The sequence below is a fragment of the Helianthus annuus genome, chromosome 13 (genome assembly GCF_002127325.2).
Source record: "Helianthus annuus cultivar XRQ/B chromosome 13, HanXRQr2.0-SUNRISE, whole genome shotgun sequence".
Taxonomy (NCBI): Eukaryota; Viridiplantae; Streptophyta; class Magnoliopsida; order Asterales; family Asteraceae; genus Helianthus; species Helianthus annuus.
The window spans coordinates 6,836,890-6,908,978 of NC_035445.2; the positions used below are offsets into that span (position 1 = coordinate 6,836,890).

Below are 72,089 nucleotides of genomic sequence, written 5' to 3' on the forward strand. Positions count from 1 at the left end.
TTAGTGGTAGATACAACTGAAAAGATTTCACAGATCAGGCAACGCATGGCGGCAGCTCGTGACCGTCAGAAAAGCTACGCTGATAAGCGTAGGAAACCTTTAGAATTTCAGGTCGGGGACCGGGTTCTACTTAAAGTCTCACCCTGGAAGGGTGTGGTCCGTTTCGGTAAACGGGGCAAGCTGAATCCACGGTATGTTGGACCATTCGAAATTACCGAGAAAATCGGTAAGGTTGCTTATAGATTAAACCTGCCTGCAGAGCTGAGTGCAGTGCACAACGTTTTTCACGTATCTAACCTGAAGAAGTGTTTGTCGGATGAAACACTTGTAATTCCTTTTAAGGAACTGACTATTGATGAACAGCTACACTTTACTGAGGAACCGATTGAGATCACGGATCGAGAAATCAAAACCCTCAAACGTAGCCAGATACCCCTTGTACGAGTTCGTTGGAACTCACGGCGCGGCCCAGAGTTTACCTGGGAGCGGGAGGACCAGATGAAGTCCAAGTATCCCCAGTTATTCCCAAACGAAAACCCCAGCACTGAAGCTACAGCCGAATTTCGGGACGAAATTCCAAACTAACGGGGGGATGATGTGACACCCCGTTGAAACACGCTAGCTTGGCAGTGGCTGCTTCAACTTTCGGGACGAAAGTTCTTAAAACTTGGGGATAATGTGACACTCGAGGTTTTTCCGAACGATCACCTTGTAATATTTTGTGTGTATATATATATTATTAAATGGAAACGTGATTTTTGCATGATATGTGTGATATGTATGTATTATGTATATATTTATATGAGAGCCGAAACCACGACCCGAGACCATGACTCGCAACCGGGCGGTTGCGAGTGGGCCTCTTGGTTTCGAGTGGCCCTTGGGTCGTAACCGGTTTGGGCCGAAACCCCCAAGCCCAACCCGAAACACCCCATATATATATCCCACCTCCTCCTCATTTCCTTCATTTGTTACACCAAACAAACACACACCTCTTCTATTTTCTCTCAACTAAAAACCCCAAGCCAACAACATCCAAACTCTTCCAAACTTTCGGTTCAAGCTCAAGGATCTCGGACGAGGAAACTCGGTCAAGACCAAATTCGGACACTCCATCTTCTCGGTTCTCTTTTCTTTGTTTTCGGCTCCTCCTTTCATAACCGGTTAGTGTTATCTTTGTGTATCTTTTGTGTATAAGATTTATGTTGGTTAAATGAACTAGAAGTATTATGCTTGGTTAGAAATACTATGCATGATTTTTAGGAAGATTGTGAAGTTTTGACTATGTGTGTTAAACCCTATGTATGATACTTGCTAACATGCTTAAATGGTTATGGAATAATGGTTTAAGGATGTTTAGGGCCAACCGAGTTATGTTAATGCCACTAAGTGTATGTTTTACTTGTTCTTGCATATTAATCTTGTTAGAAATAGGTGATTTTCGGTCCAAAAATGTGTGATTATGTTAACATGAAAACCCTAGGAAAAACTATGAACTTGATGAACTTGTTGAAGATAGTTTGAAGATTTTAAAATGGTAATGTTTGATCTATTGTTGTATATGGTCAAAATTAGGAAAAGTGTTTGTAGAAACCTTATTGGCTGTTTCCAAATATGGGTCTGATTTCATATGTACAATTTGGACTGTCTTTTCTGCATCATCACGTGTATATGAAAGTGACAGATTACGACTCGCAACGACAGCATTCCGACTCGCAACGACGGCATTACGACTCGAAACCACACGGTTGCGACTCGCAACCAAAGCATGACAAGTCGAAACCACGAGATTTCGACTCGAGACTACCACGATTGCGACTCGCAACCAACACGTGACAACTCGAGACCACGATTGCGACTCGCAACCAACACGTGACAACTCGAGACCACGATTGCGACTCGAGACCAGCTGGTTGCGAGTGGGCTGTCCATTTTGGTTATTGGGCCATTTTGTGTTAACTTGGGCTATCTGTTAAATGGACTATGTGTTGCTGTTGACTGTTTAATTGTTTAGGCCGGCCCAATAACCCAATGACTGTTTACCTGTATGTATGTTACGTGCCTATATGTGCTTTTACGTGAATGCTTGTACACCGAACCTGACCTATACCAGTAACCATGTTAGGACGTGGTGACCAACGTGATTGACAAGTAACCTAAACCTACCGAGCAACCCAAGGTGAGTTCACAACTTAAAAGCATGCGTCCCGGTGGTTTGGGACACGAGACTAACAACCCTATCCCCTGGTAAAAGGGGATACCATTTACATACTTTCCCTGGTTATTGGGAACAAAACTTACTTTTCCTTCCCTGGTATTGGGAAACCTTTTGGACAATCCTATCCCCTGGTAAAAGGGGATACCATTTACATACTTTCCCTGGTTATTGGGAACACAACTTACTTTTCCTTCCCGGGTATTGGGAAACCTTTTGGTTAATTACTGTTTATACGGATTGCAACTAACGGCACTAAACGAAACTCTATCACTCAAGTCCCTACTACAAATACCGATTAGTCGCCGGGTTAGGCGAGCGGGTTATTAGTTGATAGCGCTATTTAGGTGTTTACCAGCCTCACACCGTGCCCTGGTTTGGGACGGGCGTGAACTAATGTACTCAGAAATCCGTCAATGATGATAGAACATTGACATCGGGGCATCCTGCGGATACGCAACGGTTACCTAGTGTTCGGTATTGGAAAAACAGTTTAGTCGCTAACTTTTGGGGTAGCTCCCCAGGGCATGTATAAACGGATAAATTAACCGGTGAAACAAAGTTTTTGGGTAATTAAAACTGGACAACTAGTGAACTCACTCAGCATTATTGTTGACCCCTTACTGCATGCTTTGCAGGTAACCAGTGACGATGGAGCTTGCAGCTTGGGAACGTGTAGTGTCTGTTCACCCCTGTGTTGGGTGTTACCTCATTTTGAATCATGAACTTGTTTTAAACTACCTTACTTATGCTTCCGCTACTTAGTACTGTTTTGAACCAAAACTTTAAACTCTGAACTTAATATTTGATAAGCTTACGAATAGTAAGTATTACTTTTGTTATCAACTAAAGTATTCAGTATAATTGGTGGCTGGATCCTGGTCAGTCACGCCCCCGAAGCGGGTGTTATCCGCAGGTGGATTTTGGGGGTGTGACACCAATCATGCTGCTTAAACCTCTCCTGGAAGCTGTCCCCACCATTATAGGGTGATCCCCTAAATGGCGACCCATCCGATATCTCAATCGGATGGTTAGGCGTACCTGATGGTGGTAGCGACGGGTCCGTATCCTCGTCGACATCCATCTCGTGACCACCAGAAAAGTGGTCCTCCGGTCCAAGTGGGTTATGGCCCACTGGCTCCTCCACATAAGCATTAGGGTTATACAAACCCTGGTAGACTGGCGCTGGATACTGGTGCGGTGATTGCTGCAATGGTATGTAGGATCCATGCGAACCATGGGGCCCATTCTCTGAGTGAGGCCCAAACGAGTGGGGTAAAGACGGTGAAGTGCTGGCGGACACCGAGTGTCTAGCAGGCTCGGCGAAAGACCTCCAAAGGTCGTTGGCGGCTGTGTTGTGCGTGGCGGATGGTGCTCGCCTATGTGAGGGCCCTGCCTCATGGTCGTGGGTAGTAGCAAATCCTCCTCGACCTCTCATTCGCGGCGGCATAGTGATCCTGTCAAAAATCAAACAAGTTGCACAACAAAATATATAAGACAATGCAAAATAATAAAAATAAATTAAACGAAAAGTTGAACATTCCTAAGTTCTTTGTCTAGACTCGAAAATCGAGGAATGTGCAATTGTGTAACTGAGATTAAACACATTAGGATAGTGTTTAATTCACTCAGCGTTGGCTCTGATACCAACCTGTCACACCCCCATTTCCACGTGTCACCGGTGGGCCCGGTGTGGGGTACAGTGACGTAGTTGGCATCGTCATAGACAATCAACACAATATAGTAATGCACGGCGGAAGCAGAATAGAAACATTTCAACTTTTAAATAAAGTGTAATAATAAATATCACAATAGTTGAAATGGATCCACAGGCGGATCAAATAAAAATAGAAATATATAGTTCAACAGATAAATGTCGTCCAAGTTTGCGAGACTATTGTGGACGCTCTCTAGGAAACAGCCAGCCTATTTCCGTATAGTACCTGCACTTAACCTTTTGGGAAAAATACGTCAGTTTACACTGGTAAATACAAATCGACTGACTCATTTTGAAAATGATTGAAAATTTATTTAAATGCACAAGGCATAAATATTTTTATTAACTTGGGATAATTATATAATATAATCTTGTGAACGAATTACATGCACTTATATCTCTGGTGGCCCGGGATCTACTGTCCGGGCTAGAGATTTAATTGACACACCACATCAAAGAGTTATACACGACGGGTGTACGCCTACACCCCGTGCTCTGGTCGTGGCCATCTCGTAAGATAATGCCAAGGATATCCGGGACATGGTCAATAACCCCCCAAAGCCTTTAAGTAAGACAAAACTGTTTAAACGAAGTCACACAAGCTATTCAAGACTGTATACCCATAGGGCGCAGGACTTGTGCGCCCGATCAAGCGGTATTTTAAATACCGTACCCCAAGCCCGTATAGGGAAAATAAGTCAAAATGTATTTACCTGAGCAAGTATAAGTCACAAATGATAAGTGTTGGTAGCTTTTACCGGGCTTCCTAATCTGGAACAAAGGTTTATAATTAACCTATTAGATTCCTAACGGGTCTTTTATTTAAGCCTAGGCTTTGACCGGTTAGTTTTAGGAATGATACGGTTTACGCACGATTAAGCGAAAGACCGGATAGAATGTGATTTAGACCCGACAAGTTTGAATACTTGTATAATATGGGTATACTAAATACATTCTGGATTTTGAAGTAAAAATGATATCGTTTGACCCGTTTCGGTCAATTTACGCAAACTAGTTACGTAAACCGAACCGAACGCGAAAAGGGCGATACGGGTAGCCAAAAGATTCAAATGCAAGTTCCCTGAATTAATATGCTTAGAATATGATATCATATCAGTAAGTTATGTTCTATATTGCCCGGAATAGTTTTAAACCCAATTTATGCCTTAGAAGGGCATTTTGGTCAATTAAAAGATAATAAAAGGATAAAATTAGAAATCTGAGTTTCGGGTCTGGTTCATACAGTAAATATACTTAATATAACATATTATATCAGTAGGGTATGACCCATATACCAAATATATCATTTAAAACCAAACTATGCACCGTAGGGGTAATTTAGTAATTTCACAAGGGCTAAAAATGCCAAAACTGGAAGTCTGAGTTCATATACTTATACTTACTGTTTTTATATGAAAATATGCTAAACACATCAGTAGGTATAGGTCTTATATGTTTAAAACAAGTATAACGCTTATTATGCGCTTAAAACGCTAAAAATACGATTTAAGGGCGTTTCCGGGTTTTCACAATAAATCTGAGATTTTTATATTTCCAGAATACTTAAAATAATTTATTCATCATATAAAATCAGTAGAAAAAGGTTTCGGGTCAAAAGGATGTGTAAAACTCATTTTATGGCTAAAACGGTCAAAACCGACATAAGCCGAAATGACTAGGCGACCTAGGATCCGTTCAGCCAAAAATTAATTAAAAATCACCAAAATTCCCAGAATATTATATTACTTCTGTTGGTAAAAAGTTTTATACCAAAACGTGGCCAGAAACGGGTTCTACGCGAAAAGGACCGTTTATGTAAATTTATTATATAGTTTTACGCTAATGGCCATAACTCACAATCTGGACCACCAACTGATCCGAAACTTTCGGTGCAAGTTTATATAATAAAAATAAAGATTTCTATCCTTTCACTTTTCCAAAAATCCCGTTTTAAATCAAAAAGGGCAAAATAGTCAACTTTATGCATAAACCGGAAACAAGCATTCGAATAGGCTAAGCATAGACTCAATCAAAGAAAATTCCAGAAAGTTTAACTAAAATAAAAATAGTCAAAAATACTTTCCAATACAGATCTTGAACATGCATGTACGAATCCGAATCGATAGTCTACGAAATAATCGTTTTACAAGACTTTCGGTTCCGATTCGTGTCTATACTATAGATTGTCGAGTTGATGATGATTAAAACACATTCTTATATGTATTACAAGTCATTTTTAATGATCAATCAGGTTGCATGTCATCTATATCATTAATCATGTTATTTTTCACAAAAATTGCTTCTGTTGACTTTTTAGAAATAGGTTTGACTCGACATTTAGCATGCATGTAGTGGGAATCAGTTAGTGCCCTTTAGAGGGTTTGTTTCCCACATAAATACCAATCTATAACAAGTTTCAATTCGAGAAAAGACTGAAAGAAATCCGTTTAATCAGAAAGTCAAAGGTTGTGAACACCCAGTTTGACTTTTAGCAATTAACACAACAAGAACGGATTAAGGAACGAATTGAAAGCTTACAAAGGTCCTAAAGATGTTTAGTGGACACTAGAAGTCGGCCTTGTTGATCAGATTTCTTCCAGAAAGCTTGCTTGAAGTTCTTGAATGTTGAGAGCACTTGGTTACAATGAAAAATGATCAAGAAAATGATCAATAATCTGATTTAAAGGTACAAATTCGAGGTTCCTGTAGTAGTAGGCATGCATGGCATGTTATTGGGCTAATTGGAGGCAAGTTACAACTGTAATGCACTCAAATTCGGACTCAAATCAACCAAAATACGATTTCTGGTCGCTGGGCAACCCACGCGGCCCGCTTGGGCTTTCCCAGGCGGGTCGCCTGACCCCTTGTTCAGCCAAACAACTTTCAATTGTTGACAGCTTTGACCCCTGAACTTGTACGCGATGTTTCGGCTACTTTTCTCGACCCGTAAACCCCCAATCTTGGTTTTTAAGAACCTTAGGACTTTTACCAACATGGTAATGTCCTCGGATAACTTTGCGCTCAACCGAAAAGCCCTGAAATTCGACGTTGACGCTTTTAGTCCCTTAAGTACGGTTTTGGCCATAACTTTCTCATACGTTGACGAAACTTCATGAAATTTTTACCACATATTCTAGTGAGTATATTTTAGCTATACAAAGCTTCGGGTCTGCCAAAAGTTCACTCAGAGGTATAAATTAAACATGTTGACACTTTTGGCCCCTATAGTTTACGATACTTCACTTTTGGGCAATTTCCGCGTCGTATGATCCATGAACCATCCGTTAAAGGTTATAAACATTATGTAGGGTTATCATAGAGCCTATTTATCCATTGTTGACACTTTGGACCCTTACGTTCCATAGTTTTCACCGTTTGTCACTTTTAGTCCCTCTAAAGTATGTTTTCACATAACGGAACCTTATGACACATGTCAAGACATTATTGGACGAAATTTTTCGAGGTGTCACAATAGCTGCTCAGAAATGTGTTGAAAAGTGCCACGTTTTCAGTGGATACTTTCAACGCTTGAGTGTCAACAGTGATAGTCTTCTCAACAAGTTGTGGAGCTTTCGATGCACTTGCGGAAGCGTTGGCATAGATTAAGTCAGAAGCTTGTGGAGTGGTGCCCCCTGAAGCAAGGAATGCAACATTTTTCAATCCAACAGTGTTTTGAGTTGACTTTGGTGGGTAACCAGCAGTGTTCATTTCTCTTTTGTTGACATCCATTTCAAAAGCTCTTAGGGTGTTGATCAGATCGGATAGAGTGACAGGATTTGAATTGTTGAGGAAATCCTTCTTGATCATCATGCATTGTAAGCTCCATTCCTTGGGAAGTGAATCTAGCAGCTTCTTTATTGCAGCACGATTTGTGACAGGATTTCCCGCCTTCTTCATTTTGGTCATCATATTCAGAAAGCGACTGATGTGATCGGAAAGACTTTCTCCACGAACTCCACAGAACATGTCATATTGTTTCTGCACCATGTCTCTCTTGCTTTCGATCAACTCTTCATTTCCTTCATAGTACTCAATCAATGCATTCCAGAGTGCATTTGCAGTTCGGTGTTCTTCAAACATGTTGCAGTCGTTGGTTGATAGTGCCATGGTTAAGGCAGCATGAGCACGACGATCACGTTGGATTAGAGCCTTGTCTTCATCAGTAAAGGTAGTTGCATCATTGTTGGCAACTACCGGATCTCCTCGAACAACCGTTGGAATATGGGGTCCAGCGGTGACAGAGAGCCACAGATTGTAGTTCGTGTACTCGAAGAACGATTGAATGCGAGTCTTCCAGGTGCTAAAGTCTTCAACCCCTTTCAACTTTGGTGGCCGAGTGGTGGTTCCAGTCTCAAGTTCCGCTTGAGCAATTGGACTTAGTTGATTCAACGACATCTTTGCTTGATTTTGACAAAATGGTGCTGATCAGAAGCTAATTTCGCTGACAAATCACAGAAAACCAGTGACAAAGTTAATTTCGCCGATGACCAAGGGAGCTTGATCAAATTCGCTGACAAATCTTCGACCTTCGTTGGTACTTTAAGTAGTCCTGCACGAGCGATAATTCTGCTGACAAACAAAGCACAGACGTTAGTTAGATTAATTCCGCCGATTACCCTGATAAGAACGATGTGGTTCAGTATCACAATTCTCGAAGTCGCCTTTAATAATTTCGCTCAAGGGTCACTGGACACTATTTCGCTAATGATCAGTAATTTCGCTCGAATGATGATCGTCGAAATTAGTGATCATGCGATGAGTTTCTCAACGATTTGATTATGTTCGCTATATTCAACGCTATGTTCGCTATATTCAAAAGTTAATTTCGCTGTATTCAAAAATTGTTCGCTGTATTCAAGTTAATTTCGCTGGACAGAGGGTTTAACACGAACTAAAACCCTCTAATCACTCAAAAAGAGCTCAAAAACCATGTTTTGATGCATCAAAATGTCCAAAATGACCCCCTAATCATGTATTAACAACAACCTATCGATTAAACACACCAAATCAATCCATTTTAAGTCCAAAAATTTCAAAACTTTGAAACTCTTGAAAAACCTTCAAAACTATGAAAAATCTCAACAAGAACACAACAACCAAGAGCACTAAGGCTCTGATATCAAATTGTAGATCCCAAAATCAATCCGGATCACAGTGGTTGGTTGTTTCAACCCAAAACACCTATTGATTAGGTGTTTGAGCTATGAAAAGTTAAGAAAGATCAAAGATGAAGGTGAAGCTAATGGATTAATGAATACAACAAGTGTTGTATTGAATCCAATCAATAAGGTAAAACAATAAAACACCTTGGATATCAGATTTGAGCACAAGATCAACACAAGAATGTAACAACACCAATATTCATTCAAGAGCCAAAAGCTTGAGTTGGTTACAATGTGTTAGCTATATATAGTGTTCCTGATCAGCCAGCAAATTTATAAATTTGCTGGAATCTTATCTACACTAGGTCAGGAACTTTACTTTTAGAGAATTACAAAATAAGCCCTTGTACATTCAAAATAGCTACAAACTATGACTAAACTAATCCAGCACAAGTATCAACGATCTCAAAAGTTCTAACAGTTTTCTCCCGAACCTGTTTCTATATATATATATATCGTTCACCGACGACAAACGAGCATATCGCCATCACGGGGAGCTACTACGATACTTGGGCGATTTTCGACACGAAAACAAATATATATATATATATATATATATATATATATATATATATATATATATATATATATATATATATATATATATATTAAACGACTACGACGACACGTCTAAAAATAATATATTATTAGACACTTGACGAATATATATATATATATATATATATTAACGATAACAAAATCCGGAAAGTTAGAATGTATAAAAATTGCTAAGTGATTTTATATAACTATATGAACATAATTAAAATCCATACTTAGTGAATATTACCAAGTGTAAGATTATAAACAATATGGACTCATATAATTACTTTGGGCTAGGCCCAATTACATAAATACATGGGCAAGGCCCAATAACATAAATACATAGGCAAGGCCCAATAACATAAAAGACATGGGCAAGGCCCAATAACATAAAGGACATGGGCAAGGCCCGATAACATAAACGACATGGGCAAGGCCCGATAACATAAAGACATGGGCAAGGCCTAATAACATAAAGGACAAGGGCAAGGCCCAATAACATAAAGGACATGGGCAAGGCCCAATAATAAAGATATGGGTAAGGCCCAATAACATAAAGACATGGGCTAGGCCCAATGACATACATGACATGGGCTAGGCCCAATGACACGCGTGCACGGCGCGAGGACATGTGAAGGGCGAGGCCCGTTCACACACGATTTAATAAATACCAAATATATATATATATAATGATCAAACAAACAAACTACCAACACTATAATAACACAAGGTTGTTCTAAATATGACAAGTAAATACATAACAAGAATTTAAGATGAACAACTTGTACGAGGTCCAACAAGATCTAGGTGTCTAATAAAGCTAGTACACATGTAGGTTACATACGTGTACGGACGCTCGAGTTTCAATAGTACGACTTACGGAACGCAAACCAGTGAGTTCATGTCCCTCCTTTCAAATATTTCAAAGTTTTGTTTTTAAAACAATCGAGGGGAAATACATGTCATAACAAACGGTATGTTAGCTATGGGGTTAGATGATAACACGATCAATGTGCATAAGTAGGATGATGACAATAGTAACCATTAATTATTTAGAATGACATACATGACATGGGCTAGGCCCAATGACACGCGTGCAAGGCGCGAGGACATGTGAAGGGCGAGGCCCGTTCACACACGATTTAATAAATACCAAATATATATATATATATATATATATATATATATATATAACGATCAAACAAACAAACTACCAACACTATAATAACACAAGGTTGTTCTAAATATGACAAGTAAATACATAACAAGAATTTAAGATGAACAACTTGTACGAGGTCCAACAAGATCTAGGTGTCTAATAAAGCTAGTACACATGTAGGTTACATACGTGTACGGACGCTCGAGTTTCAATAGTACGACTTACGGAACGCAAACCAGTGAGTTCATGTCCCTCCTTTCAAATATTTCAAAGTTTTGTTTTTAAAACAATCGAGGGGAAATACATGTCATAACAAACGGTATGTTAGCTATGGGGTTAGATGATAACACGATCAATGTGCATAAGTAGGATGATGACAATAGTAACCATTAATTATTTAGTGACCAAGGTGCAAAAGGTATAGATCTATAGAGTCTGAGGCGCGCTCCACTCCTGGTTGGTATACCCTTAGGAGTGCTTTTGTTATCCCAATGATGTCAAAGTTGTCTCGGTTTGGTTACTTACTTATGGCACATATGGCACATATGTTAGGGTGCTCGCGATACATTGATAGATCCTTAAACTCCATGGATGCTAATAACATACTGAGATTTCATTATTGGATTAAAAACATGACATTTCACATGAAAATAACAACTACATGAACTTGCCAACTTTTGTTGACTTTTAAAATTACATGTATTTCAGGACACAAGACTTGAGCTGGTGAAAAACCACGGGAAATGGGAATGACATGACAAGGAATGCCTTTTTGGAAGATTTGCCTTTTATATCCCAGCCTTGTATGGGTATATAGGAGACAAAACCTCAACATGCTTTTATGATGAAAACAATCTTTTGTTCGAAGTGTAATGTAACGTAATAACTATATTTTGGATAACATTGTGAACTTGTTTGAAACTTGAAACCTCCTTTTGGGAACTTGTAAACCTTTGTTGCAAATCAATATACATGGCATCGTTGTTGATTTATATTTGTTTACACGATTGGATGCAATGATTACCTCATAGTCGCACGCAATACGCTTCCGTTACTAGCAGGGTGTGACATTCAATGTGTTCGGGTTGCGAGATTACCAAAATATCCTTTAAACTAATGGTCAAACTAACGAGGACTTGACAAAAGGACGCAAGCTGAAGCGAAATGGAAACCCCGGGGACACTAATATCCATTTTTTGAAAATAGAGACGCATGTTGATTTTTGTAACATACCACAGGGACGCAAATTGCACTTTACTCTATGATATACAATTATACATCTACATTTTTATATCAATTTGTAGAGTACATTGGTAAGAACATCCGAGAGTACAATGCTAATATGTAACACCTCGTAAAATCACGTCCAATGATGTATTGACACGTGTAATAAACCCTAATAAAGTCCAATATTGAATTTAAGGGACTAATTTTTTGAAAAATCGAAAAACTTTGATTATGAAAGGACTGGAAGTGTTAACTTACCCAAAATAAGTTTCTAAATAACCTTGTACGGTATTTATATTCACAAATGTGCCACTTGATGATTAAGTGTAGCCGTTTGCGTAATTAATTGAAAGTTTGCGCAATAAAGGGTTAAAAGCGTCAACATGTTAATTCTTACCTCTGAGTGATCTTTTAATAAACCGGGAGCTTCATGATATTTGATTATACTCTCGGGAATGCCAAATGTTGGCCGTCTAAGGTTTTTATGCCTATAAGTAAAGTTACGCGCAACTTTGCAAGATAGAGGGGCTAAAAGTGTCAATATGTTTAATTATACCTCTGAATGACTTTTTAGCGAACCCGAAGCATCGTGATGTTTAATAATACCTTCAAGAATGTCTAATATGGATTAGATGAGGCTTCAATGCTATTAAATGATGAGATGCGCAAGTTTGCGCAGTAGAGGGACCTAAAGCGTCAACTTTTGAATCTACGCATTTCGGTGACCATTTAAGCGAACGGGAGCGTAGTAATATTTAAGTATATGCTTGGGAATGCCCATTATGGTCCATGGAAGGCTTGGATTTCAGTAAACGACATTCCGCGCTACTTTGCGCAGTTAAGGGACTAATTGCGTCAAACTGCTAAAGTATGCCGATTCGTAGGGTATCGGACCTTCCGGTATATGACCATGAGTTAAACATACCCTATTTATTCTTTATATAGCTTATATATAGGATTGGAGGTGTTTGGTGTGCAAAAATAAACTTTTACGTCATGCAGGGACTAAAAGTGTCAAAAGTGCACAAGTTTGCATTTTCGCGCATATCTCACATTCTGTATATCTCCGGTCACCCAAAAATTTAGTGTAAGCACTAAAATATTTTATTTTAGTGTTTGGGATGATAAAATTCCATCCGTCGCGTAATTTGGTTCGTTTTTCGCGTCCGTCCGTGTTTCGTCGTAATTAGCCGAACAACGTGACCGTACGACCAAACGAACCGACATACGGCATATTTTTGAGCATGTTTCATGTTCCCTATACTTAGGCATCATTGTAGAGCCTTAAAAATGATTTAACGGGCCTTAAATGTGTCGGAAATGCCAATTAACAAGTGCAGGGACCTAATATGTCAACATTGAAAGTTCTGGTATGCTGTAACAGTCTTACGGACCGTATATCTGGTCCCTTACGAACCGTATGCAGTGCCCAGCTCCAGAAAATTAAAAACCAGCTTTGGTTTTGCTCTTTGTCTCACATACTTGATTCTATGGGCTGAATTAGGAACACCCATGGTTTTCTAAATCAATTGGCATACTTGTAGGGCTGAGATCGAATCCCGTTTATCGAGGAACGATCCTAACGGCTCTCAAAATCCTATAAATACCCCTTTTGATTTTGGGTTTCACTTGCACCATTCTTTCTTTCTGGTTTACTCTGAATTCTTTGAGGGTCTTGAGCTTCTTGAGAACCTCTTTCAGTCCTTTGGACTATTGTAAGTAATCCCTTCATGCTTAGTTTAATTATTTAGCATTTTAAACCGAAAAGTCAAGCGTTATTGATAAACGCTTTGACTTTTAAACGGTTGAGTCATTGTTCGCAACGAACATGGCTACGTGACCGTGATTAGGTAGGTGTTTAACCCTCAAAAGGGCACCTCCTAATTACCACGTTTACTTAGTTTAATTGTCGGGTCAAATAAAAGTAAAACGGGTTAGTTTTAAATAAAATACATAACTATTAATATAAAAGTCATAAAATCAGTTTTCTCACTTTAATAACTGGGTAAATATTAGTTGAACATGCCTAAGCATGATTCAACCCGACAATTCTAAGTATAGGCTCGGTTCGGAACCGAAAGTCGCAAAAGTTGACTTTTGCTTTGACTTTCAGTTTTGACCCGATTTAGCTTAGTTTAGTTATGCCTTAGGATTCCACTAGGACCATATTATAAGTTAGTATAACCCTCCAAGGTTATACAACTTGGTTCCATGGAAATCCTATTTCATGCATGTTTCCGTTAAATGCCTAAATGTTGACCGTTATGCCCTTTTGACCCTTAAACGAGAATTTTGAAAATGTGAGAGGACAATAATCTTTATTACTGATTTATAAACTTGTCCCTAAAATTTGACATCAGTTTGAGGTCTAGATTAGGAGTTATGCTCATTAGCGTAAAATGAAAAGCTTTTATTAATTAAACGGCATAATTAGCGTATATCTTATCTAAACCCAATTTTTGATACCAAACTCTTTACCTACTGATATAAAATAATATTTTGGGATTTTTAGAGATTTTTATTTATTTTTAGGCTGAGCATAACATATGGTTCTAAGCTTGATTCGGTAGTTGTCGGTTTTGCCCTTTTGGGCTATAAAATGAGTTTTACAAATCCTTTTGATGACAAACCTTTTTCTACTGATCTAATATGATAAATAAAATATTTTGAGCCTTCTGGAATAATAAAAACATCAGCTTTCCTTTGAAACCCCGTAAATGGCTCCAAATCGCCTTTTTAAGCGTTTTTAACGCATAGTATGTATCAACACTATTTTAAACATATAAGGGTTGATGCCTAATAACAAAAATAATAATACGTAAATATTATATTGTAGTCAATGTATTTATAGTCAATATTGTGTAGAGATATTTACTCCTATAATCTTGTATTTCCTTGGTGTATATATTATGTCATCATCAAGAGAATAAACAATTAATTCCTACTCTCACATGGTATCAGCCATACCGATTCTCTCCAACTAACCTATCTTCCTTTTTTTTCTTTCCTCCTTCCTTCTTCCCCATGGCTTCCATCGATCCCTCCACTCTTCCCCTTCACTCACTTTGCAATCTGATAACCATAAAACTAAACTCGTCAAACTACCTTTCATGGAGAAAGCAAGCACTCCCTGTCTTCTCCTATCTCCACCTCGAGGACCATATTAATGGTACCTCAATTGCCCCATCGGAAACCGTTACCACCGGCGACAAAACCGAGCCAAACCCCAAATATCTTGCCTGGCTACAGGCTGATCAAAAAGTCGTTCTGCTGATCCATTCATCTCTTTCTGAAGGGGCAATGGCAGAAACACTCAGTCACTCGACTGCTTTTCAGATCTGGAAAGCACTCGAAGTCACATATAGCCATCGATCACTTGAACGGGTGCATATTTTAAGAGACACTCTCAGTCAAACAAAAAAAGACGTCACTGCAGTTCTGAATACGACCGAAAATTCAAGGCAATCTGTGGTCAACTGGCTGCGGTTGGCCACACAGTCTCCGAAGAGGATAAACGCCACTGGTTCTTACGAGGCCTTGGTCCATCTTTCGAAACCATTCTCCACTGCTCAACGCACGGTTCAACCGACTCCCTCCTTCTGTGACTTGCTTGCTCATGCAGAAAACCATGAGCTCTTTCTTCAACATTTGCATGGTTCATAGTCTCCTCAAGCCGCCTTCTCGGTTTCTTCGTCTCAAAGCACCAACAACAACCGACCCTTTCGTGGTCGGTCTCGTGGATCCTCATCATCCACTCGGGGCAGAAACATAACAAACAGGCGCCAGCCTCACTGCCAACTCTGCCGTAAAAGTGGTCACTATGCTTCTTCTTGTCCAGATCTGGTGGGTTATGCGACACGTGCATCCTCAACCCCTCTTGATGCTCACCTTGCTCAAGCTTTTCAGGCTCAATGTAACCTCAACTCTACTGATCCAGACTGGACAACGGACACAGGTGCTACGGCTCACATGCTCCCTAATGAGCATTGATGTGTGTAAAATGCAACATATAAATTACATCAAATTAGGCATAAAACTAACCCTTTTTAAGTACTAATATTGGAAAAAGAGTGTTTTTGTCTTCCTTTTGTATTTTCAGGATGAAATGAGCTCAAATACACAAAAGAAGCAAAAAGACAGCTAATTCTAGCATAAATACAAGAAAAGGAACAAAAGTAGATTGCCCGAACCCTCAACGGCATCCTCCCAAGCAAAAAAGAGAAAACAGAAGATTGAACACGCCCCGTGCTCAGCCAGCACGGGGCCGTGCCCAAGAAGCAGCAGAAAAGACAAACCTATAGAAGCTTCTATTGCCCACCACGGGGCCGTGTCCAGTGAGCACGGGGGCGTGGCGAAAGTACAGCAGGCGCATCAATTGTAATTGCGAATTACAATTAATGAAGAGAGAGAGTGTCAGATGGGCACGGGGGCGTGTCCTGCGAACACGGGGCCGTGCCCAGCCTCCTGTTCAGCCTATAAATAGGAGTGCTTGGTTTCATTCCAACTCATCCCTTGGCACACCACCTCTCTCACACTTCATCCACCACCCACCACCACCATAACACCATCATCCACCACCATCATCCATTGTCCATCGTAGAGTGTGTGAGTCGTATCGGGATCCAAGATTGATCGTAAGAGTTTTTGACAATCAAGGCCATGTTTGCCTAAGTCTCTTACATCACTTGGTGAAGACAAGTGTTTAGTATAATACTTTTTATTTTTAATCTTTTGCACTTTTTATTTGGTTTTGTATTAATGACTTTAATAACTAGTTTCTTATGTTGAAGGTGATCTTTCCTTATCGTTTGTCCGTGGTGTCTTGGCATTATTTTACTGTCTATATAAAATAAAAGATTTTCACCATTCATATCTCCACGGTCTATATGGAGGTATGTTGGCTACCTGGTCGGGGGTTAAGGGAACGGTTTGGTAAGGGTCTTGCCCTTGTTCAGCGTTTAGAGGTCCTGCAAGGGACCTGGGTCAAATTTAGTAGGATCTCCTTCAATGCCCATAGGTATTGGATGGCGGGGATCCAAACTCTTTGACCCCCTCATAAGTTAACTACTATTAATACTATAACCCGGCTATTTAGGACTGTATCCCTGCTGACTCAGACTACTTAGCCGAGGGTAACGTCACCGCCAAAAGCGGGGCCTACCATAATTTGCATTAATAACTTAATTCATTATCTTCCAATAATCCAACCCTTTAGGATTGTATCCTTGCTGACTCAAACTAATGGGTTGAGGGTAACGTCGCCTTCAAAAGAGGGGCCTACTACAATAACTAAGATAATCTCTTAAACAAGTGCAAAAGTGCGAAAATAATCAAAGGTTATACTAATACACGAGTCGGATCCAAGTGATTCATCTTGTCTATCTGTTTTTATTTATTTTTATTTTTCAGCATTTAGTTAGTTTTTATTTTCTTAGTTTAAAACTTTTTCTAACTTTTTGATTTGGTTAGACGTTGAGGATAAACCGGTACTAAAAGCTCTTGTGTCCTTGGACGACCTCGGTATCTTACCAACACTATACTACGTCCACGATGGGTGCACTTGCCCATATGTGTGTTTAGTGTTAGTAAATATCGTGTTTTATAAATTTAAAACTTGGCTAAAAGTGTAAAAGGGCTTAAAATATACATTAAAAATATAACACACTTCACGCACATCAGCATAGTCTAGACAACTCTTATCCAGCTACTGGTAATAATCATGTCACTTTCGGTAATGGAAAATGTTCACCTGTCACTCGTATTGGTAACACCACACTTTCAAACTCCATACCCTTAAAAAATGTGTTGGTTGTTCCTAATATCACACGGAATTTGTTATCCATTAGTCGGCTAACGAATGATTCTCCGGTTGATGTGTTATTTTCTAACACATTTTTTCACATTCAGGATCGCAAAACGACCGAGGTCATCGCTAAAGGAACATGTGAAAATGGTTTCTACGTCCTCTCGCATGGTCACAAGTCCCTTGTTGCTGCTCTCAACGCACCACATTTACGTGTGTCTTTTGATAAATGGCATAGTCGTTTAGGATATGTCTCATTTGATACTATTTCTGTTTTGAATAAAAGTGGCCATGTTTTGCTTACATCGTTATTGCCGAAACCCACTGTTTGCTCATCTTGTCAATTATCTAAGGCACATCGCTTGCCATTTTATGAAAATCCTAAATGTGCATCACAAGTTCTAGATCTCATCCATTGTGATCTTTGGGGTCCGGCACCCACCATGTCCACTGACGGTTATCGTTACTATGTCATATTTGTGGATGATTTTTCGAGATTCACTTGGTTTTATCCACTTAAACTCAAGTCGGATTTTTTCGCAACATTTAGCGTTTTCGTGAAATTCGTTCAAAATCAATTTTTAAAAACCATAAAAGTATTTCAAACCGATGGTGGCACGGAATTTACAAATAATCAAGTTCAACGCTTTTTACAAGAACAAGGCATCCATCATCAAATGTCTTGCCCTCATACGCCTCAACAAAATGGCCGAGCCGAACGCAAACATCGGCATATAACCGAAACTGGGTTAGCTATGATGTTTAACTCTCAATGTCCGGTTTCGTTGTGGCTTGATGCGTTTACTTCTGCAACATACATCATCAATCGCTTACCCACCACACTTCTTGCAAACAAATCACCTTTCGAGGTCCTTTTTAACCACCCACCATCCTATGCAAATTTTCGAGTTTTCGGATGTCGTGTTTTCCCGTATCTTAGGGATTACACCAAACACAAACTTTTACCACGAAGTATCCCATGTATATTCATCGGATATAGCCCTCGGTATAAAGGATACCGATGTTTGGATCCTAAAACTTCACGTATCTATACCACACGTCACGCAAAGTTTGACGAAGATTGCTTTCCGTTCTCGGGAACTGTCTCTCCCACTAATGATGCAACATTAGTATTATCAAACTTTGATGACACTTTACCTTCACCTCAAATATCCGAGCCTCCACCTTCCACTCCTCAAACTTCCACACCTCCTGTTTCGCATACTTGTCCCACTTGCCATATTCCCTCAACTAATCCCTCCAACCTCCCAACTCAAGACTCTCATCCCACCACCAACACATCCACCTTCACAAATCCGCCTCCCACAAGCCCACCTCCCACAAGCCCATCCTCACAAGCCCACTCCTCTCCTGCCACTCAACACTCCTCTACTTCCTCACCACATTTTGTTTCCACTCAACCTCCACATAATCCACTCACTCAAACTCTCAATTCTCATCCGATGACCACACGGTCTAAATCCAGCATTTTCAAACCCAAACATTTTGCAAATCTTGCAGATTATTCCACGAGCACACTCCACCATGCACTTTTCGCCTCTCACACTCCGAAAGGCTATAAAACAGCCTCAAAAAATCCGAAATGGGTTTCGGCCATGCATGATGAGCTAAATGCTCTTAAAAATAGTCACACTTGGGATCTTGTCGAACGACCACCACATTCGAATGCGGTCGGCTCGAAATGGATTTTTCGCATCAAATACAAAGCCGATGGCTCTATTGATCGCTACAAGGCTCGTTTAGTGGCTCAAGGTTTCACGCAAGTTCCCGGTTTGGATTTCTCTCATACTTTTAGTCCGGTAGTTAAAGCTTCCACCATTCGAGTCGTACTTAGTCTCGCCACCATTTTTAAATGGAAACTAAGACAACTCGATGTTAACAATGCTTTTCTAAACGAACACTTGACCGAAACCGTTTACATGGAACAACCACCGGGTTTTGAAGATCCAAATTTTCCGAGACATGTTTGCAAACTAAATCGTGCTCTCTATGGTCTTAAACAAGCACCTCGTGCCTGGTTTCAACGTTTGAGTAACTTCCTCACTACTCTTGGTTTTGTATGTAGCCGATCCGATCCATCTCTTTTTATCTACAAAAAGGATACGAATTGCATTTACCTTCTTGTTTATGTCGATGACGTGGTCATCACAGGAAATAATGACAACCTCATAAACACATTCACAAATCATCTACACACTGAATTCAAACTCAAGGATCTTGGCTCGTTAAGCTACTTTCTTGGACTTGAGGTCGTTCACAATCCAAATGGGTTATTCCTAAGTCAAGCTAAGTACGCCTATGACATTCTATCTCGTGCCGGTCTTTTAGACTCCAAACCCGTAGCCACTCCGCTCACCACTTCCGACACCTTCACATTTAATGGCACTCCTTTCCACGACCCAACTCTCTACCGATCTTTGGTTGGTGCTCTTCAATACCTCACCATCACTCGCCCCGACCTATCCTATGCCGTCAATCAAGCTAGCCAACACCTTCAAAATCCAACCACTTCTCATTTTCAGCTTGTGAAGCGCATTCTTCGCTATGTCAAAGGAACCTTATCTTATGGTCTCACTTTCACTTGTTCTTCAAACATCTCTCTTGCAGGTTATTCAGATGCGGATTGGACTCGTTGTATTGAAACAAGAAGATCGACATATGGATACTCCATATACTTGGGTGGTAACTTAGTCTCTTGGAGTGCAAAGAAACAACCTACGGTCTCAAGATCAAGCTGTGAATCCGAATATCGTGCTATGGCAAACACCACGGCGGAAATCGTTTGGTTGACCAACTTAATTCGTGAGCTACATGTTTCTCCCAAGATTCCACCGGTTCTCTTATGTGACAACAAAAGTGCCCTGTTCCCAAGTCAAAATCCTGTGGCTCACAAATGTGCCAAACACATAGACATTGATTATCATTTTATTCGAGAATTGGTTTCAGCAGGGCGTCTAATAACAAAATTCATTCCAACCAAGCTTCAAGTGGCCGACATCTTCACAAAGTGTCTTCCAAGACCTCTTTTTGAACAATTTGGATCCATGCTGCATGTCGGGCCACCACATGTACGCTTGAAGGGGGTAATAACCAAAATAATAATACATAAATATTATATTGTAGTCAATGTATTTATAGTCAATATTGTGTAGAGATATTTACTCCTATAATCTTGTATTTCCTTGGTGTATATATTCTATCATCATCAAGAGAATAAACAATTAGTTCCTACTCTCACAATCCCTACTGATATATTCAGTAAATTTTTATATTTTAACAGTAAGGAAAAGTTTTAAACTCAAGTTTTCAGTTTTGACCTTTTAAGCCTATGTGAAATTACCAAAATACCCCTGCGGTGCATAGTATGGTTATAATTAATAAATTTCACATATATATGATACCCTACTGTTATAACTTATTAAATTAAGTATATTTACTGATTAAATCAGACCTGTAACTCAGATTAATATTTAAACTCTCTTATAACCTTTAAAATGACCAAAATACCCTTACGGGGCATAAATTGGTTTTAAATTCGTTTTGAGCATAATGGAAGGTATCCTACTGATATCACAACATATTTAAGGCATACTAACTTAGGAAACTTGTTCATGACTCTTTTGGTTACCCGTTACGCACTTTTCGCGTTCAGGTCGGCTTATGTAACTAGTTTGCATAAATTAGCCGAAACAGGTCAAACCTTGTCATTTTTATCTCAAAATCCAGAATGTGTTTAGTTTACCCTTATAATACAAGCATACAAGCTTGTCGGGTCTAAAACTACATTCTAATCTGGTTCTCGCTTAATCATGCATTTTGAACCGTATCCTCCTTTAAAACTAACCGGTCTAAGCTTAGACTTAATTAAGACCCGTTAGGAATCTAATAGGTTATTAAAAACCTTCGTTCCAGATTTAGGAGCCCAGTAAAAGCTATCTGTACTTGCTTGGTGGTATACGGCTGGGATAAATTGTATAAATTTGCTCAGGTAAATACTTTTAACTTATTTTCCCTATACGGGCTTGGGGTACGGTATATAAAATACCGCTTGGTCGGGCATTGAATCTTTAATCAAATGAAGGTTAAATCATTGAAATGACCCGTTAAAATTGTTTTGTTTGCTTAAAGCCTTTGGGGGGTTAATGACCATGTCCCGGATATCCTTGGCATCATTTTAAGAAATGGCCATGACCTAAGCACACGGGGGTAGGCGTACACCCGTTAGTGTATATATAAATATTAAGGTATAACCGCCGATTTCGGGGGAAATCGCTGTGGGACTATATCATGTGGTGTGTCTATTGATCTTTAACCCGGCGTAAACACGGGCTACTGAACGCATAAGAAACATGTAATTCTTTTACAAGTTTATATTCAAATAATTTTCCCAAGTTATAAAAATCTTTTGTGCCATGTGCATTCAATCAATTTTAAAACATTTTCAAAATGAGTCAGTTAAATTGTATTTACCAGTGTAAACTGACGTATTTTCCCAAAAAGACTAAGTGCAGGTACTACGCGTAATAGGCTGGTCTCTCCTAGCATCAAATAGAAGTCTCGCAAGCTTAGATGCCTGAAGTCTGTTGAACAAAGTTTCCTCTTTATTTTTGATCCGCCTGTGGATCTTTTACATTCCGTATTTGTAGTACTTGATATTACTCTTTATATCGGTTTATAATATATTCATCTTTTGCTTCCGCTGAGCATTTAAATTGTGTTGTTTGACTATGATGATATCAACTACGTCACGATACTCCCCACCGGGCCCACCGGTAATACGTGGAAATATCGGGGTGTGACATAATAGTACGCATCCTGAAAGGGGTGTCCATTGTACACGTTGTCCTCATCGTCTCAGTTGTTTGACCTCTATACTGGCGTTTAGAATTAGCAATTTCTTTGTTAATGAGTGTTTAGAATTGACAATTTCGTTATTAGCGGGCTTTTATAACCCTAAAAGTCAACTAAATCAATTGATGTCTCACCCACATTCACCCAAAAATGTATAGAATAATTATTATATTAAAAGAGTAAATTACAATTTTCGTCCATGTAGTTTGCCAAAAGTAACAATTTCAATCCACAAGTTTAAAACTTGCGATTTTAGTCCATGATCATATCCACATGCCAATCTGAACATCATCACCGCAAGAAATGAAAAAACCTGGGAAAGTATTATCAAGAACAATGAAGATGGTTCCATGACATTATCCTAAGAAAAGTACACTGGGAAAGTGTTAGAGAAGTTCAACTTGAATGGTGTCAAGATCAGAAGTACACTACTGGGAAGTCACCCCAAACAAATAAAGACAAAGCAAATATGGCTAAAGTTCTTTAGACATCGGTAGTTGGTTGCCTCATGTATGTTATGGTATGCACGAGACTGGATATATCACATGTAGAGTGAGTAGTCAGTCGGTTTATGTCTAATACAATGAAAGAGCATTGGGAAGCATTTAAATAGCTGCTTATGTATTTAAAAGGTTCTTTAAAGACAGTATTATGTATCAAGAGGAAAAAACGTTATTAAAGGCTATGTAGATCCAGACTTAGGTGGGTGCAAACAATCTTTTAAAAGCATCACATAGTATGTCCTTCCTGTGGGAGCCATTACAATCAGTTGGATATCCAGACTTCAAAAGAGTGTTGCTCTTTTAACCATAAAATCAAAAGACATCCAAGTTGATGAAGCCAACAAAGAGCTCATATGGTTGAAAAGTTTTCTAGAAGAACTTTACAAGAAGCAGTTTAATTATTCATTGATTTTTGAAAATAAAAGTGTCATTCATCTCGCAAAGAATATATTGTTTCATGGGAATAAAAAGCATATCCAATTGAGATATCACTTCATTAGAGGGCTAATCAATGACGGTACTCTACAATTGAAGAAGATTCATGAAACAAAGAATCTAGTAGACATGTTCACAAAAGTAGTGGTGTTGAATAAGTTGAAACTCTGTGTAGCTTCAACTGGCTATGGGTATAATATGTGAGAAGGTACATGCAACCAGTGAAAACGGAGATTAGACCATGGGTATAATATGTGAGAAGGCATATGCAACTAATGAAAAGGTATATCAGAGAAATGCAAGACAAGCAAGCAACCCAATTTGAAGTTTGTCAAAGCCTCCAAATAGAGATTGTTGGATGTTTGTTGAGGCTTTATTTTGGGTTGGCAACCGACCCTATGTTAATTCGATAAGGGTTAGTTTCAAATCCTTTATCGAAGTCTGTCACAAGATCCTTCTTTCTCGTGCATCAGTCTAGGGCCCAATAACTCCAAGCATGGTCATGGGCGTAGAATAGTGGGGGCGGCCGACCTCCCGAACTTTTCGCTCAGTAGTGGAGAGTATGTAGTTTTCGTACAGAAATTTTTGGGTATGTACGTTTTCGACCCCCCGTTTTATAGAAATTTTTTGGTATATACGTTTTCGACCCCCGATCAGAAATCTCAAGCTTCGCCACTGAGCATGATGATTGTGATGTGGTTTTAAGATTAACGAGACCCACCCATTAACTTAAGTATCCTTTAGGTGATTTATTATAAACATATTACCAATTAGGCCTTTTATAACCCTAAAATCAAATTAAATCAACACATCATCAATCCATTTTATAACCCTAAATTCCCTAAAGCCTAAAATTATAAGAATAATAACTATTTTTTTTTTTCAAATTTATTGTTTTTTTTTTTTATTAAAATATGAATATCCAATACGATTACAAACTAATGGTAAGTAGACGAGCAACAAGCTGCCCCGCTACCCCTTTCTGAATAGCTATTTTAAAATAATCATTTGTTGTGATAAAAAAAAAAAGTCACACACCCACAAGGAATCAACCAAACGTGTTCAATCACTTCACTTTATTATCACTCCCATTCTTCTTTTTATTCTTCAATTCCCTCATCCAACTGTTGTTGACACAAATAATTTCTAGGGTTTCTTTTTTCTAATCAATGGAGACGATCAGGAGAGCATCGCACGCAGGTTCATGGTACACTAGCAATCGTAAGTTCCGATTAATCCAATTCCATCCATTACTGATTTCTGATCATACCCTTTTTTATTTTACTGATTTTTTATTTCATAGATGATAAAGATTACATTTTTATGGTAGATTGTGTGTGGGTTTCTGTTAATTAAGAGTTTTTATTAGTGTTTATGTTTATTTGCAACTGTTTGAAGATGGTTTTTTTTTTTTTTTTTTGTGTGTGTGTGGAATTGATTGGTTTGGCTTGGTTGTTTCTGAAAATGTTAAGTGAAGGGTGGAAATGGTGTGAGTTTGTTCAGGGTTGTTTACTTAAAAATTGGTGTGATGTATTATTATTATTCGGGCTGCAAACGAACCGAACGAACACGTTAAGAAATATATGTGTTCACGAACTGTTCATGAACGCTTTCCGAACGAGATTTTATGTTTGTGTTCGTTTGTTACGGAAATGAACTTGATCGTGTTCGTTTGTGTTTGTTTGTTAATTTTAGGCAACGAACGAAAACGAACGTTGATGAACACAAATGAGCACAAACTAATGTCGATGAACACAAATGGAAACAAACGAACACAAACAAGCGTTCATGAACAGATTATATAATACACTGACACTTATGAGTATTTTATTTGTCGGAATTTTGAAGTATTTAAATAGTACATAAAAACTAAAAACACTAATGAACTATTGAACACAAACGAACACGTTACCGAACGTTCGCGAACATAAATGAACGAACGCGGCCCCTGTTCATGTTCGTTCATTTAACTAAACTAACGAAATTTCTTGTTCGTTTTCGTTTGTTTAATAAACGAACAAACACAAACGTACTTCCCGCCGAACAGTTTACCAACCGTTCACCGAACGTTTGGTTTGTAAAAAACAAACGAACGTACTCACTCATAACAGATTTATAGTAGTTTAGTTAAAAAAAAATATTTTTAAAGAGTGCCAGTTTCTTTTAGTGGTAGATTGTGTGTGCCTTTCTTTTAATATAGAATTTTTAGTAGGTATGTTTATTTGCAAGTGTTTGAAGATGGTTTCTTTTGATGTTTTTTGTGTAATTGAATTTTTGATTGTTCCAAAAATGTTAAGTGAAGACTGGAACTAGTGTGACTTTGGGGTTGTTTGTTTACCTCTTAATGAGGCTCTTAATGGTTCAAACCTCTTACTGGTTCAGCACTTAATGGTTCAGACTGTTTGTTTCGCGAGCAGATGTCTGAATGGTTCAGATATTTGCCTCTGAATGATTAAGCATTATACTGAGTCTGAATGGTTAAGACCTCTAATCTGAATTGGTCAGACATTTGCCTCTGAACAGTTAAACATTATACTGGCTCTTAATGGTTCAGACCTCTTACTGGTTCAGCACTTAATGGTTCAGACCTCTTACTCGTTCAGCACTTAACCATTCAGAAGTTGCCAAACAGCCTCTTTGTTAAGGGTTGTTTACTTTGAAATTGGTGTAATTTATTATCTTTTTAAAGTGTAATAAACAAACAAATAAACAAACGTACCCAGTAACATCTCACTCGTAGTAGAGCATAGAGCTATTGGGATGAGGGCAAACTTTATTTTTTCTATCGCAGGGGATAGAGAGACTGCTTCTATTGAGTCCCGGGCTCAATAAACTTTTTCTTTGTTGACGTGTAAAGTATAGTAATTCAGGTCTTGGTTTTAAAAGCATGTCGCACCCTGATGCGTTTTGATCCCAAAGTCCAATGCGTGCATCATGTATGTTGGTTAGTATAAAAAACATAGTTGTTAAAAGCCATCGCCTCTTGCGCCTAGGCCCAATTTCCTAGCAAGGCGAGGCAATGGCGCTTTAATTCTCCAGGTGATAGTTCATGCGCATATTCCAGCGAGATTCCTAGATTCTGGAGAGTTTCCGGCCAAATTCTCTAAATTCTGGCAAGATTCCAGCTAGATTTCTATTTTATCTAACGAAAACTATTTTTCTACACTAATAAACTAGCATCAAATAACATAAAAAGGGCTTATAGAGTAATAAAATGTATAGTAATTCAGTAAGCCATTTTTATATATTTAAAGAGCGCCAGTTAGAATTAGTTTCTGTATTATTTGTAGTCAATGAGCACTTAACCTGATCCATATTAGCCTTAATTTGTCTTACACTTAATTATTGGTGTGTTGGAAGATGACTGATAGTTTGGTAATTTTCAAGCAATTTCGGGTTATAAATCTTGAAAATTTTGGATAGTTTTTTGGGGAGTTAATTGCCCGGATGGTCCCTGTGGTTTCACGTTTTTTCACGTTTAGTCCCCACCTTTTGAAAATAGCAGGAATGCTCCCTATGGTTTGTTATTTTGTTACTCGGATAGTCCCTTGAGTAGATGTCAGTTAGTTTGGAAATGGCAGGTATGCTCCCTATGGTTTGCATTTTGTTACTCGGATAGTCCCCTGAGTAAATGTCAGGGGACTATCCGAGTAACAAAATGACAAACCATAGGGAGCATACCTGCTATTTCCGAAATTTGGGGACTAAACATGAAAAAACGTGAAACCACAGGGACCATCCGGGCAATTAACTCTTTTTTGGGGGTACTAGTATTACAATGCTACTAAAGTATCTTGCTTTCCAATCCGATTCTCTTTGATGGTTTTGGTTATGTGCATGGTTGTAAAACAAGGTTTCCAAGGCCGAGTAGTCGCTACAAGTAGGCTGCCGAGGCGACTTTCTTCGACTCCGCCTAATTACTCGGAGTCGGTCAAACGCGGTCAACCTTGGCTAGAATTGGATCTAGTAGGTCAACTCGGGCCTAGTTTAACTTAAATAATAATACAACATAATTTCTATGCCTATCATATTAAGGAATGAATATCATTTTCACATATTTTTTTTATAAATATTAGTAAATTTATGTTATTTGACATATATGTAATCTCCAAAAAGTAATTTCTTTATAATTTAACATGTCCGAGTACTCCCCGAGTACTCTCCGCCTAGACCGAGTACTCTCAACTCCCCGGTCGACCGACTAGGGAGCGCCTAGAGACTTTTGCAACCATGGTTATGTGCTTGAGGGTGACGTCGACTGGCTGTTTTATGTTAATATTAAATATTAATATTAATTTGTTCATTGATCATAAATGTGTTATGTGTGTGTGTTTTGACTATGAAAAGGCCTAAATTTGCACTCAAACGAAAGAAACAAGGGGTGACTTGATTCCCATCATTCTATGGCTAAAAGACATGTATGTATGAGTTCCCGAGTGTCATTGCATCATATTATTATGCATGCGCACGTTTTATTTGTAACAAAATATATTTATTTATTTATTTTTGGTTGACTAGCTCAAAAGTTGGAGGGAGAACTTGATGGATGGCTTAGGGAATGTGGTTTGACCAAGTCTCCGGATGTACGCGGTGTAATTGCTCCGTAAGCAAAAAATGCACTTCCAATCTTACTCATAGACTCGTAGTTTTTAATTTTGGTGGAAATGAGCTATGTTGGGTAACGGGTCAAAATGGGTTATTTTTTGTTATGGTCAAAACGGGTTGGTTTGACACGAAACACTTTTTGTCAAAATTTTAGATACCTAGTTATAACTTATAACGGCAAACTGCACAAAATGGAAGCGTACCTTAAACATTGGTTTATGTTTTATGGCTAGTTTAAAGTTGGTTGCTAAATAGTTCTTGTTAGGTGTTATTACAAAGTTTTTCATATTTACTTTCGTGAAAGGTTTGAATACAAAAGGGGCTTAACGTGCGACTGTAGGCAAGTGAAAAATAACGTGCGTAATTAGGATTAACCCAGTCCATGCATAATTATGCAAATAACGTGCGTAAGTAGGGTTTAACCGAACCCATGCGTAATTATGTATTATAACGTGCACATTTTAAAAATGACGTGCGTAATTATGCGTAACTCACTCGCGTGCCGTCGCACGTTAAGGGGCTATTGTACATTAACCTTCCCCTTTACTTTAATAATGTTTTTTTAGAGTGAATTTCAAGGATTGTCCTTTATCTTTATACCCATTTTCAGGCGCTGTCCTTTATGTTCAAAATTGACGAGTTTTGTCCTTTATGTTTTCATATCATACACGTTTTGTCCTTTAGGTCTAACTCAGTTAGTTTTTTCAGTTAAATTTGGTCATGTGCTTTGCACATGAGGGCATTTTTGTCAATTCAATGGTTGCAGAAGCTTTGAGCTGTAAATCTGCCGTTGAACTTACATTTGAATTGACAAAAATGCCCTCATGTGCAAAGCATATGACCAAATTTAACTGAAAAAACTAACTGGGTTAGGCCTAAAGGACAAAACATGTATGATATGAAAACATAAAGGACAAAACTCGTCAATTTTGAACATAAAGGACAACGCCTAAAAATGGATATAAAGATAAAGGACAATCCTTGAAATTCACTCTTTTTTTTATAAAGTTATTTACTATGCAACATTGCAGCCTGCATACACTTTGGGTGACTATTGACCCGTTCAACCCATTTGACTTCTTTCTAAATTCGTTTATTTTTTTTTATGTTACCCATGTGATCGGTTTAGGAGATAAACATAACCTGAATCGACCCATTCATAAATAAATGTGTCAATATTTCCACCTACATTTCTATTAAAGTTTTAAAGTTTCTACTTTCTAATCTGTTTTAGAGTAAATTACAAAAATCGTCCTTTATGTATGTCACTTATTGCAAATTGTGTCCTTTGTCTTCAATAATTACAGAAAACGTACTCGATGTTTGCAAACCCTTGCAAGTTATGTCCTTTAGCCCTAACTCAGTTATTTTTTTGTAGTTAAATCTGACCAAATGGACCCCACATGAGGGTATTTTGGTCATTTTACTCTCATGTGAGGTCCATTTGTTCAGATTTAACCACAAAAATACCCTCATGTGGGGTCCATTTGGTCAGATTTAACCACAAAAATTAACTGAGTTAGGGCTAAAGGACATAACTTGCAAGGGTTTGCAAACATCAAGTACGTTTTCTGTAATTATTGAAAACAAAGGACACAATTTGCAATAAGTGACATACATAAAGGACGATTTTGTAATTTACTCATCTGTTTATTATTGTTTTGTGGTATAATGCCACTAGACACGCAGGTTATTCTTATTCTGGTCGTGCGGCAGCCTATGCATTTGGAAGCATCGATCCAACTAACATGTAAACCTACAACTTAAGAATTCATACATTTATATACAGTTATACACACACGTCTATCGTTATATCTATGTGCTATTGTCCTTGTCATAAAATAGCAACATACTTAAATAATTAAAATGTATTCCTTCATAGTATTTATTTATTTTTTCAAGTAACCATGTGTAAGCTATGTTATATATTGAGTTAATTACATAGTTAGTCCCTGTGGTTTGCACAAAATAACATACTTAGGTACTAATAGTTTAAAATCACCTTTTAGGGTATTAACTTTTCATTTTGTAACGTTTGGAGGTATTAACTTCTAGGGTATTAACATAGTTAGTCCCTGTGGTTTGCACAAAATAACATACTTAGGTACTAATAGAATGTGATTTTAAACCTACAAATAACGTTAATACCTCCAAACGTTACAAAATGAAAAGTTAATACCCTAGAATGTGATTTTAAACTATTAGTACCTAAGTATGTTACTTTGTGCAAACCACAGGGACTAACTATGTAATTAACTTATATTCTGAAAATGTTAATCTCTTTTCAGTACTCGAATATTTCTTCTTGGTCCATCTCATCATCATTACACTCCTCGATGTGCTCTTTCAAAAGCAACAATTTACAAAACACCAATAGGCGATCTCCCTATCGATCGTGAAGGTACGTCTACGGGATTTACATTTGTTCACTTTTATGTCGAGTGTAGTAACCCGTAAATTTTATTAGGACTTTAGGAGTAACGTACACGGATGGTCCCTGTGGTTCACCAAAATTTTGTATTTGGTCCCTAGCTATCCAAAAGTACATGGATGGTCCCTGTGGTTTGCACTTTGTAACGCATTTAGTCCTTAGCCGTTAGTCAACAAATCTTAATGTTTCAGTAGGTCCAAGTTAAGGACTAAATGCGTTACAAAGTGCAAACCACAAGGACCATCCATGTACTTCTGGAAAAAGTTGGGGATTGTTACAAAGCGCAAACCATAGGGACCATCCGTGTACTTTTGAAAAGCTAGGGACTAAATCCAAAATTTTGTAAACCACAGGGACCATCTGTGTACTTTACTCTTTTCTTAGATAGGCCTATTAGGTTATATTCTAACAAAAAAAAATATTATTATATATTGAAAATAGTGATTGAAGAGCTAAAAGCTACCGGAAAGTTTGACATGATGGATCTTAATGTTGATGAGGCTGAACATAGCATGGAAATGCATTTACCGTATCTCGCCAAAGTATTTAGTGGGTAAATCTCATTTTCGTTTACCGAAATTCTTTTGTTTTTTTACCATTACATGTAGTGGTGTCGTTATTGACCCGTTTATTAGTAGGTTGACTCGGGAAAAAAAAAATATAGTAAAATAAAATGGCTTGAAGGTCATCTAAATTAAAATATAAATGCACACACATCCTTCTAAATTTTATAACCTTTTATACGGGTCAACCCGAACCCGACCCGTTTTTTAAACGGGTTGTGTTAGTCGACCCAAACCTGTTTTTTTTTTTTTTTTTCATGTTGGGTTTCGGAGTCGTCTCAAGAATTGCCGCCATAACTTTTTATTGAGTAAAAAGAATGTTGGAAGTAATTGTTTTTTTTAATTGATTTTTTTTATTTACTAATTATTATCAAACATCGATAAAAATGGACAAAAAAAGAATTTTGGGTTAACCCGCCCTGCAATTTTACCGCCTCTGAATTTACGCAGTTTTTACTCCTTTACAGATATGCAGTGAAAGTTGTTCCTATTATGGTTGGTGCCGTAAGTACTGAAAACGAAGCCATGTATGGACGGCTGTTGGCAAAATATATTGATGACCCAAAAAATTTCTTTTCGGTGTCATCGGATTTTTGTCATTGGGGCTCTCGGTATGATTTATTTTTTAAAATCCTGCTTTTCTTAGTTATATTAATGTGTTAATAATATACACGGAAGCCTCCAACCTTTTCAGTTGGTTTATGGTAAAACCGTAACCGAGATGTCCGGTTTTTGGTTATTGAAAATTGTTCGGTTTTGTTTTTTCGGTTTTCGGTTATTTTGGTTTTAGCAACGGTTCGATTCGGTTTTTCATTTTTTTTCAGTTTTTTGAACAAAAATACGTAACATTCAAAAATAAAAGTATAATCCAAGATTTAATAATCTTTCTTAGATGTTTACATTTAAGCTATTATGTTTAACCTTTTTAATTAATATTGTTCACATAAACCTAACTTTCTAATCTATTTTCATGTTTCTCCGAAGTTTTTATTAAGATATTTTTATTATAATATTTTGAAAATTATTTAATTTTTATGCATACTTTTGTTATTTCTTGTAATCAATGGATAAATCATTTCAAAGATAAATAAACATATAAACATGTTAATGTTTTTATTATAAACACGTAACATTCGAGAATAAAACTAGTAATTCCTAAATCAATATATAACAAACATTAAAAAAATGATTTTTTAGGTTTCACGGTTCCGTTCGATTATTTTTGGTTTTCATAAAATGCAAAACCGTAACTGAACTGTAAATTTTGGTTCCTTTTTTTTTTTGGTTTTTCGTATGGTTCGGTTTTTTTTTCGGTTTCTGTACTTTTTTTCGGTATTTTCTGCTCATCCCTAATTGTAGGTTTACAATTGATGTATGTCAAAAGTTTAGGGAGTGAATTTCAAGGATTGTCCTTTATCTTTATACCAATTTTCAGGCGCTGTCCTTTATGTTTAAAATTGACGAGTTTTGTCCTTTATGTTTTCATATCATACACGTTTTGTCCTTTAGGCCTAACCCAGTTAGTTTTTTCAGTTAAATTTGGTCATATGCTTTGCACGTGAGGGCATTTTTGTCAATTCAAAGGTAAGTTCAACGGCAGATTTACAACTCAAAGCTTCTGCAACCTTTGAATTGACAAAAATGCCCTCATGTGCAAAGCACATAACCAAATTTAACTGAAAAAACTAACTGGGTTAGGCCTAAAGGACAAAACGTATATGATATGAAAACATAAAGAACAAAACTCGTCAATTGTAAACATAAAGGACAGCGTCTGAAAATGGGTATAAAGATAAAGGACAATCCTTGAAATTCACTCAAAGTTTAGGCCTTAGGGGCGTTTATGTCATTTGGCATGTTTTTTTGCCGGAATTGGTATAGATAAAATCAGATAGATACTTGGGTGGCCTATAAAGTACTTTTGATACATGGGTTTTACCTTAATGAAAAAAAAAATTGAATAATTGGGTACCCTTTATTAATTCATGTTAGAAGATTAATATATTATATTATGATTATGTATAGATTTAACTACATGCATTATGACAAAAAACACGGGCCTATTTATAAATCGATCGAGGCATTGGACAAAATGGGGATGGAAATCATAGAAACCGGAGATCCAGATGAATTCAAACGGTATTTGTCGGAAACTGATAATACTATTTGCGGGCGTCATCCCATCAGTGTTTTTCTCCATGTAAGTAATGCTTATTTACTTAATCGCCCCTCGCTTCAGTTCATTGATTCTTGATTTGGAAACCGAATATCCGTTTTGAAAGAGTCGTAAAAAGGGTATTTTAGACTTTTGACTTTTAAGTCGATGTTTGAGGTATCACAGCTAATTATATGATTTCACTCGTTTATAGTTCATCGTTACTTTTAAAAACGCACATGAGGGCTGCAAACGAACCGAACGAACAAGACCTTGGTCGTGTTTGTTTGTTAAGGAGATATATGTGTTTATGAATACTTAATGAACGAGATTTTATGTTCGTGTTTGTTCATTAAGGAAATGAACGTGTTCGTGTTCGTTTGTTAATTTTAGGCAACGAATGTTCGTGAACACAAATGGAAACAAACGAACATAAATAAGCGTTTATGTACAGAACATATATACACTGATAGGGGTGCAAACGAGCCAAGCCGAGCCCGAGCCCGAGCTCGAGCTCGTTTAACATGTGAAAGCTCGAGCTCGAGCTCGGCTCGATTCGAGTTTTATTTCTAAAGCTCGAGCTCGGCTCGGGCTCGACTCGTTTAGTATTTATTAATTATAATTATTGTTATACATATATTATTTTTTATATTTATATAAATGGTAAATATTATTATTTAAATATATGTTTAATATATTAATAAAAAATATATAAAAAGAAAGCTCGTTAAGGCTCGCGAGCTGGCTCGAGCTCGATAAGCGAAGCTCGGCCTCGTTTACTAAACGAGCTTGTTTTTAGGCTCGGGCTCGGGCTCGTTTAAGCTCGGCTCATTTGAGTTTTTTTTCGAGCCAAGCTCAAGTAGCTCGGCTCGTTTGCACCCCTACTGATACTTATTAGTTATTAGACATTGTCTTTGTCGGAATTTTGAAGTCTTTCAATAAATATAAAAACTAAAAACACTAATGAACTATCGAATAAAACGAGCACGTTACTTACACTCCGCTTGCGGTGTGCACATATAATGTATATATGTGTGGGCCCTCTGGGGGCAAAAGTGAAATTGCACTAATTTTAACGTTATTTTACTAATTTCGTGAAAATAACGTTAAAAACGGTGGACGGTTAATCATGCATCATGTGGTGCCTTTGTCCCGATTGTTGAGTGTTATGTGCCTTATGTCCAAGGCTTGATGCAAAACTGCTATCGAGCCGGGGGTCTCACTCGAAGCAGCCTCTCTATTCCTATGGTGTAGAGGTAAAGGCCGTCTACATCTTACCCTCCTGAGACCCTACCTTAGCTTTGCTATTGGTGGGATTTACTGAGTATGATGATAATGATAATGAACTGAACACGTTACAGAACGTTCATGAACATAATCAAACGAATGCGGCCTTTGTTCATGTTCGCGAACTGTTCGCTGAACGTTCAGTTCATTTGCAGCCCTACGCACATCCAATCACCCTGTTTTTATCTTTTACTTTTTTCGTTTTTCGTTTTAATTTCTTCTAATAAGCCTATTATGATGATGAACAGATGTCGAAGAACTGCTCGACAAAAATAAAAATAAAATTTATTAGATACGAGCAATCGAGCCAGTGCAAAAGCACAAGAGACAGCAGCGTGAGCTATGCATCAGCAGTCGCGAAGTTGGATCACTAGTTTTTTTAGTTCCGCGTGTATTTTCTAACCTTGTTTCGATACATTTGGATACTTGATCTTGTTTGTTGCTTCTTGTCAATAAGATGGCATTTCTGAATCATAATTCAAGAAAAAAGATGTTTTATAATTTCAATGGATTCTGTAAGAAAACATGTTTATCTTGTTTTCAAGATTCAGTCGTAAAACGGGTTGCGGGACAATTAAGGTTGTTAAACGATGGCATTTTCGACTTATTTATTAATTTGTCGTTTCGATGCATGTTTATACTTGATAGATCAAACCAGTAAAGAAATTGGTTTACAAAAAAGCAGGGCGCTATTCGAATGGAGTAAAGCACAGTATAGAACCTCTTAAATCATTTGTCGTGTCGAGTGGGTACAATGCGAATCTCAAGCTCATGTCGATTATAAAACTCTTTATACGTGACTAGGTTATAACCCCGTGTATTACACGGGGTTGAATAAATAAATTTTATATACTAAATAATAAAACAATATATTTTTAAAAACCTCATTTATTATACGGGTTGAATAAATATAATTTTATATATTAAATAATAAAAAGTTATATCTATAAGAACCATATTGTACGGGTTAAATAAATGTAATTTTACATAGCAAATAAAAAAGTTATATCTTTAAAACCACGTGTATTACATGGGTTGAATAAATGTACAATTGTTTACCAAATAATAAAATAATACATCTTTAAAAAACCTTATTTATAACACGGGTTGAATAAATGTAATTTTATATACCAAATAATAAAAAAAAATAACATCTTAAGCAGAGGGTGATGGTTTTAGGTTTAAAAAGAAATTACATTTCAGGCCTTGTGCTTGTGAAATTTCAAAAAAAAAAAAAAAAAAAAAAAAAAAAAAAAAAAAAAAACCCTCATCAAACGATTGTTTCTAACCCAGTTAGGCATTTGGATGAAAATGAGAAAAAGTTACAAACGTGGAGGGCTATTTGGTACAAACAAACATGCCCAAACCTCATGGACGATTTTGGCAATTAACTCTAATAATTATCCATAAGATATTAAACCAATAATATTTAGTAGGAGGATTATCTATAATATAAGATATTAAACTAAATAATATTTAGTAGGAGAGTTATCTATAATTAATTAGAAGAAATTAAACAAAAATTATAATTATCTATAAAAGATGGTCTAATATGATGACAAGTGTCCCAAAAGTGGTTTGTTTTATTATATAGTTTAGATAGATGTGTCAAACTACCAAAAAAGTATTGGTTTAAAAAGAAGCGGGTCACAGGTCGAATGGCATCTCAACCGCAGTTGAATGCATAGAACCTCTAAAACATTTGTTCGACGAGCCTTTATTTTCAAATTCGACCTTGATTCATTGATTGATACTTCGAGCTCGACTCGACTAAGGTTAGTATTACTCAACTCAATACTCGACTAGACAGTATTACTTAACACGACACTTGAGCTCCACTTGATCTTGATTCAACCAAACACGGGCCTATTTCAAGTATTTTTCGAGCTGATCCCAACTTCTAAGACAAAGTTGAACATGCAATGGTTGCTAGCTAGTATTATTATACAATGGCAACGATCCGACCCGTTACTATAAACTGTTTTAACCACCAACCAACCGTTGTACATCGAGACCAAACAAAAAACAAACATGGGGTACAGGGGCGGAGCTTATGTTGTCCAAGCCGTAGCACGGGCTACGGCTCAACTTTTTATCGATAGTGTAAATTTTTTTTTTCGGGTTTTATACCAAGGATACCCCTGAACAACTACGAGGACACCCCTAAAAAAGAGTCTGTAAGCCCAAATCAATTGAAAATAATAAGCCCAAATCCCAATTGCCCAATATGTTAGCCCAAATCAATTGAAGATTGTAAATAATAAGCCCAATTGCCCAATATGTTAGCCCAAAATAATAAAAAATTGTAAATAATTGCCCAATTGCCTTAAAGTTTTAATGCACGGCACGATACAACTACGAGGATACCAATCAATTGAAAATAATAAGCCCAAATCCCAATTGCCCATTTCGTCACACTATAAGTGATGGTGATAAATTTGCAAACTTGAATAGAATAAGTGATCTTGCGCGTGTTATGGTTGAAACGGGAACGCATAGTTCTTTTCCTTCAGTTTATCAGGTAGTGAAGCTAGCTTTGCTTTTACCGGTTGCAACCACAACCGTTGAAAGATGTTTTTCGAAATTGAAGCTTGTCAATACGGATTTACGCAATCGAATGGACCCGTAATTTTTGAACAATGCTATGGTTCGTGCGGTCGAAAAGAATTTTTTACGTGAAGTAAAAGACGACGATGTGATAGAACGATTTCAAGCTATGAAAAAAAAGAAGAGGACAAATCAATTAGATATTTGTTTTACTTTATTTATTTATTGTCGTTTTTTTAATATTTTACGATTACACGGTGAAAAGAAAATTTTAGGATACCCCTGAGTTAATGTTCTAGTTCCGCCACTGATGGGTATAAAATAACGTGAAAACAAGATGCAACAGCACTATGGAACTATAACTTTATCATTATTTCTATTAATTAGATAGCCTTAGGCATGAGTTTCATAAGTCATACTATATCTAGACCACCATTAGATTCAAAAGTACAACACATCCATATTATGACTCTTGACTCTTGACTTTGACTCTATCTACAAAACTTTCATACTTTTAAGCTGTAACTAGATGACTAGCTCCCTTTAACGGAAGCATGCAAGAGTACGTCACATACTTCACACTGTCTAACAAAACCACGACAAATATTCTCGAAAACGACTTACCCTTGGCGCCGCCACCCATCACACCGTCCACATCACCGCCATCCCCCGCCTCACGGGGATCAAACAACACAGAAACCACCATCGGTGAGACAGAATTGTTTTTGTGGTGCGGTTCGTTGTGGTTTGAGTCGTGATCGTTTGCTTCTGTCGCCGCCGACACTTGTTCTTTTGTGAGGTTAACGGCGGAAGTGGAAAGGGGAACCGGAAGACCGTGGAGGATTCTTCGGTTTTTCATGGTGCTGATGTAAGTTGAGTTGTGGTGGTTTTCAGTGGCGGTGATGTTGACTACTGATGTGGCGGGAACTATGGCTGACGATACGTCAAACTGAAATACTTCGGTGCACATGCCGGAACTCAACATAGGTCCTGTGTAACAAAACATTTCAAATTATTATGTGTTAAAATTAACTTTTTAATACCGAACACCTCGCATACATGATGCGTGTGCATCACAATCAAGCATTGGCTTTTGGGATCAAAACGCATCGAAGTGCACGCACAGCGTGAAGGTTAGGTGAGCAGAAAACCAGAAAAAAACAAACCGAAACCAAAAAAACCGATTTAACCGAACTGAAAAAACAGAACCGAAAAAAAACGAAAAAAAAGGAACCGAAATTTACAGTTCGGTTCATTTTTTAATGTTTGTTATATATTGATTTAGTAGTTATCAGTTTTTTATTCTTGAATGTTAAGTAATAAGTATTAAGTATTTATAATAAAGACATTAATATCTTTATTTATCTTTGAAATGATTTATTCATTGCCTACAAGAAATGACAAAATTTAACATATAAATTAAATGATTCTCAAAAGTATTATAAAAGAAAATGTCTTAATAAAAACTTTGGAGAAACATAAAAATAGATTAGAAGTTACGTTTATGTGAACTGTGAATGATATTGATTAAAAATGTTAAACATAATAACTTGAATGTATACATCTAAGAAAGATTATTAAATCTCAGATTATACTTTTTTATTTTTGAAACTTTCATTATTTTGTTCCAAAAACCAAACCAAACCGTTGCAAAAACCCAAAAAACCGAAACCGAACGGTTTTCAAAACCCGAAAAACAAACATTTTGGTTACGCTTCCGGTTTTACCATAAAACCGAACCGTGCACACCCCTTGTGAAAGTGTAATAAAGATGCAAGATTGAGCAAAATTTACCAGCAAGGCCTTCGCGAAACCACTGTTGCAATTTACCATCAGCATGTTTCGACTTCAAATTCTCCTTATCTGATGCCAGAGCCCTTTGATGATCACTTGAAGACCTATACATATGTGGTTGTCTTCCACCGTTCAATTTTACCGCTGGAATAGAAATCGCAGGGACCAAATCTTGCGAAACCGCCAAACCGAGATCTTCTTTTTTACTCATCCCTTGTTCTTCCCTAGACGCCATAGCTTTCTCACTCGCTAGAACCGAATGGATTATCAGATTCCCGTCGATTTTCACAAGCTTATCGTTCCTCGGAACGTAAAGAGACGCCACAAGCGGCTCACTCGCGTTACGATTAGTCCCGTTTAAATGATCGTCACTCATCAACACTCTTCCATGATGTTGCTGATTGTATATCTTATAATCATTAGACTTAACGGAATAAACACCATTTGTTACTACTCCACCTAACTTGACATTCATTATCGGAACTAACCCACCAAACAGCAAGATAAATAACAACAATCCGACAAAACTAATGCCCGCAACCCTTTTAGTTTTCGTTTTAGTTTTCGATACACCTTCAGAACCTTTCTTTACCTCAACCTTCTTAGATTTCTGTGAAGATGCCGGTTGTTGAGGCTTCAGTCGCGGTATTGGGACTAACGGCACTTGAGACCCCTGCGGTTTAACAACGTAAGGCGGACACGGCATCCATGGATATCCCATTGGCGCCATCCCAGGGTGCGGCGGGTACATCACAGGCGGAGCACACACACCACCACCGACACCACCAGCACCGGCACCAGTAACCATCTGCTGCTTCAAAGTCGCGTTCTCGGCTGCGAAGTAAGTAATCCTAGCGTTTAAATCCTGAATAGTCGCATGCATTGCCCTAACTTTATCCTCCAACTCTTCGACATAATGCTTCTTCCTCTGCCGCGAAAGCTGCGCGCTCTCACGGTTCCGAATCAACCTCGCCTTCTTCTTCTCGTCCTTCTCATCAACCTGACTCGAATCCTCCGTCATTCCAGACGCCTCATTCGACCTCCTATACTTAACCGTCGAATTCACATCACAACTCTCATTCTTCCTCTTCAACACCGTCACCGTCTCCGTCTCCCGCTTCACCTTCTGTTCCACAACCGAATTTCCAGACTCCGGCGACGGACAATTCATCGAATTATTCATCGCACCTTCCGATCCATCAGAACCGCAATTTCCAGATCCTTGAGACGAAACCGGATTCTCGTCTCTCGATTCCGTCAACAAATTGTCTAAAACCCTAACTGACTTCATACTTTCATCACCATAACCGTCACCGACACCGGAACCGTCCGGTGACGGAATATTAAGGAATCCGGCAACATCCGAACCGTAATTTCCAGAACAATTACCGGAGCAATTTTCGTTACAATTTGGAGAGCAATTGGAGACAAAATCATGAAATTCAGGATCAGAAGTTGATAGATCAAAGAGATTAGAGCGATTTACCGTCGAATTGAGAAAATCTTCGGTGTCTGACGGGAGATTGAAGTCGTCGAAGGTGATATCCAAGCCGGCTTCGTCAAAAAAGGTGAAATCATCGGGTAATGTGAGGTCGCCGGAGGAGCAGAACGGCGGAATTGGATCGGAGAGTAGTGGATCGTCCGCCATTGTTAGGGTTAGGGTTAGGGTTTAGGGTTGAGGTCGTCGGAGACGAAGAGCAAGAAGACTCTAGAGCTTTGTTTGTTAGAGAGAGAGAGAGAGGGATTTGTTTTGTGTTTGTTTGAAGGTGGAAAAAGTAAGTATCGTGAGTTTCCGTTTAGAAAACGTTACTTAATAGAGACTAGAGAGAGCGTTCCAAGCACTAACATTCGTTAATAATATTATCCAATTTTATCAATTATTTATTATTAGGGGTAGGGGCGGTTATCACTCACCACTAACCACTAGTGATGAATTTTAGTAAAAATGCTCATCACTTGTGATGAATTCCATTACTCACAACCTTTTTTTTAATTATAAATTAACAATAAAACACTAAAATTATAAATTATAAATTTCATTTAAAAAAACTACATTGCAAATAAAAAAAACACCTAAAAACTCTAAGGGATCTCTCACTCTACTTTTCACATATCTCGCGTTTTCGTTGAATTACGATCGTCTTAAACGGTTCGTCGAGATTGTTGTGCGGCTCTAACAAGATTTTTAAATCATTATTTTTTTTCTTTTTCGTTCAAGTGTCGAATATACCGCTCCTCGCGTTTAAGTTTTGCTGCCACAAGTTTTTCTCTTCTTTCGGTGGCTTGGGTTATTTCCACCAATTTAACCTCTTTGATTTCGGAGATCGACTCCGTCACCGATTCCTTTCCTTTACTTGACAAATCACCACTTTTCTTGCGGCGCGACGTTATTGGTGTATCGTCTTGAATGGGTTCGTCAACGGGTTGATTGGGTTCGTCAACTGGGTCGTCGTTCAAATTCATTTCGGGCAAGTTATCCGACGCGAAAGTCGTGTAGTTCCCCGACTCGGAGGTCTTTGATCTTTTGGGACCTCCTCTTTTTTTGGAGCCGTCGGCCCACCCATGTCGACCAAATCAACCGGTACCCACTTCAGGTGATGTCTCGCAACCTCCCATGCCGCCAAGTGTGGAAAACTCCTCTTTTTGTATAGTCGGCAATAGTCGTCGTTGGCGGTTTTCATGATAGTCGCCTCGCTTGCTCCACTTTGTGGATTTCGGTTCTACAAAAAATAAAAAAAAAATGTTTAAAAATGTTTTTCTGTTTTTTTTAAAACAACTTTCTGTTTTTTATAAAACAACTTTCTATTTTTTTTAAACTATTTTTCTGTTTTTTTATAAAAACTGTTTTTTTTTTATAAAACCAGTTTTCTGTTTTTTTGAAAAAAACAACTATTTTTCTCCTTTTTTTATAAAAAAACTGTTTTCTGTTTTTATAAAAATTGTTTTTCTGTTTTTTAACAAACTGTTTTTCTGTCTTTTTATAAAAATTGTTTTCTTTTTTTATAAAAACAGTTTTTTGTTTAAAAAATTGTTTTTTTATAAATCCGGTTTTCTGTTTTTTTTATAAAAACAGTTTTTTGTTTTTAAAATTAAAAAACAGTTTTATGTTATAAAAAATAAAAAAACAGTTTTAAATTTATAAAAAAACGTACCACTTAAATGAAACAACCGTTGAATTTACTCATTTTCCGGTTCAAATCGCCCCACTTCGAAGCCATTTGATCCATGTTTCGTTCCGTTGAACCGGGAAGTTGGCGAAAATGAGCCATGACTCGTCTCCAAAACAAATATTTTCTTTGCTCGTTGGAACGTTTCTATAATTAAGTAGAAGAGATTAAATTAAATAATAAATAGGCAAATTGGAAAATAATAATCCCATCTTTCTGAAATTGGCTAATAATAATCCCAAGTCAGTTATTAGCCAATAATAATCTGACCTCGTCCAATTTTTTTTTTGTAAAATAGACCGCCGTTAAAATAAGCTTAACAGAGTTAAGTTTTTTCCGAATTACAAACTGATGTTTTAGGGCTTTTGATCAGAAGAAGGATACGAGTCGATTGATGTAAAACTTACCTTGAAATTGTGTTCGAAATGGCTTGAATTTTGGTAATTGGAAGTTAAACACCCGAATTGAAGCACTGTTTTCGTGGGTTGGGGGGCAGTATTTTGAAGTAAGTTTTACATCAATCGACTCGTATCATCGTTCTGATCAAAAGCCCTAAAACATCGGTTTATAATTCAGAAAAAAAACCTTAACTCCGTTAAGCTATTTTAACGGCGGACTATTTTACAAAAAAATTGGACGAGGTCGGATTATTATTGGCTAATAACTGACTTGGGATTATTATCGGCCAATTTCAGAAAGATGGGATTATTATTTTTCAATTTGCCTAATAAATATCAATATTTAACTAGAAGAGTTATCTATAATTAAGTAGATGAGACTAAACTAAATAATAATTCTCAATAATTAAGGAAGAGAAATTGACGGGAAAAGAATTTTTAGGATGCATAAAAATGCGACAAGTATCACCTATAGATTTCTTTATTATATAAAGTATAGATATAGATAGATTTATGACCCAATACACAATCGTAACATATTTTCACTTCATTCTTGTATTTACTTTGGGGGAAATGGATTATATCACCCTAAACTATGCAAAATTGGCCAATACCACTCTCAACTTTCAAATTGGCTCCCACCACCCTCTACTTGACAACTTGGTGTCATTGTCACCCCTTCGTTAAAAAAAACACTAACTGAGTTAGTTTTTAAGCCTACGTGGCATAAAGATGATGAGTTGGAAGCATACTTGGACAGGAGCCTTGTTTTATCATCTCTGAAACAACCTTCGAACCCTAATTCAACACAAACACAATTCTCCCAAATTGCAGAGATCGGTAAATCGCACACCACTAATCCCCATAGTCGTTCTTGTCCTAATTCATCCCCATAGCCGTTCTTGCCCTAATTGCCCCTGGAAACATTGATTCAAGATGTCCTCGTCTTCTACCTCTGGTCTAATTCGGAAACCTAAACTCTTCAAGGTCGATTTGGATGGAAATGTGTACTGCCATCACGACATTGTTGCAGTTCTTCGAGTAGCTGGACTTAAAAGTGAAAGACATGGTGAAGAATTTTACGGCTACTCTCGTTGGCCTGTAAGTTTAATTTGCAGTTCAATTTGGTGTTTTGTAGATAGCCGAATGCAATTTATACTGTTGTAGTGTTTCGTAGAGAGGCAATTGCAAATTCTTCTTGTGGAAAGAAGATGTTGATAACATGTTCGGTCAACGTTCAAACGACACCTCAACTCCAGTCACGTTTAAAGACTTGAAGATAAAGAACCTTGAATTACACCATGTTATTAATAGAAGAGAACAAGAACTTGAAAGCAATGAGATTTGATACAGAGACGAAGTAGAAGAAACCATATGTGCTAACCTTGTTAATTGCAATTGCAATTGCAATATTGTTGTATTTGTCGGATTAGTATTTAGTGACTGCTGTCGTATTTATTGTTTGTATCCATTTGTACCCACTTATTTTGAAATGGAATTTGCAACTGGTCATCTATGTTAGTTTGGCTCAATTGGACATAAAAGTTATGCACATATTGACCATACTTGCAACTGACTCAAACTGCATTTTAAGCCAAATTGGCTAAAGTTTGAACCAAAATTGACTGAAACAGCATATTCACAAATTGGCCAAAGTTTGAACCAGTTTGACCAATTTGAAGTCAAACTGCAAGTTGGTGCAAATTGGCCAAACTTTGAACCAAGATTGACTGAAACAACATATTCACAAAATCAAACAAACATCTAAGTTATGTACATATTGACCATACTTGTAACTGACTCAAACTTCATTTGAAGCCAAGTTGGCCAAAGTTTAAACCAATTTGAACCAATTGACTGAAACAACATATTCACAAATTGGCCAAAGTTTGAACCAGTTTGACCAATTTGAAGTCAAACTGCAAGTTGGTGCAAAATTAGCCAAAGTTTGAACCAAAATTGACTGAAACAACATATTCACAAAATCAAAATGGACATCTAAGTTATGTACATATTGACCATAGTTGCAACTGACTCAAACTGCATTTGAAGCCAAGTTGGCCAAAGTTTGAACCAAAATTGACTGAAACAACATATTCACAAATTGACCAAAGTTTGAACCAGTTTGACCAATTTAAAGTCAAACTGCAAGTTGGGGCAAAACTGGCCAAACTTTGAACCAGTTTCACCAAACCAAACTGCTGTCAAACTGTAACTTGGTGCAAAATTAGCCAAACTTTGAACCAAACTGCAACTGCACTTGCAGAAATAGCAGAATCAGCAAACCAAACTGCTGTCAAACTGAAAGTTGGTGCAAAATTAGCCAAATTTTGAACCAAACTGCAATTGCACTTGTAGAAACAGTAGAATCACCAAACCAAACTGCAGACTAACCAGAAAATATCAAACTGAAGCATGGTCACCAATGTTTGAGTCAACCTATTAAAGTGTACACAATGACCATACTGGAATATGTACACCAATGTGTGACTCAGAAAAGTCAAACAACACAGAAAAAGTCAAACAACACTTGGTTCTACACCTGATGTACATCCAGATCTAGGGACTTCAGGAGTTGTAAAACTTTTACCAGATGCCCTACCCAGTTTCACATGTACTACTTTTTTTTCTGGGCTTGGGTACTAGTTTTTTGGGTTGGGCTTGTTGTTTAATGGGCTGGGAATTAGACTTGGCTTTTGTTTTAATGGGCTGGGAACTGGACTGGGCATGTAGTTTACTAGGTTGGTATAGTAGTTGGTCTTATGTTCAGACATAATTGGGCTATGTTGAACGAACACTTCAAGGAATGGTTAAGTCCAATTTTTAGCCTTCATTGCAAGTTCCAACACATCTTTATCATCACAAAACAGTTTAAAATCACCATTATCCGCATCCATCCCGTACATATAAAAATCCCTACTTTCATACTGGTTGGTTTCCAGTGCATAATCTACTAGTTCAAAGTATGCGAGATGGTCAAAATCCATTACCAACAACTTAGAATCACCTCCAATATACTGAGGTTGATCAAAAGAAAAGTCTAAAGAACCACCATACCAAAGCATAACATCTATACGATCCATCAGTTAAATCAGTGTGTAAAATCACAATGCAATCAACCCTAACATAAACCTTACCGCTTTGTTGTCTGAATTTTGGGTGCAATCGTCGACTAACTGGGTATTAGGGTTCGATTGCCAATCATCGCAATGAACTGGGTGTGGGTGATGAAATGCAACTGATTTAAAGATTATATATATATAATACAGGGACATGGGTTATTTAATGGGTCTCTGTCCATGTATGCTTCCAACTCATCATCTCCATGTCACGTAGGCTTAAAAAACTAACTCAATTAGTGTTTTTTTAACGAATGGGTGACACTGGCACCAAGTTGTCGAGTAGAGGGTGATGGGAGCCAATTTGAAAGTTGGGAGTGGTATTGGCCAATTTTATATAGTTTATGGTGATATAATATTATAATCCATTTCCCCTTTACTTTATAAGGGTAAACTTTATGAGAGGTATTTAACCATTACGAGAAGATCGTTATCATTTAAGAAATAAAAGTTATCTTGTTAATGTTGGTTAATGAACGAAAAATTAATTAATTCATTTACTTAAGAATGGCAAGTATCTTATATGTTAACTAGGTTATAACCCCGTGTATTACACGGGGTTGAATAAATAAAAGTAGTAAAATATAACCATTAAACGATTATCAAGAATTCAAGACACAAAAGTAGCAACATATGACAAATAATAAATTTTATATACTAAATAATAAAACAATATATCTTTAAAAACCTCATTTATTATACGGGTTGAATAAATATAATTTTATATATTAAATAATAATAAGTTATATCTATAAGAACCATATTATACGGGTTGAATAAATGTAATTGTATATACCAAATAAAAAAGTTATATCTTTAAAACCACATGTATTACATGAGTTGAATAAATGTACAATTGTTTACCAAATAATAAAATAATACATCTTTAAAAACCTCATTTATAACACGAGTTGAATAAATGTAATTTTATATACCAAATAATAAAAAATTACATCTTTAAAAATATGCGCATTAAACGGTTTGAATAAATGTAATTTTCTGTACTAAATAATAAAAAATATATATCCTTAAAATACCCCGTGTATTGTACAAATTGAATAAATCTAATTTTATATATCTAATAATAAAAGGTTATATCTATAATAAATCTAATTTTATATCTGTACTAAATAAAAAAAAAGTTTCGTAAAATCTATTTGATACCAAACTAAACAAAACGTTCAAATATAATTAATTCAAATAAATAATATTATAAATAAAAAGGAGATTAAACTAAATAATAATTAGAGTTAATTGCCAAAGTCGTCCATGAGGTTTGGGCATGTTTGTCATTTTCGTCCAAAATGATTTTTTTGTATCAAATAGCCCCCCACGTTTGTAACTTTTTTGTCATTTTCATCCAAATGCCTAACTGGGTTAGAAACAACCGTTTGATAAGTTTTTTTTTTTTTTTTTTTTGAAATTTCACAAGTACGGGACCTGAAATGTAACTTCTTTTTAAACTCTAACTTTATAAAAGTAAAGATTAAATGCAAAACAAATTGTAGAATTATATAAATGCCTATTATGGTATCTTTAACTTCTGTTTTGACGAATTATAATTATATGCTTTGGAGTATTATAATCATATGCATATTTTTAACATATTTATCCTTTTTGCTTATTGATAAGAAACATGTGAACATCACCTTCCAAGTGTTCTTATTTCATGTTTACTTCCTCTGTTTCCTCTTATCCCTCTCCATTATATTTTGTAAACAGAATATCATCATGTGCTACAAATTTATGAAACCGAATATAATCATGTTCTGGGTAGTCTTAGTATTATTGGAATTTCCATTTGATTCATGGTTTCTGTTAGTTACTTCGAATTTCCTTGTTTATTTTCTGTCCGAGGTATGCGTGTATCCCAAACGTGAAAGGCTGAAACCGGTAACCACTTCATTTAGCTGCAGTGTGATAACAGTTTAAACCCATTTAGCTTTTTTTTTTTTTTTTTTGGTTTATGATCTACCCAACTGTAATATGAGTTCAGCTAATATGTTCAATTTAATTTATTTCATTACGTATAGGTCGATACATAAAAGGTTTCGTTGGAAGGCATATAGTGATGGGTACTGGTCGATACATCTTAGTTTTATATCTATTTATGAGCATTACACGGTGGAGGTGAGTAACGGTGTGAGTGGTAGTTGATGGTTTGTTTTGAAGGCTGTAGACAGAGAAAGCAGAGGGTGATGGTTTTAGGTTTAAAAAAGAAATTACGTTTTAGGTCCTGTACTTGTGAAATTTAAAAAAAAAACCTCATCAAACGATTGTTTCTAACCCAGTTAGGCACTTGGATGAAAATGACAAAAAGTTACAAACGTGGGGGGCTATTTGGTAAAAAAAAAATCATTTTGGACGAAAATGGCAAACACGCCCAAACCTCAGGGACGATTTTGGCAATTAACTCTAATAATTATCCATAAGATATTAAACTAATAATATTTAGTAGTAGGATTATCTATAATATAAGATTTTAAATAAATAATATTTAGTAGGAGTTATCTATAATTAATTAGAAGAGATTAAATTAAAATTATAATTATCTATAAGAGATGGTCTAATATGATGACAAGTGTCCCAAAAGTGGTTTCTTTTATTATATAGTATAGATGTTGGTTAATGAACGAAAAATTAATTAATTCATTTACTAAAGAATGGCAGTATCTTATAGTTTTCTATATAAAGTGTAAAAATATTTATAATGCATTGCTATTGTTTCTAGGGTGTTTAGGATTGAGTTTGAAAATAACTTATTGACTTGATCTTATAATTTAAATAAAAAAATTGACAGATAGTTATTTAAAGATGTTATTTAGTGGACTTAAATTAAGAAAAGTTTATAAAACCTATTAAAACTATTTTTTATTGTTAACGTGTTAACATAGAATATGTAGTTATCTCTCCTTGTTTTTCCTTATTCTACTATGTTTTGAGTGTTTCCTTCTTTTGAACGATAAGTTATTTGAAGCAAAGGTGATGATTTTGGAATATAATCAATTGGAATGTGAGTTTGTTGGAATTGGAACGATAAGTTATTTGAATGTTTATTAGTAGTTAAATGTGTGTTTGTTGGAATTGGTTATAATCAATTGGAATTTAGATATGGGTTGTATTTGTTATTTGTTTGGTATATGTAATTCGTTGGAATAGCAATTTGAATTCAATGAATTGAACATTTTTGATTGTACGATTGAGTTAGAAATGAGATTAATTCTCTCAAATTGCTTCAAGTAAAGGAATTGAACATTATATTCCAAACAAGGAAGGGATTCAACCCAACTAAGTGCATCTCTCCTTCCTTTACCGGCGTCATCACTTCCACAGTTCCACCCAGGGGCGTAACTTAAAAGGGGCCGGGGTTGTGCCCGACCACCCGAACTTTTCACTCAGTAGTTTTATATAATATAGTTTTCGTATAGAAATTTTTGGGTATATACGTTTTCGACCCCCCGGTTCTATAGAAATTTTTTGGTATATACGTTTTCGATTCCCCGTCTTCATTGTCAAGCTTCGCCACTACTTCCACCACTGTCTTTGTCATTTCCACCACGTTCGTTGTCGTCATTACTACTACGAAGCCAACCCCCACATTTGTTGATGTGCTTATCGCCACCATCGCCCCTACTTTCACACCTAGCCATATCACCCATACCACGACCACCATTACATTTGAACTTCTTTAACAAAACTCTAAGCAAAGATAATTGTGATCCAACATACATTATGTTTCCCACCCCTAGCTTACATGAATATATTAGATTATATTAGCCATGTCTTAGTTAGCACCAAACCTATGATGTTATACTTAAATGCAATGATGTATTGAGTAAATATCTTACGACTTAGGATGTCTATTGATAAATATAGGACTCCTATACCTATCTTCACTTTTGCATTTTATTATATAAAAAAAATGCATCCAAAATATTATAACAAAATATATTTCCATCTAATTATAAAGTTCATATTTTCTTCAACGAAAAAGTTGTATGATATCAAATGGACATCCATACACATTTCTCATCCTATGGGTTAATTTGGATGTATAAAGTGAACTTAAATGACTCCATCCGATGTTCATTTTCATTCCTAAATCTAGGAGTATGCTCTAGGTGAGGTATTCGAAAACTAACTACCAAATACAACTTAAATTCAAGAACATGTTCTAGATAAGAATGAGATGATGCTATTAAACATACATGGGATAAAAAATGATAGTCATTATCATGGTTTTCGTGGCTACTTATAGGGCTGTAAACGAGCCGAGCTAGACCTAGCTCGAGCTCGGCTCGAACTCGATTCGAGCTGGCTCGGCTCGAGCTCGAATTTCAAATCGAGCTGAGATTTGAGGCTCGAGCTCGACTCGATTAGAATTCGAGCTAGCTCGGCTCGGCTCGATCTAGCTCGAACTAACAAAAAACCAAAAATTTACTTCTTAAAAATGAATTTCTTCATAGTCTAAGGGCCATAATTGCCATTTAATTTAACCATATGGCTAAATATGCAACTATAAATAGTTAATTTACTTTGTAGATTGTCTTTACCTTCTTTTATAGGGGAAATAATCCCTTAGTTTTTGTTTTCTAAGCGATGTGGGACAAAAAAATGAAGTATGTAAACCTTATCGAGCCAGCTCACGAGCCGAGCCAGACCAAGCTCGAGCTCGGCTCGTTTACAAACCGAGCCGAGCCGAGCTGGCTCGTTAACAACCGAGCCAATTTCGAGCCGAGCTTTCTTCGAGCTTTTTTCGAGCGAGTTGCGAGCCACTAGTTTTTTGAACACCCCTAGCTACTTAGGGTGGATGATATGCATCTTTTGCGTATCGCTACCTTTATGAATTTCAAGACTATCATGATAAATAGGGGTGTTCTTCTGGTTGGATATTGGTTTATTCGGTTTATTCAATTTTGATATTTTTCCCTAACCGAAATAATCCGAATTAGAAATGTGCCTAACCAAACCAAATTATCGATTAAACTTAACCGGTTTAGTCGGTTGGATTTGGTTTGGTTATCCGAATAAGCAAAATCTATAAAACCGATAAGCGAATTTACAATTTGGATATGGTAAACCGAATTCACAATTCGATTTGATTTTCCCAGTTACAAATGAAGTTTGGTTTTTAGGTTTTTTCACTGTTTATTTTTTTTTTCACACCTTAATGATAAAAACTTATCTAGCATAAAGAAACTCTATAAAATAGTTTAAAAAGGGAAATTTACAAAAAATGACCATTAACCAACAAGATTTTCCAATCTAGCCATCTGAGGTCTCTCCATGGAGATGTCTCACTAAACCCAAGCACCTGAAGCGTCTCTTGTAGATGTTTCAGAACACCCAATTAAAAATGACACGTGACGAGTACGAGAGCAATGACAAATATGCAGACGTCACTAATTCTCTTGCAAATGTTTCCCAATTGAAACCTCTTTCAAGGTCTTCTTCTTTACGCCACAGAAATACACCTAAACCCTAATACTCACAGCTAACAGCTACACATTCACCCTTATTTCTTCTTTAATGCTGCAAACTACAAACAAAACCCTAAACACATTCACAGCCGTTACTGGTAAATCCTTTAGTCTTCGTTGTTTCAGTCTCTTGAGGTGTGTGGGGGAGAACGTGTTCACCATTGTACCACTGGTGGTGAGAACATGTTCGCCGGAATTTTAAAAGTACCCTAAATAAGATGGGTGGTTGCCAGATTATACCCTCGGATTGTCTCTTGAGGATGGAGTAGATGGTGTACGGGGATAGTGTGTTCAAGCTGATAGAGAGATGTTAAGGTTTGAAATTCCGGTGAACTTTGGATGACAGTCACTTAGGGATGAGCTCGGTACCAACTGGTATCGAAAATCCCAAAAAATGGGTACCAATACCGGTACCAAAAATACCGGGTACGGTATGGTATTTGAAGGTAAAAACTGCTTCTGAACAGGTGCCATTTACTCATCCCTATAGTCACTTGTGCTACCGTAATGGAGGTGAGACGTCTGTAGTTGGATGAAGATAGTGTGTCAAGATGATCAAGAGATGTCTCAAAAGTTAAATACAAAACAAATCAAGTAAAGCTGTCTTCTTGTTTTTTTCTTTCTTGACGCCACGTGTTCGTTTTTTATTGAGTGTTTTGAAACATCTGTAAGAGACGCTTTAGATGCTTGAGTTTGAGTGAGATGTGTATGTAGAGACGCCTTAAATGACTAAATTTGAAAATAATGTTTGTTAATAGCTATTTTCATGAATTCCCCTAAAAGAATATATGATTTTCCTTAAGAAGTAAGTAAACTTGGTATCTTTCAAATGGCTATTTTCATGAATTCTCCAAAAAAAATATATGATTTTCATTAAGAGGTAAGTAAAGTTGGTATGTTTTGATGACATGAAGTACACGTGCTATGTTAGATCTAGCCATAAATAGTAAAAGACAAGCAACAGTCACGTGGCGAGTAGTTGCAGTGCAGGTAGAGTAGGTCGTGGGTGTTTACTTTTCTTTTATTATATTTATTTATATTATATTAAAATTTATATTTTCTTTTCTTTTTTCTTTTTGCCTTTGATGGGGACGAGTCAAACTTGAAGGAGAATCAACGCAGAAAACCGCGAAACATAGCAATCAATCTTTATATTTTCTATTTTGGTTGCACTTTCTCTGAAGTTTTGTAAATAAATACAATCTAACTCTTGTATTTTCTATTTTTTAAAATTTATATTAGGAAATATTCCTATTTTTCTAAGGGTTGATCTACTTACTATAATTTAAATATTTAGATTAGGGGGCAATTCTGACCCGAATGCATAAAATTTGGTCACTTTGGGTCTTTTATTAATTACTATGGGTCAATTTGGATTTCCTTGTAAAAACTAATGCGTCCAATTGGGTCAATCTTAAAAGAGGGAAGTAAGTTTAGGGTCAATTTGGGTTTAGAAGTAAAAAGGAACGGGTTACTGGGTCGAGAAGAAATACGACACGGGTTACTCCTAGGGTTTTTTCTTAGAGCTCTTTGAACTTCAGTGAACATCATCATCATCATCATCGATTCAGGGGGGCATCTTCATCCTCTCCGTCCTCCGCCACAAACCCGCCACTGTCTCCGCGTCTCTGTCGTCTCCTCCGCCACAAACCCCCCACCCTCCGCCGGCATCTTCATCAGCGACGGGATCTTCATCAGCGACGACATCTTTTCCGGTGAAGGTATCATCATCACTTCATGAGCGCCGTAGTTGATGGATTTGATGTGTGTCTGTGTGAATGTTTTAAATTTTGTTGTGAATTTGTTTGATTTTGTGGAGTTGTTTTGGAATTTGATAGATGAATAGCGGTTTTTTTGTTGTGAATGTTTCAGAAACTGTGTTTAATCTGTAAATCTGTGATCGATGTTTTATAAGTTTGATGTTGAAGCTGTAATTTCTTTCTCTTATGATGATGATTTAAATGACTGACTGAATAAATGGTCATTGTTTAAAGAAAATTTGATGATTTAAATGGCTGATTGTTTTTTGCCTTTCTAAATGTTTCAAAAACTTTGTGTTTTCAACTGATACATATGTGATTGAAGTTATTTTAGGTTTAACATGTGTATTTGTTGCTTGAGGGGGCACTAAATTGTTGATTTTACACTTTGTTGTATACAAAACTACATCAATATAGTCTGGAATAACTAAATTTGAGTATTATTTTGAAAGGTGTGTTCAACTGATATTTTTGTATTTGAATTTTGTTTATGGAGTTACTAGAAGATCTAAAAGAAATCATTTAAGGGTGAACGGGGCGTCCTCGGGGTGGCGTGTGGTGAGTGAGTTCCCCGCTCGGGAACACCGCCGCCGACCCCTCGGGGAGGCTAAGCGGCGACAGGTCTGCGGCATTAATTCACCGCACAACTTTTCAAACTTTTTGATTTTTTGAACGTTTGGCAACGGCTATTCCATAAAAAATAAAAATAAAATCCAATTTTAACCTATAAATACCCCATTAAATCTAATTTTTTACCACACAAATTTTCAATCTTATTCCTCTAAAATTCTTTCAAATACAACACAAAGCCAAACCGAGTAATGGAGAACCAACCCCGCGAAGCCAAGAAAAAGTCAGTCGGCTCTAACACTAAGGGACGCGGCTCGCAACCGTCTCGTGGTGGTTCGAGCAGTGCAAATGCACAACCACAACCACCTTTCGGATATACTACACAACCCCCGTTTTTTACCCACAACCTTCACACCCATCCTTTTACAACACCCAACCACAACGCCCTTTCGGCTATTTCCAAAATTTGTTATCAATGGATCCTCAAGCCCCCGCCTTCGACCCGTTTGGTTTTCGTTCCCCACAAGTTCCATCTCCACGAGAAAACGTTGAACGCCCTCTACCTATTTACGAGGACGATGAAGTAGTGCCCGAAACTCAAAATTTGGGCGACTATGAAGATGACACCGGCGACGATCAAGATAATGTGAATGAAGACGCCGGCAACGAAGAAGATGACGCTCGGGGTAAAAAGGCGAAAATGGAGCGCCAATCTTGGTCAAAATACCAAGAAGAGGCATTGGCGAAGGCGTGGGTACATTGCTCTACCGACAAAAAGAAGGGCAATCAACAAACCCGCGAGGATTTTTGGCGTAGGATTTTAGATCATTATAACGCCACAGTTGGTGGAAGTAACCAGATCGTGCATCAAGTACGGTCTAAATGGCTACCGATGATGACGAAAATAAACCATTTCAACGACCTATACCAACAAGTGGTAAAAATTATATTTTTTAACGTCGTATATTTTTTAAATTTGTTTACTAAGTTCATATGTTTTTAACACTTGTTATTTTGTAATATGTAGGATCGCACAAGAGATAGCGGGTGTGACGATCTCGACGTGATGAAAATCGCTTTAAAGGATTTTCAAAATAAATATCCGAGCGGTTTTCAACATGTCGAGGCATGGGAGGTCGTTCGAAAACACGACAAATGGGCCCAAGTCCCATTGTTGGGTGAGGAAGGGGAAGGTTCGGCACAAAAAAGAAAGTCCGTTGACACGGACCCTTCTATACCCGATATGAACGAAGACCCCTCGCCACAAAGAACACAACGGTGAGACAAGAGTCAAGCGACATCCTCCGAGGGCTCGGTTGAGTTGGCAGCACAATTCAAAGAGTACACCACCATGAAAGAAGCGAAGCACGTTAGCTCTATGGAGGCGATTGAATTGAGGAAGAAAAGAGAGTCGTAGGCTCGTGATCTCATAACGGAACAACGCGAGACGATGAGAAACTACGCGCATGATCGAGATATGAAAACATTCCTCAAGCCGCACAACGATGTTCCGCCGGAAATGTTGCTGTTCATCCTCACCCGAAAGCGCGAGATCGCTAACAAGTACGGATGGCCGTGCAATTTCTAAAATTTTTATGTAGTATTGCGATGTAATTTTTATTTTATTAAATGAAATGTAATTTTTTATTTTATGTAAATTATGTTTTACTTTTTATAAAAATATTTTCTTAATTAAAAAAAATAAAAAAAACAAGTCCTCCAAGAGAGGAATGCCGCCATCAAATTGAGGGTGTGGGGGAAGTTAAGTGGGGAGTTGACGTGACGCGTGCTGATTGGCTATGGGTAAGAGAGGTCATTCCCCACTTAGAGGAGTAACCCTTACACCCTAAGAAATCATTTTGCTTGAGGTAGCAGTCTTTGAATTTTGTATTTGAATTTTGTTTATCGAGTTACTGGAACATCTTGAGAGGGTGGCAGTCTTTGTTGACCTTCTTCAACAGCAGCACTAGTATTACCTGAAGAAGCCCACTTTTTTGACCCGAATCCGTCCCGACCCGAACCCATTCTCAACCCGAACCTACCCGGACCCGTTTTAACCCGACAAAATTGCCTCTTGATGTACAATCTCTTTAAAAGAACATTTTTTAACTAACCCGACCCGACCCGAAACCCGTTCCGACCCAAAACCCGATCTGACCCGAACCCGTTCCGACCCGAACCCGTTTTGACCCGAACCAAAACAACCCTTTTTTTATTTGACATGTTTTGACCCGGACCCGTTTTGGCCCGAACCCGTTTTGACCCATGACCTGACCCGACCCGACCCGTTTGCTAGGTCTAATTTAGATATACTTGTGAATACATAATGGAGGATCCCTTAACTTTTGGATGTGAAAGAAACTTTACAGCATTCCGCACTTGGTCCTCTCTTATTGTTTCTTTGTTGACAAATATTGATGCGTCTCTGACAGCCCCTTTGTCAGCATCTTGTTGTTCATTAGTCACCGGTTATACAGCCTCCAGAACTACAGTTATAACTCATTATGTAAGTTTATCAATAAAAAGATAATTATTTTACAAGGAAAAAAGAAAGATTTGAGTAGCACAAACTACAAATCAAAGGAAAACAATACAAGTACACAAAGCAGCTGTTCTTCTTTGCATATTTTATAAGCAACGGGTAATATAATATATCAAACTATCATAGCAAACCTATTGACATGATGTATAGGCAATCGAGAGCCGTTAACAACATAAAATAGGTTAAAAGTAGCGCAAGATTAACAACAGCAGCAACAGAAGTTGTAGTGCTATACAAATCGGCAAAACTCGAAGTAGAAAACAACAAGTGATGTATAGGCAATCGAGAACTGTTAAAAAAACTTAAACAAAACAGTCAACAAATAATATAAAACAAAATCATCCGGGTGAAAAGAGAAAGAAACTTAAACAAAACAATCAAGTATTAATAAAAAAACAAACAGGGAATGAGAATGAACCAAAAAAAGAAACCGTAAACAATTGAACAAAACAATATATATAAAAGGTAAAGGGTGGAATTTAAAAAATTATAAAAATGATATTTTTAGAAAGAGAGGTATAAACAGTAAAGCTGCAACGGCCCCTTCATTGTTCCACCATTCTAAGGCTGAGTTCTTAAACAGATTGGAAGCAAACATTATCTTATCCTCCTCCGCACATTTGCTTATTTTTAAGACTGTCTCAGTCTTGTCTATCCAACATAGAGCTGCAACGGCCCCTTCATTGCCCGAGAATTCCATTGGTTTACAAGACTAGAATTCTTTATAAGAACAACCATAAGATATGGTCCTTCTTCTTTTGGAAATGGGCACTTGAAGTATGGGTCCATTGTTTACGCTGTGTTCTGGTTCGGTAGATCGTTTACTGCCATGATTACTTTTATTTTCCGCTTCCTTAACCGTTTTAATAATATATGGCATTGCGTCTATAATCCCTTGTGCCACTATGTGTTGGATGGCACTGTTTTCCACTTGGTTTCCATTATTATTGTTGTTCGGGTTATCGTTATTCTGGTTATTATCATTCTGGTTTTCCTAGTTCACTTCGTTGTCCATCTGAATTTTAAACATTTGCCACATATTAATATCACAAGATAATATTTAAATAATTCACACAACACGCATATTGATCAAAATCGTCGAACAATTCGACTTACTCTTTCTTATATATTATGCATCTAATACAAACTGGAACGGGAAATTAAAATTACAATACTATTATGCATCCATAAATATTATATATATATATATATTCAAACATATACACATATTATATATTATTTTATTATTATTATTATCACCATCACTGATATGGTTTCATCCAGAACTCCATATTACGCTCGTCATACTTACAGACGAGTCGTTCTTCGATCTGCGTCATCCTCTCACTACCTTCTAAAATCTTCTCACCAAAGGTTCGGAGTTCTTGCAAATTCTCTGTGCTCATTGGGGGTACAGGGGCTGGTACTGGGTTTGGGAACTGGGGCATGGGTTCTTGGTAATGATAAGGGTTCTCTAGAATTTCCTTGATGTATTGATCATTATCATAGTAGGGGTCTAGAGGGTCCAAGTCTGGGTAGGCTGCAAGGTTTGGCATGGGTTCGTCTTCTGGTATTGGGTAGCGTTGCTGGTAATCCCTATGGTCGTCAAACCACGGGTCGTAATTTGGGTCTAAGGGATTGGGTGCTGGTATTCTAGGTATCTCAGTGGGGTCAAAATCAGGCATTGGGATTTGATTTTCTGGATTGTTTTCAATTTCCATTGGCTGTGTGGGAAACAGTGGTAAGTGCTGGGGTGCTATGAGTTGCTCCAGGTTAGGGTCGGCAGCTGTAGTTGCTAGGATATGTAAATTTGCTAAACTCCTATTGAGCATATCCTGGGTGTGAGCATATGTTTCTCTCTTAACGGCTGCTAGAGCACGCTGTTGTTGTAACTTTTTCATCCTTTTCCTACGTTCATGCGCTACTCTACAGAACCATCCTCTCTTGTTATGAGGGAATGACTCTTCAGACTGAGCCTTAAATACGAATATCCCATCTTCATTGTCAGCTGAATACCCTGAGAGGGTAGGCTGCGAATAGGTGCCTTCGCTCCTAGGTGAGCTGGACAACTGACGGTAGGCGTCGGAAGGTCCTTGGTCGCTCATACTATAAACTAACAAATAGTCAAATAACACACAATGATAAAATACAAATATGCATGTATTTCCATAATTTATTTCCTAACATTTTGAATAATATCTTGGTGTCAGCAGAACACTTCTGTGGCTGAATCAGTGGCTTAGCTCTGATACCACCTTCTGTCACAACCCCCGTCCCCTATACTCCGCGGCTAGTTTCAGTGGTATCGGTGTTTATCATTTTGGCAGCGGAAATTACATCAGGACCGTAGTTAGGAAATATTTTATCAGAGTAAAACACCATGCTTTTATAATATTAAATACATGGGAAAATCCCAAGTTTCAAGTACACACATTTTCATAGGGATAAACCCTATTTTATTTAAATAAAACATCTCTTTATTTTAGGTAACTTTATAGCTAGTTTTCCAAGCCTTCAGTGCTGTCCAGCTGGCTTCTATTTGGCGTTCACATTTTGTTACCTGAAACGCGTTTAAAAACATTTTGTGAGTGGGAAATACTGGTGAGTGAATCCCAGTTTAATCAAGACATGTAAAAACCGTTGTACAGTATTGAGGGCGGTCGCGCAATTACATTTATTTCCATATACTTTAATTACCACCCACGGTACTGTCAACCCGACTTGTGGTCATGTTACTACTCACAATGTAGTAACAAATTTTGTATACAAAACCCCAACAAACCGACGATAATTGTAGAATACAAATACTCAATCACTGTTTAATATAATGTTAATCATATGAGGTTTTGTAAAAACAGTTTGCAAAAAGGAGATTACTCACATTGCTGTCTTAGGGTTTTCCTTAAGGATTTCCTGGTGATTATCTATTAATTACACAAATGTACACGTGTTAGTACAATAACCCAATATTTACATTAGTAATACCCTCCCTGAGACGACATTCCAACGACTACGTCGGGCAGAACCACGACAGCCGTTACGGAACCCTAAATCGATCGGGCAGCGTATCTAATACGTAACCGGGGTTATGATACTTACAACGAGGCAGAACTTCGTTATTTAGGGGGCATAATGCCCGAGTATAGCTTATACTATATAGAAATTCGAGAGAGAAAGTTGTTGTGAACGATTTCAAATGAACAGCCGAAGCCTTCTATTTATAGTGCTGATCTCGGACTCCCTCGCGGCCCGCGTAAGCCGAAGGATAGTCCTTCGCGGCCCGCGACGTAGGGTTGTAGACTCTAGGGTTGCTGATTCGTTGATTTTAGCTTCGACACGATCATGACACGTGGCAGCCTGGGGGCTCGCCCTGGTGGCTGGCTGTCGCGCCCCGCGTAGGCCGAAGGCAAGGCCTTCGCAGCCCGCGAGCGACCCCATTTTCTTGTTTTTATTTAATTTTTAATTATGTAAGGTATTTTGGGCTCGGTTTTCGCATACGGGGTATGTTTTAAGACATATAGGGACATTTTAAATATTGTAGGGGTGTCAGAAAATTTTTGGAGGGTTGTTATATCCTCCTCACCTTGTTTTAGAGCTCGTCCTCGAGATCTACTGGAACAGGTGTGGATATTTCCTTTGCATCTCTGATTCAAGCTCCCATGTGTACTCTGGTCCTCTTTTGGAGTCCCATTTCACTTTGATCGGAACTAATCTCTTGTGCTTGAGGTTCTTAACTTTCCTGTCTTCAATCTGTAGAGGCTTCTCTACTAATTTAAGTTGTTCATTTACTTATATGTCCTTAAGAGGTACTACGAGTGATTCATCAGTTAAGCATTTCTTGAGATTAGATACATGAAATACATCATGTATTCCTGCCATTTCCTCTGGCAGTTGTAGCTGATAGGCTACAGGTCCTATTCTTCTAATAATCTCAAAAAGTCCAACGTACCTGGGGCTTAGCTTTCCTCTTTTGATGAATCTTACCACTCCTTTCCAAGGAGAGACTTTCAATAACACTTTGTCTCCTACCTGAAATTCCAATGGCTTCCGTCTGTTATCAGCATAACTCTTTTGTCGGTCACATGCTGCTTTCAGTCGTTCCTTGACTTAGATAATCTTGTAGGTTGTTTCTTGTACTATTTCTGGTCCAGATAGTTTCTTTTCTCCAATTTCTGCCCAACAGACTGGAGTTCGGCACTTTCGTCCATAAAGTGCTTCGAATGGTGCAGCATTGATACTTGTGTGATGGTTGTTATTATAAGAAAATTCTATTAATGGTAAGTAATGTCCCAATTACCTCCGAAATCAATTACACAAGCTCTAAGCATGTCTTCCATAGTCTGAATTGTCCTTTCGCTTTGTCCGTGTGTTTGAGGATGATAAGATGTGCGTAGATTCAACTTGGTTCCCATGGCTTTTTGGAAACTTGTCCAAAAATGAGAGGTAAAACGGCTATCCCTATCAGAAACAATTGATAAAGGAATTCCATGTAATGAAACTATTTCATTTACATACAACTTAGCTAATTGTTCCATACTGAAAGTTTCCTTCATTGGTAGGAAATGAGCTGACTTAGTTATCCTGTCTACAATCACCCAGATTGTATCATTACCTTTTCTTGTTTTGGGTAATTTGGTAACAAAATCCACTGTTATCAATTCCCATTTCCATACTGGCATTTCTAACTGTTGCAATAAACCTGAGGGTTTCTGATGTCCAGCTTTGACTTGTGAACAGGTTAAACATTTAGAAACATAAGCTGCTATATCCTTCTTCATTCCTATCCACCAGAAATTCTTTCTTAAATCCTGATACATCTTATCATTTTCAGGATGCATCGTATATTTAGACTTATGGGCTTCTTCTAATATACGGTGGCGTAGGTTTCCTAATTTGGGTATCCACATTCTTTTCTTGTGGAATCTCCAAATTCCATCTGTTCCTTGTTCTAATTCCTTAATCATTCCTTTCAAATTCTCAGTATCATCCTTGATTACTGATTCTTGTGCTTTTCTAATCTGTTCATTTAAATCTACTTGTAGATTTAATTTAAGAGAACGTATTCTTTTTGGTTTTTCGTGATATTTCCGACTTAAAGCATCAACTACTACATTTGCCTTTCCGGCATGATACTGGATATTACAATCATAATCACTAAGTATCTCCATCCAACGTCTTTGTCTCATATTCAACTCCTTTTGCCCGAAGACATATCTTAAACTCTTATAATATGTGAAAATGGTAAACTTACTACCGTAAAGGTAATGTCTCCAAATCTTAAGGGCAAAAATTATAGCTCCTAATTCCAAATCATGGGTTAAATAATTTTCTTCATGATTCTTAAGTTGTCTAGACGCATATGCTATAACCTTTTGACGTTGCATCAATACACATCCATAACCTAACTTAGAAGCGTCACAATAGACTACAAAGTCTTCAGTTCCTTCTGGTAACGCTAGTATGGGTAGGTTAGTTAACCTTTGCTTAAGAATTCTAAAGGTTTCTTCTTGTTTTGGTCCCCATTCAAACTTAACAGATTTACAGGTTAGCTTAGTTAAGGGAATGGATATTCTAGAAAAAATCTCGAATAAATCTCCTATAATAACCGGCCAATCCTAAGAAACTTCTAACCTCGGTTGGTGACTCAGGGGTTTTCCATTTGGTAATTGCCTCGATCTTGGTGGGATCCATATGAATTCCTTCATGATTGACTAGATGTCCAAGAAACTGTACCTGTTCTAACCAAAATTCGCACTTTGAAAACTTTGCATAAAACTTTTCTTTTCTCAACAAACTTAGAAGTGCATGCAGGTGCGCTGCATGTTCCTCTTTACTTTTAGAGTAAATGAGAATATTATCCATAAAGACAATTGTGAACTTATCCAAATATGGCTTACATATTCGGTTCACCATGTCCATAAATGCAGCCGGGGCATTGGTTAGACCAAATGACATGGCAGTAAATTCATAATGGACATACCTTGTTCTAAAAGCGGTCTTAGTAATGTCCTCTTCATGGACCTTTAATTGATGATATCCTGACCGTAAATCGATCTTTGAGAAAAATCGAGCTCCTTGCAACTGATTGAACAGATCATCGATTCTTGGTAATGGATACCGATTTTTGATTGTGACCTTGTTCAATTCACGGTAATCAATGCACATACGCATTGATCCGTCTTTCTTCTTAACGAATAAGATCGGTGCTCCCCATGGCGATGAACTTGGCTGTATAAATCCTTTGTCCAATAATTCGTCTAACTGTTTCTTCAATTCTTGCATTTCTGCAGGTGCCAAACGGTAGGGTGCTTTGGCAATCGGTGCTGTTCTTGGTAGCAGATGAATTCTAAATTCAACTTCTCTTTTTGGCGTTAATCCTGTTAATTCTTCTGGAAACACATCTGTAAACTGAGATACTACTGAAATATCTTTTAGTTCATTTCCTTTAGTATTAGCGATTATAGAAATCAAATACACTAATGATCCTTTTCTAACATAACTGGCTGTTTTCATCACAAAGATGAATTTCGTTGATCTAGAGGGCTTATCTCCTTTAATTGTGATCTTTTCACCCCTTGGTGAATTTACTTGGATCGACTTTTGATCACATAGAATACTGGCTTTATTGGCTATTAACCAATCCATTCCTAATACAACATCAAATCCTGCCAGATTCATTGGATAAAGGTTTGCAACAAACTTTTGATTTAAAAATTCTATTCTTGCTCCCTGCAAGATTTCAGAAATCTTAAAGGTTTCTCCATTTGCTGTTTCTACTAGACATTCTTGTGGGAGTTTAGTTAATAGTTGATTAAGAAGTTTGCAAAATGAAGTATTAATAAAACTTTGGTTCGCACCAGAGTCAAATAATACTTTAGCAAAAACATCATTAACTAAAAACTTACCGGCTATCACGTCTGGAATCATCTTTGCCTCTTCTGCAGTTAGAACAAATTCCCTAGCATTTTTAGTAGTCTTGTTGTTCATGGCTGGAACTAGTTTTGGACAGTTCGGCTTGATGTGACCCTTTTCTCCATAGTTGAAGCACATTCCATTATTGGGTTTCTTCCTACAATCTTCTTCCTTGTGTCCTGGTATCTTGCAGAAATTGCAGTAAGTGGAACATCTTCTTGAATGCCTTTTCTTGCAAGCCTTACAATAAGGTGAAGAGTTAGAACCTACATTTTTCCCACGGTTGGAATTTCCATAACGAAATTCTTGGGTAAGCCTTCGAGCTAGGTTCTTCCTCTGGTCCTCCTCTCGTGTACGCACTAACTCATCTGTCAAGGTGTTTGCTAGTTCTACGACTTATTCTATAGTTTGAGGTCTAGCTTCCTTGACCACATGCCTAATCTCACTGATTAATCCCCAGATGTAACGGGAGATTAATACTAGTTCTGGTGATGCAAGGGTTGGCACTATTCTAGCATATTCAAAGAATGTAGTTGTATATCCCTTACTATCCACTCCAGTCATCCTAAGGTTTAGGAACTTATTTGCTATCTGTTCCTTTTCATTGGGAGGGCAAAATTTCCTTTCCACCATGTTCTTAAATTCCTCTCATTCCATATTGTAAACCCTGTCACTTCCCCTAGACTGGAGGATAGTCTAAGGCTGAGTTCTTAAACAGATTGGAAGCAAACATTATCTTATCCTCCTCCGCACATTTGCTTATTTTTAAGATTGCCTTAGTCTTTTATATCCAGCGTAGAGCTGCAACGGCCCCTTCATTGCCCGAGAATTCCATTGGTTTACAAGACCAGAATTCTTTATAAGAACAACCATAAGATATGGTCCTTCTTCTTTTGGAAATGGGCACTTGAAGTATGGGTCCATTGTTTACGCTGTGTTCTGGTTCGGTAGATCGTTTACTGCCATGATTACTTTTATTTTCCGCTTCCTTAACCGTTTTAATAATATATGACATTTCTATAATCCCTTGTGCCAGTATGTGTTGGATGGCACTGTTATCCACTTGGTTTCCATTATTATTGTTGTTCGGATTATCGTTATTCTGGTTTTCCTGGTTCACTTCGTTGTCCATCTGAATTTTAAACATTTTACACATATTAATATCACAAGATAATATTTAAATAATTCACACAACACGCATATTGATCAAAATCGTCGAACATTGCGACTTACTCTTTCTTATATATTATGCATCTAATACAAACTGGAACTGGAAATTAAAATTACAATACTATTATGCATCCATAACTATTATCTAGATATATATATATATATATATATATATTTTCAAACATACACACATATTATATATTATTATTATTATTATCACCATCACTGATATGGGTTCATCCAAAACTCCATATTACGCTCGTCATACTTATAGACGAGTCGTTCTCCGATCTGCCTCATCCTCTCACTACCTTATAAAATCTCCTCACCAAAGGTTCGGAGTTCTTGCACATTCTCTGTGCTCATTGGGGGTGCAGGGGCTGGTACTGGGTTTGGGAACTGGGGCATGGGTTCTTGGTAATGAAAAGGGTTCTCTAGAATTTCCCTAATGTATTGATCATTATCATAGTAAGGGTTTAGAGGGTCCAAGTCTGGGTAGGCTGCTAGGTTTGGCATGGGTTCGTCTTTTGGTATTGGGTAGCGTTGCTGGTAATCCCTATGGTCGTCAAACCACGGGTCGTAATTTGGGTCTAAGGGATTGGGTGTTGGTATTCTAGGTATCTCAGTGGGGTCAAAATCAGGCATTGGGATTTGATTTTCTGGATTGTTTTCAATTTCTATTGGCTGTGTGGGAAACAGTGGTAAGGGCTGGGGTGCTATGAGTTGCTCCAGGTTAGGGTCGGCAGCTGTAGTTGCTAGGATATGGAAATTTGCTAAACTCCTATTGAGCATATCCTGGGTGTGAGCATCTGTTTCTCTCTTAACGGCTGCTAGAGCATGCTGTTGTTGTAACTTTTTCATCCTTTTCCTACATTCACATGCTCCTCTACTGAACCATCCTTTCTTCTTAGGAGGGAATGGCTCTTCAAACTAAGCCTTAAATACGAATATCCCATCTTCATTTTCAGCTGAATACCCTGAGAGGATAGGCTGTGAATGTCAAACCCCCCAAAAATACCCCAAACGGAAACCCCCGCGAGGCGTGTGACGTACCAGGATCTAGCCATCAATCTCATTGAACTCATACAAGATTTTTAATAAAGCTTTCATTCATTAAGATAAAGTGTTACAAAACATTATCTATCACTCATTGTGTTCAGCGGAAGCATAATACAAAGTTTAATTAAAACCAAAGCGTATGTAACCAACTAATCTTATTTCAAGTTTCCATGTATCTCGACCCATGACCACTCCAGCACCCCAGACAGCAAGTTCCACATCCACACATATCTATAACCTGCGAGCATGCACACAAGTGTATCAGACAACGCTGGTGAGTTCACAGTTTTATGAAAACGTTTGGTTACCAAGTGTTTAATCCAGTTACATAACAATTCCAAAAGTAATGTTGATAATAACTCGATACCATACAAGATGGCTCCAGATTATTTTGCCGTTTCCCCAATGCCCCTATCAAAGTATTGGGCATGACTGGGCCATTAGTTCATACCCGTCCTCTCAGGTACGGGGTGAGGGTGCCAAACCTAGATAGCGCTACCAACTAATACCCCGTTACCTCTCAGGTAACAAACAAGATGGGACTTATTGGTGATAGGAATGAGTGTATCATCCAACATTCCAGTTTTACCCAAAAGACTTATTCCTCTCAGGAATACCCACTGATTTACCCAAAGAGCTATTCCTCTCAGGAATACCCATTTGACTGTGCCACCCACACTGATGCATGCTCAAGAGAAGTGAACACACCTTAGATTGCTCGGTATGTTACGTTACATTACCCGTTCCCAGTTGGTCAATCAAACCCTACCGTGGTTACCAAAAGACAATCAGTTTATATGCAGGTAAGTCACATATTCCACATTCACATTACACATGTAGCATCCACACCTCATCATATGAGTTATAACAGTCGTTCATGAAATCCAATAGTAACATATGTCATACTATCACATAATTATCACATTGCACACCTTGCACCTCATCCAGTAATTCATATCAGATGTTTAGCATGTACACAGGTTCATATCACAAGTCCATATTCAATAACATACAAACTAACATGAAAGTTCATATTCACATATCACATAACTGTCCAAATGTCAAGTTCACAAGTGTACGATATGATTAAAATGTGCGGCCCAGTTTCTGTTTGTGGCCCAGCGACATGTGCAGCCCAATTACTCGTCCATTCAAAGACTTGTGCAACTCAATGCATCTTGTGCGACTCGATGCATCTTGTTCGACTCGATGCATCTTGTGCGACTCGTTGCATCTTGTGCGACTCATTTGGGTTGTGCGACTCACACCACACCCGGCCCAAATGTCTTGTGCGACTGGACCAACTTGTGCAATCCAAACATAACCTGTAACCGTCCCGAATTTCTGTAACTCCTAATGATCACAATTCAATCAATTACAAAATTAACATAATTATCCCATTAAACCCTAAACTTCCTCTTAGCAGCTTAACCATCATAATCATTCTCCATATTCAACTACTAATCATACCAATCAAGTTAACAACACAATTGCATCAATATAACCTACCAACTCATCGGATCATGCAAGTCCTAATTCATCAGTTTGTTATCATAACACATTAATATCATACAATCTAATTCTCCATACATCAAACATTTGATTAGAATCGTGCTAAATCATATAGTTCATAACAGTCCTAGATCATGCTTCTAATAGAAAAACAAGATTGACATGAAACCTAACCTTTCAGTTTATTAATACAAAATCATGATCAGCCAAGAATGTGAATTGACTAATGGTGGATCATACTAACCGAATGTGTATAGGATGTTGACTTGAACGAGAGCTGGTGTCATACGAAAGAGGGCTTCAAAGGAGATGGGGTTGCCGTCGAGTGGGAGAGAGAGGAGAAAGTGTTTAGGGTTTGTTATTAGGTTTGTGTGTTAAGAGGTTATGAGAAACAAATCTCTAATGAGTGTGTGTATATGCATAGTAACCGAGCCGGGCTCAATTACTAGGCTTTACTCGGGCCGAGTACATTGACACTAGTGTTAAAAGTTTGGGCCGAGAACCCACTACAACAATATAGAAGTGTGCGGTTAGTAAGGTGTGTCCGACCCGTTTATTATTGTGTCTATCACAACTATAACTTTCACTAAACACATACATAAACAAGCTCAAAAGCATACAATTAAATCTACACATCAACCAATCAAATAGTGTACGTACAAGTTACGTCAAAGTACCACAAAATATTCTAAATACGAGTTGTCACAGTGAATAGGTGCCTTCGCTCCTAGGTGAGCTGGACAACTGACGGTAGGCGTCGGAAGGTCCTTGGTCGCTCATACTATAAACTAACAAATAGTCAAATAACACACAATGATAATATACAAATATGCACGTATTTCCATAATTTATTTCCTAACATTTTGAATAATATCTTGGTGTCAGCAGAACACTTCTGTGGCTGAATCAGTGGCTTAGCTTTGATACTGATGTGAGTAAAATGCAACATATAAATTATATCAAATGAGGCATAAAACTAACCCTTTTTAAGTACTAATGTTGGAAAAAAGTGTGCTTTTGTCTTCCTTTTGTATTTTCAGGGTTAAAAGAGCTTAAATGAACAAAAGAAACAAAAATGCAGCTAAATCCAACATAAATACAAAGAAAAGGAAGAAACGTGGCATGCCCGACTCCTCGACAGCATCTCCCAAAGCAAAAACAAGAAGAAAGCTGAGCATGGGGCTGTGCCCAGCTGAGCATGGGGCTGTGCCCAGCTGAGCATGGGGCTGTGCCCAGCTGAACACGGGGTTGTGTCCAGCGGACACGGGGCGTGTCCAGCTCAACACGGGGCCGTGCTCAGCGAGCACGGGGCAGTGTCCAGGATGGTCAGCCCTGGCAGAAAAGACAAAGTGATAGAAGCTTCCATTGCCCACCACGGGGCCGTGTCCAGCGAGCACGGGGGCGTGGTGAAAGTACAGCAGGCGCATTAATTGTAATTCGCAATTACAATTAATGAAGAGAGAGAGTGTCAGGCGGGCACGGGGCCGTGTCCAGCGGACACGGGGCCATGTCCAGCCTTCTGTTCAGCCTATAAATAGAGGAGCTTAGCTTCATTCTCTCTCATCCCTTGGCACACCACCTCTCTCACACCTCATCCACCACCCACCACCACCATAACACCATCATCCACCACCATCATCCATTGTCCATCGTAGAGTGTGTGAGTCGTCTCGGGATCCAAGATTGATCGTAAGAGTTCTTGACAATCAAGGCCATGTTTGCCTAAGTCTCTTACATCACTTGGTGAAGACAAGTGTTTAGTATAATACTTTTTATTTTTAATCTTTTGCACTTTTTATTTGGTTTTGTATTAATGACTTTAATAACTAGTTACTTATGTTAAAGGTGATCTTTCCTTATCGTTTGTCCGTGGTGTCTTGGCATTATTTTACTGTCTATATAAAATAAAAGATTTTCACCATTCATATCTCCACGGTCTATATGGAGGTATGTTGGCTACCTGGTCGGGGGTTAAGGGAACGGTTTGGTAAGGGTCTTGCCCTTGTTCAGCGTTTAGAGGTCCTGCTTGGGACCTGGGTCAAATTTAGTAGGATCTCCTTCAATGCCCATAGGTATTGGATGGCGGGGATCCAAACTCTTTGACCCCCTCATAAGTTAACTACTATTAATACTATAACCCGGCTATTTAGGACTGTATCCCTGCTGACTCAGACTACTTAGCCGAGGGTAACGTCACCGCCAGAAGCGGGGCCTACCACAATTTGCATTAATAACTTAATTCATTATCTTTCAATAATCCGACCCTTTAGGATTGTATCCTTGCTGACTCAAACTACTGGGTTGAGGGTAACGTCGCCTTCAAAAGAGGGGCCTACTACAATAACTAAGATAATCTCTTAAACAAGTGCAAAAGTGCGAAAATAATCAAAGGTTATACTAATACACGTGTCGGATCCAAGTGATTCATCTTGTCTATCTGTTTTTATTTTATTTTATTTTCAGCATTTAGTTAGTTTTTATTTTTCTTAGTTTAAAACAATTTTCTAACCTTTTTGATTTGATTAGACGTTGAGGATAAACCGGTATTAAAAGCTCTTGTGTCCTTGGACGACCTCGGTATCTTACCAACACTATACTACGTCCACGATGGGTGCACTTGCCCATATGTGTGTTTAGTGTTAGTGAATATCGTGTTTTATAAATTTAAAACTTGGCTAAAAGTGTAAAAAGGGCTTAAATATATATCAAAAATATATACACACTGACACGCATCAGATACCACCTTCTGTCACAACCCCCATCCCCTATACTCCCTGGGAACGGGCGGCCGCGGCCAGTTTCAGTGGTATCGGTGTTTATTATTTTGGCAGCGGAAATTACATCAGGACCGTAGTTAGGAAATATTTTATCAGAGTAAAATCCCATGCTTTTATAATATTAAACACATGGGAAATTCCTAAGTTTCAAGTACACACATTTTCATAGGGATAAACCCTATTTTATTTAAATAAAACATCTCTTTATTTTAGGTAACTTTATAGCCACTTTTCCAAGCCTTCAATGCTGTCCAGCTGGCTTCTATTTGGCTTTCACATTTTGTTACCTGAAACGCGTTTAAAAACATTTTGTGAGTGCGAAATATTGGTGAGTGAATCCCAGTTTAATCAAGACATGTAAAAACCGTTGTACAGTATTGAGGGCGGTCGCGCAATTACATTTGTTTCCATCTACTTTAATTACCACCCACGGTACTGTCAACCCGACTTGTGGTCATGTTACTACTCACAATGTAGTAACAAATTTTGTATACAAAACCCCAACATACGATAATTGTAGAATACAAATACTGAATCACTGTTTAATATAATGTTAATCATATGAGGTTTTGTAAAAACAGTTTGCAAAAAGGAGATTACTCACATTGCTGTCTTAGGGTTTTCCTTAAGGATTTCCTGGTGATTATCTATTAATTACACAAATGTACACGTGTTAGTACAATAACCCAATATTTACATTAGTAATACCCTCCCTGAGACGACATTCCAACAACTACGTCGGGCAGAACCACGAGAGACGTTACGGAACCCTAAATCGATCTGGAAGCGTATCTAATACGTAACCGGGGTTATGATACTTACAACGAGGCAGAACTTCGTTATTTAGGGGGGTATAATGCCCGAGTATAGCTTATACTATATAGAAATTCGAGAGAGAAAGTTGTTATGAACGATTTCAAATGAACAGCCGAAGCCTTCTATTTATAGTGGTGATCTCGGACTCCCTCGTGGCCCACGTAAACTGAAGGATAGTCCTTCGCGGCCCGTGACGTAGGGTTGTAGACTCTAGGGTTGCTGATTCGTTGATTTTAGCTTCGACACCTTCGCGGCCCGCGACGTAGGGTTGTAGACTCTAGGGTTGCTGATTCGTTGATTTTAGCTTCGACACGATCATGACACGTGGCAGCCTGGGGGCTCGCCCTGGTGGCTGGCTGTCGCGCACCGCGTAGGCCGAAGGCAAGGCCTTCGCGGCCCGCGAGCGACCCCATTTTCTTGTTTTTATTTAATTTTTAATTATGTATGGTATTTTGGGCTCGGTTTTCGCATACGAGGTATGTTTTAAGATATATAGGGACATTTTAAATATTTTAGGGGTGTCAGAAAAATTTTGGAGGGTTGTTATACCATCCGGGCAATTAACTCTAGGGTAAATTATCTTTTGAGTCCCTGTGTTTTATGCGTTTTTACTACTTGAGTCCAAAAGCAAAAAGTTTAACGACCTGAGTCCATATAAGCATTTTCTTTAACCATTTGAGTCCAAATTTCTAACACTGTTAGAATTTTTTGGTTAAGTATTGTTAAATGACCAAAATACCCTTATAATTAAAAAAAATCTATGTCTCTCTTATATCCCCTTATCTCCTTCTCTCTCTAAATTCTATCTTTCTTTCTCTCTCTAGACCACCATCAACACCATCACCGTCACCACCACAGCCACAACCACAACCACAACCACAACCACCTCCGTCTCCAACCACCACCTCAACCACAAACCTCCAGACCACTATTAACACCACCACTATAACCCCAAATACTGTTGATGATGATCATGTGAGCTATTGGGAATTAAGACGAAATGATTTGGGGGAAATGGTTTTGTGGGTTAATGAAGTTCATCTGTGAAGCCATCAATCATTATCCCTGGGACTGAAGAACTTATTCCACCGGTTTGGTAACCCCCATTGTCAAACTAATCACAGGAAACAGAGCAAAAGTCAAACTTGAAGAAAACCCAAGTCATGAAATCAAAATTAGATAAAACCCAGATGTTAATTCAACAAAAGTTGAACTTTAGCATCTGAATTTCACCAAAATGAACAAACAAGTACCTGAATTACACGATGATCCTCATGAAGATGAAGACAAACAGAACACAGAGCACCATTAACACAATCCAAACAATACATATTACATTCTGATTTATGCAAATCAGCATGTAACTTGCATTGCACAAAGAAGCTTTCACGAAGCAAAGGCTTCAACCATGGTGGCCATTTTTGTTCATCTTCAACCTGCATTATCATCATCATTATAAACCCAAATGTTCAAAACCAAAAATAATATCAGAAGATCAAACTCACCATAATAGTTTCCTGATTATGAATCTCCAGTTCGAGGGGGAGGGGGGGTAGGAAGTGGGAGCGGTGATGAAAGAGTAGGGTGGTTGGCTTTTATGTTCTTGAGAGATTGAAAGATGAGAGGAAGAGATAAAGTGAGAATTTAGAGAGAGAAAAAAACAAGGGATTACAAGAGAAGACGGATATATTTTTTTTCATTTTTTAATTATAAGGGTATTTTTGGTCATTTAACAATACTTAATCAAAAAATTCTAACAGTGTTAGAAATTTGGACTCAAATGGTTAAAGAA

At 37.6% G+C, this 72,089-nt stretch overlaps 3 protein-coding genes across 4 annotated transcripts; 2 read left to right on the top strand and 1 right to left on the bottom strand.

The window, feature by feature from the left end:
• Window positions 1–24,672: 24,672 nt before the first annotated feature.
• LOC110897389 (protein MEMO1 homolog) lies at window positions 24,673–35,262 on the top strand. Of its 2 annotated transcripts, XM_022144139.2 has the most exons (8): window positions 24,677–24,854; window positions 28,152–28,236; window positions 29,920–29,988; window positions 30,527–30,639; window positions 31,111–31,222; window positions 31,700–31,843; window positions 33,258–33,432; window positions 34,923–35,200. In XM_022144139.2, the coding sequence occupies exons 1-8, from the start codon at window positions 24,803–24,805 to the stop codon at window positions 35,046–35,048; spliced, it is 876 nt and encodes a 291-aa protein (XP_021999831.1). In that variant the 5' UTR covers window positions 24,677–24,802; the 3' UTR covers window positions 35,049–35,200. The 2 variants fall into 2 exon arrangements, with proteins under 2 accessions (XP_021999832.1, XP_021999831.1); XM_022144140.2 differs by lacking the exon at window positions 31,700–31,843 and having other exon boundaries at window positions 24,673–24,854; window positions 34,923–35,262.
• Window positions 35,263–37,572: 2,310 nt separating this feature from the next.
• On the bottom strand, window positions 37,573–40,841 carry LOC110897391 (bZIP transcription factor 17). Its single transcript, XM_022144141.2, has 2 exons — window positions 39,016–40,841; window positions 37,573–38,211 (listed from the first exon to the last, which is right to left on the bottom strand). The coding sequence occupies exons 1-2, from the start codon at window positions 40,661–40,663 to the stop codon at window positions 37,736–37,738; spliced, it is 2,124 nt and encodes a 707-aa protein (XP_021999833.1). The 5' UTR covers window positions 40,664–40,841; the 3' UTR covers window positions 37,573–37,735.
• Window positions 40,842–52,478: 11,637 nt separating this feature from the next.
• On the top strand, window positions 52,479–55,155 carry LOC110897392 (glutathione S-transferase T3-like). Its single transcript, XM_022144142.2, has 2 exons — window positions 52,479–54,446; window positions 54,537–55,155. Exons 1-2 carry the CDS (start codon window positions 53,985–53,987, stop codon window positions 54,789–54,791), a joined length of 717 nt encoding a protein of 238 aa, XP_021999834.1. The 5' UTR covers window positions 52,479–53,984; the 3' UTR covers window positions 54,792–55,155.
• The last annotated feature ends 16,934 nt before the right edge of the window (window positions 55,156–72,089 follow it).

What these genes read in the sequence shown, in the direction of transcription:
- LOC110897389 (XM_022144139.2), top strand. Translation starts at nt 24,803, where the DNA reads ATGGAGACGATCAGGAGAGCATCGCACGCAGGTTCATGGTACACTAGC. An exon ending in TTCATGGTACACTAGCAATC is followed by an intron (nt 24,855 to 28,151) that starts GTAAGTTCCGAT and finishes TTGGTTGACTAG; the next exon opens with CTCAAAAGTTGGAGGGAGAA. An exon ending in TCTCCCTATCGATCGTGAAG is followed by an intron (nt 30,640 to 31,110) that starts GTACGTCTACGG and finishes TATTGAAAATAG; the next exon opens with TGATTGAAGAGCTAAAAGCT.
- LOC110897391 (XM_022144141.2), bottom strand. Translation starts at nt 40,663, where the DNA reads ATGGCGGACGATCCACTACTCTCCGATCCAATTCCGCCGTTCTGCTCC. An exon ending in GTTTCGCGAAGGCCTTGCTG is followed by an intron (nt 38,212 to 39,015) that starts GTAAATTTTGCT and finishes TTTGTTACACAG; the next exon opens with GACCTATGTTGAGTTCCGGC.
- LOC110897392 (XM_022144142.2), top strand. Translation starts at nt 53,985, where the DNA reads ATGGATCCTCAAGCCCCCGCCTTCGACCCGTTTGGTTTTCGTTCCCCA. An exon ending in ACGACCTATACCAACAAGTG is followed by an intron (nt 54,447 to 54,536) that starts GTAAAAATTATA and finishes TGTAATATGTAG; the next exon opens with GATCGCACAAGAGATAGCGG.